The following is a 71,663-nucleotide window of genomic DNA, read 5'->3' on the forward strand; positions in this document are numbered from 1 at the left end:
ACAGAGCACAGAATCATGTAGCAAAAATATTTTACCGCACTGTGATACTGAGATCAGAAGCATGTGTTCTTGAGCAACACTCCTTCAAACTCATGAGAGATGATCTTCTTTGGTGTTAATGCGTCAGGAAAACTCATTCTCCTCCATTCTACTTTCTTATTTAACACAGACTGTAAAAACTAAACCTTTTAGAAAGAAAGACTAACCAGCGTTCTAGTATCCATTCTCTGTTCACGGTGTATGTGTGAGAAAGCCACATGAGCTTGTGTAACTGGTCAGATGACTTGAAGAACACTCATTGTAAACACTGGTGATTGGTTTGTGCGATAAGAGCTGACTCAGTATGGATTTATGTAAGTCAGCATTGCCCATATATCTGAAAATCTGGACATATTACTAAAAGGAGATAATTATTTACAGTTCATTGCAAAGGCCAGAATTTAGGTTATAGTTACTGTAATTTACATTGTAATTGTGCAGCCCTGTGTCTCACATTTTATTTTGTGTATATTACTGAACTTCAGAAAAATTAGCAGCTGTTAGACACAGCCCTGCGGGATAAATAAATGTTAATGTTCAATTTTTGGATGCTGTACAACACACATGGTTGGTTTGTGATTAAAGAGATAAGAAATTATTAAAAAAAATAATGTGATTGGTTCCTTTCTCTTTCAGAACAAGATCACTGGCACCATTTGGCATGACATCGATGACCTGAGGGCCTTCAAAATTCTCGATCTAAAGGAAATCGAGAAAATGTTCTCAGCGTATCAGAGACAACAAGTATGGATGGTTTACATATAACTCTTGCTTTTTTCTGTTTTCCTTGCTTGAAAACCCCGTATTCATTTCCTAAGAAATGTGTGTATTTGTCCTAAATAGATAAGAAGTATTTCGTCCTGAATGATGCTTTAAGTACGTGGTAGAATTTTAGTTGAATTTGGAACAATGTGGTGAATCACATTATTCCAAAGGGTTTGTGTGTGTGTGTGTGTGTGTGTGTGTGTGAGAGAGAGGCAGCATAGCACCAGCAGCTGTTCTTCTTTGAATGGCTTAATCTGGAGATGCTAGAGAGCTTAAGCATGCTGTGTAGTAGAGTTTGTAGTGCTGTCATACCACTGGCACAAATCCTCATAGACACAGCAATGTAATTCATTGAGACAGCACTGGAAAATCAAGCATTTATTTACCATTTGTACTCTCAGACAACTGGACAACAGATTGTTCCACAGTAACTTCTTTTATTTCAAATATGTTTTAATATAAAACAAAACCAAACAAAAAAGCTAAATGAAAGTTATTCGCATTAAAATCTGGCAGATTTTATCAAATAAACTTGGCAAGAGCATTAAATTAAGCTACTCTTTGTGAGACAGATTTTTAAGACAGATTGCAGGCCTAGTTTCCCCGAACCATGGTAAAGACATCAAGTCAGAGGACAGTTCAGAGCAATGCTTAGTCATTTTTTTTTTTAAGAAAACAGTCCATGTTGTGTGAAAAAAAAATGTTTTTTACTGTGTTAATGAGCTGGGACTGAGAGGACCTGTGCCATTTTCAGCCTTGGCTGTAATCAGATCCAAAGCTCAGCTCGTAGCCCAGCTTGTGCTGAGGCTTTGCAATGGTTCTGCAGACTTTCCTGCTTGAGGGACTAATCTTTGCATGTGTTCCAATGTTTCTGTTCTCTCTCTGCGCTCCTCAGCTGCCTGGTCAGGAGTTACTCACTAACCAATCCTTCAAACAGGTGAGTTACAGGTCGCTCCTTTGAAGCTTCAGAAACTGGCAGTGCCCCACGCTAACTTACACTGGCAGTACCTCCGCTGTGCACACAGCAGTCTTCCTAAAGGAACACTCCTTTGCTTTTACTCTATATATGTTGGGCAGTAACGTAGAATTATTTCTCCTCAATGAACTGTTGTAAAGTCCCTTATACTGAATAGTAACACATCCTCCCCCTTTTAAAAATCAGAAAAAGCGTTGGTCCAATATGTTCATCCAGTGCATGAAGAGTGTGGTATGGTAAAGAATGTCTCATTTTTTTTGAGATGAGTCATCTGAACTTTTAACAAACTTGATGATGAAACTTGACATAAGTATGTGACTGCTGTTGTTTGTAAGTGATATATTTACCTCATATTCTGTCTAGGGAGATTTTTCCCTCATTAATCTGAGACTAAAAGCCTGAAACCCAGGGTTATTGTAGAATGCCCTTGGTTAACCCACCAATTCACACTCCTGCCAGTCATTTCTCAGAGGGGAGTGTAGGCAGAGAGGAAATTAGCTTTTACTGGATGTTGTCCATGTTGTATATCTGTCACCCATGTAACCTCATGGAACTAGAAACAGTTTTGACCCATAAATAGCTTATATATATTTTTTTTAACATTTTCACTTGGATAGCCAAGAACCTTTTTAAGCATGTTTCAGTGATTTGGTTATGAGATTGTATCTGACCACGTGTTCTGGAGTCTTGGTTTGATTTCCTGTTTGTCTAGTGGTTCACAGAAATCATGGATTTAAATAGGTTATGAATCAGTGCATCGTCTCAGTATTTCCTTTATTTATATGTTCCTATTTGTCAGAGTGGGGTTTTTTTTTTCCTGCATAATTTTAAAACATGAGTAGTGGTAAAAATGTACCATTGCTTCATGATGCCATTAAAAGCAGTATATGGTGCTATTTAACACCCATTCATCCACAAACAGTAAATTATTTATGTCTTTGGATGTTCAGTGTTCTATAGTTATCATAAATCATCATAAAAAACTGAAAATGGGGATCATTTTTACCATGGAAAGTGAGTTTTTGTGTAGTTTCACCAGTTTGGTGCCATGCAGAGGAGACTGAGGTTAGAACAGCATAATTTTACACACTTATAAAAAAATAATAGCGATGCAATGCATTGGGTACATAAAACAGTGAAACTCCTTTTAGACTCACACTGAGAAAAAAGGACCTAACAGTTATGTTCGAACTCAGGGCCCACAGAGTTTCATTTTTAGGAGATGAGTAAGTGTACCAATTTTCTAAACTGCAGATTTTCATTATTGTTCCAGTGTTGAGTTGTCCATGGCAGTTAAATTTATACAATTTGAAACTGCCCCTAGGCTGTCCTTTGACGTTACCACTAACTATCAGAATTACTCTTCCTGACTTACATCAGTGTGTAACACCAGACAGGGCTGATGGGGACAATTGGGCTATGGTTTGTCAAGTCAAAATGAGGTCTCTCAGAATGTCAGGGAGGGATATCTGACTAAAGTTTTTTTTTTTTTTTTTTATGATGATCCTGTGGTTTTAGCGAAACAAGTACGCTGAAGCATTGCCATTGTCCCAAATGGCTGTCCAACCATAACTTACATACACACAACATCATCAAAAACTCCCTCTTTATATCTCATTCAAAATTGTACCTCTCACATATACACTAGGATCTTTTAAGCCATATCAGTTGCTTGCACACAGTTAAAAGTATTGCAACTCAGATTTTTAACATTGGTATAAACATAATCCATGAGTAGTAAGGGAAATTTGACCTCTGTTTTACCCACTAGCTGTAGCAATACCATGTACTTTTTACACAAATTACAATCTCATTTTGTTTGACCCAGTTTTTTCCTCCCTTCCCACAGAAAGAGACTGGGTCCATGGACGACTTGTACCTGAGCAGCCGTAAAGTGAAGGAATTGTCTGTCATCGACGGACGGCGGGCCCAAAACTGTGTCATCCTCCTCTCCAAGTATGTGCTTCATTGGAAATGGGCTCTCCTGAGTCAGCACCTTTCAGCCTTATTGGAAAACATGCTAATGTTTAATTTAACTGCCTGGGACAACTGGTGGCAGCTTAAAATGCAGGATAGGTTTTTCTTAGCTATTCATCAATTTTAAAGGATTTTTTTATATACAGTATCTCACATCACTATTAAGTGTGCGTGTCAAGTGTCTGTTAACAGTGTAGCAGCCACAGTAATTTTTTGAGATCTTATTAAATGACATGACTGTATCCCTGAGTGGAGACCTTCAGAACTCACGCAGTAATGAAATGCAAAGTATCCCGAAGTTGGAGTTTTGACACGTTGGATTGTAGGCTTGGCTGATGTATGTTCTTCTGGAAGTCCACAAGCCCCTCCCCCACCCTCCCCCATACCCCTTAGGGCTTATTCAGCTAATCCCATGAAACCCAAGGGTCACATCAACTCATAATGAGGACAGGAAGAGGTCGATTTAGCACCATAGAGCTGCCAGCCTCATATTGATTGGGGCCTAGAGGGGAAAGCATTGATTAACACAAATATAAGCATTCACAACTGTGTTTAGAAAGTGAAAGAGTGAAATGTATTACCCACATGTTTAGTGTTACTTAGATATACAGTAATTAGCTTATAACTCTTTACCACTCAAGACCCCTTTTTCATCATCTAAAAGATGGTTGAAGCCTCAAATTATTTCTAGGTTTTTTTAATGATTTATTCATTTATTTGTTATTTCTTTAGCCTCAAATGTAGAAATGAAATGTGGTTTTGTGTATTTCTGTAGAGGTTACTATCAAAGCACAGGGTTGACCCTCTCAAAATATTATCTGTCATTTTCAGACAACTAATAAAACTTCCATCCATTTGATGTTTTCAAATTAGGCTGCTAACTATGATTGTCACAGCGACATCTGTCACTCTATCACTAACTTAGTGTCCCAATGTTCACATAGGTTAAAAATGAGCAATGAAGAGATAAAAAGAGCCATTCTGGAGATGGACGAGAGAGAGGAGCTGGCCAAAGACATGCTAGAGCAGGTAATCTCTAGCTGGGATTAAGTTAAAGTCTGTGGACTATGGGGTAGTCCCTAAATTCATGACTAAATGTGTTAAAAATGATAACATAAGACTTACTCAGAGTGGGCCTCTGAATGGTGTATCTGCTGAGCCACTGGTTTTCATAATGTGTGTGCGCTTTACATGGGATTTGAGTCTCACCCCACTGGCCCTGTCTTAGTCTGGGTCCAAGTGTGTTATGTCGCCCAGTAATGCCATGCTGCTTACACTGTTAAAATATGTTTTGAAAAGATTCACGCATACAGGAGGAAGTGTGTGCTAATGTCACCATAATTATGGTGGGAAATAAGACCATGGATAATTTGTTGTTAACAACTATGGAGAAATGGGTGAAAAAATATTCAGATAGAGTAGAAAAAAACAGATGTGCCCAGTAGGCCACAAAAAAATATTTAATGCCAAGCACGTTTTTAGCATATTGATATCTAATTTTTGCCTCTTTTATTTCTTCCCAAAATATATTTAAACTGTCATTTTGTCATTTCTCTATTTATGAATTTGAAATTTTTGTATAGTTATTGTCAAGTGTTTATGCTGTTTGATTTTAACTTGCTGATGTGTTGGCAGCTGCTGAAGTTTGTTCCTGAAAAGAGTGATGTTGACCTGCTAGAAGAGCACAAGCATGAACTGGAGCGCATGGCTCGGGCAGACCGCTTCCTGTTCGAAATGAGCAGGTCAGTCTATGACTGCATGATATGTGTATATATATGTGTATATATATATATATATATATATATATATATATATATATATATATATATATATATATATATATATATATATATATATTGTCATGTAAAAATGTTTATGACCAACGACACTGTTAATGGGATGGTTGCCAATGGTTTTGGGATGGTTTTGGCATGGTTTTGGCGTATTCAGTTTTGTAAGATCAGTAGCCTTGGTATGCCCAGTTCCCTCTATTCAAACAGCGAATACATCCTTTCTCTTTTGTCCCCTCAGTGAGTAGTAGCAACTTTTGCCTTCCATGAAATATTTGCATATCTGCCACTGAATTTCCATTGAATCCTCTTTGGTCTTGCCACTATGCTGAATTCTATTACGTTTCTTTTTTACATGTTTGGAGCTTGCAGTGGCCTGTTAAATAATAAAAGCCTGGGTAAAATGAGAAGTGAGATGGGGTTGCTTTGAAATGCCACTCCCCCAGAGATCTCACTGACTCTTTTCAACCCCCCCCCCCCCCCCCCCCCACCTTCTCTCCCCTTCACTCCCTGTTTCTGTATCAGAATTGACCACTACCAACAGAGGCTTCAAGCCCTTTTCTTCAAAAAGAAGTTTGCAGAGCGCCTAGCAGAAACCAAGCCCAAAGTTGAAGGTAAGGTTAGAAACAAGAAAGGTAATGAGTGTGACCAGGGATTTGTCAAAGCACTGTAGTATTGGCCCGTCATTAGTATTCATTCAAATGCAGACCCGACAGCTGATTCATGACAAGACACAGCCATGGAATCTCAGAGTGGTGCATGTAGTTGGACTCTTCCAAAATGAGAGTGTGTGAGTCTATGATTGTATGTCTATGTTGAGAAGAGAAAGAAAAGAGAAGGGAGGGAGTCAGAGACAGAACAAAGAGGAGGAGGAGGATGGGTGTATAATTCTCACACTTGAATTTCTCTCCCCATTTTAGAAAAGAAATAATGGAGTTACTAGGGAAGTTGTTTTGGAAACTGGCAAATGTTGAGAGAAAGAGTCATTCGTATAAGCAGTAGTCTGCTTCAAAGGAATACACTTTAGGCAAAGGCCACAGAGAATGTGTGTGTGTGTGTGTGTGTGTGTGTGTGTGTGAATCTGTGTCTGTGTGCATGCATATGTGTCCTATTTGCATAAATATGTTTTTTCAGTCCTTAGGGTTGTCACTGGCTGACAGAAGGACAGCATAAATAGGCAACAGTCACGAATTTGGGAATTTGACAGTGCTCACACAAAGCCAAAATACAGAAACAACTGATCATGGACTCACATATAGTCACTAACAAGACCAGTCTGTATGTTGTCTCTACTCTTCTCGACCTCTCTGAGTGACGTTTCCTTTTCATTTGCGTCCAATGATAATTCTAAAGAAAACTCACACGCTTTTGGATGGAAATGTATATATCAAATGAGAGGCCACCCAGGACAGCAAGTCGAAGTCCAGTCTCTATTATATAGGCTTTACAGACAGTGGAGACGGTTTTAATTACCTCCAGAAAGGGCCGACATAAGCTGGACAGTCTTTTGCTGGCTCAGTCTAGTGAACCCAGTGGTAACAACATGAAGGCATTTTAATAGTTTTAACATCCAGTCTCATTTTGGCAGAACTCCTGTGGGAGCTCTGGTTTATGTGGGAGAGGGTATAGTGGGGAAATTTGTTGGTAGCTTTCAAAGTTGTCCTTTTTCACTCACACTCCTGCCCCCGGGGCTCTGGTAGAGTTTCTCCCTGATGAGAATCGCAGCACAGTGAGGATGAACTGAGGTTGAGATGAGGTCACAGCACCCACAGACACACAGTAACAGACCTGAAGCATTTGGGGTTTTTCCTCAGATTATTAGATCAGGATGTGCACGTCATGAAGGAGGTTCAGACTGTGTTCACTGTCTGTTCTGTCTGCTTCTAGAATGAATTAAGGTTTCAGTTCATGGTTTGTATTTCACAGAATTAATCATCTGAACCTACATTAAAATGAGTATAATTAAATACACTTCACTGCATGTGGAATTCATCATCACAACCTATATTAAAAATAGTATAATTCATCTCTTGTGTAGGCACGTATATTTGTCTGACCATGCTAACACTGTTATAAGTGAATTGAAATGATGTCACGGAATTACTGCATGTGTAATAAAATTGAATTAATCAGTAATGTAAATGCTTATAATGAGGCTCCAAGAGGAGCATTTTTTTGACAGGCCCTCAAAACCCCCACCAATCAGAATTCTTCACTATATATAGTAGCCACCCACCTCACTATCCCCATCTGTCTGCTTCCGGAAACCCACCTCATTATACCCACCAGTCTCCTCCAAATGTCACGATATGTCACCGTTAGGATGTCACCATTGTATTTAGTTTTACACATTATGTCGAATATAGTTTTATGCACATAGAGGCAGAGTCATGGAAAATTTGATTGAATGATGGAAAACACATGAAAGACATGAATGATGTGGTGTGAATACAGAAACACCAAAATCATAAATCACAAATGGCAGTGATGAAGACGTCCAGGCACTGAAAATACTGTATGAACCAAAACAGAAAAAGCCACATGCTTTCATCAGCGCCACACAGAACTTAAAAATCCATCCATCTCTAACCAAAACTCAGGGAATACGAATGAGTGATAACTGAGTGGTGTCGTAATGCTTATTCACATGTACGGAGGAGAGAGCCATTCATGTGGAACAACCTGCCATCATCTGGGACTAATTGACTGAATTTTGCTTACAGTTTTGTGTCATCATCAGGTCTTTGTCTCAATGGTTTTTCACAAAAGGTGAACAAGAATTTGGAATTAGTGTGAAAACAGTGAGAAAGGAGTTGGTATTTTGTTGTAAAACGGCTCTTTTACTCGTAAATTTTTTGGTTTGGGCCACAAGTGCATTCAAATGATCCTAGCAACTAAATAAACAAAACATAACTGGTGTTTTTGTAGTAGCTCCACACTACAGTGAAAAAATCACCTTTTGTTCTTTCCATTGGTGAATTAACATTTCTCCTTGTCTCATTTCTGTATACCTCAATACATAGCCTTTCATAGAATGCAAATGCCACTGCCCTAACACTGATAGAATATCGTGTTCATGTTTCAGTTTTACTTTTTTAACAAGTGATATCTCATGAAAAATTCCATTCACTCAATGATATATTCTTAACATAGTATTTATTACTCTTTATGTAATTTTGGAGTGGGTACCCTAAGTAGCTATTTATCATTTGACATGTGATACTGATTTGATGGTGTTATTTGCTTTTATGCCATGCAGTTAAAGTGTTAGTGCATTTTAGTGTTTTTTTTTTTTCCTGAACACATTTTAGTGGCATAGAATGTGTTTATATTATTACGTATACTATTTTAAGCAATGAAGATAAACTGTAATTGTTCGTGTGTATTTTAGGAGAACACTTTGATCTTTCAAACTCACCAGGACTACTGTCATTTTCCTGTCTTCTCTCTTCCCCTTCTTTCTTCTATCCTTCTTTCTACCCTTCTCTTTATCCTGTCAGCCATTTTATGTGCATCTCGGGAGGTGATGCGCAGTAAGCGCATGACTCAGATTTTAGAGGTGGTGCTGGCCTTTGGTAACTTCATGAACAAAGGGCAGAGAGGTAATGCTTACGGCTTTAAAGTGGCCAGTCTCAACAAGATTGCTGACACCAAGTCCAGTATAGACAGGTTAGTGCTAAAGAAAATATATTTCATAATGATGAAGCGTTCACGAAGCGATGAAATCTCAGAATTTGACGTCTCTTTTAGAGGAGCAGATAAGCATTATTGATTTGTACATTCGTGTTTGCCATAGGAATATCACCATGTTGCACTACCTTATCATGATCTTTGAGAAGAGCTATCCAGACACTCTCAGCATCCAGCAGGATTTACAACATGTGCCTGAGGCAGCCAAAGTCAAGTGAGTGAGATATGTGTCAATACAACAATACAACTCAAATAACTCCAACGTGTCTAACTTATTTAACTACGCATTTGTAATAAACAGAGGCTTATTTTTTCAAAATGCCTTCCATTTCTCCCACACAGTCTGGCTGAACTGGAAAAGGAGGTGTACAGTATAAAGTCTGGACTGAAAGCTCTGGAGGCTGTAAGTTGTTTTTTTTATACATATGTATACACATACCAATGAGTCAGTGTAATCTTGTCTGTGTTTGAGCACATGTTATGATGGTATTGGTTTCTCCCAGTTTCATTAAATGCTGGAACTAATAAAGCGAAAAATGGACTAAAGGGAAGCCTTTATTGGTCACAACATACCACGAGGAAATCAGAAAAGTTACACTCATCTAAACTGCGGTTTACTTAATGTTTGGATGGCTTTATGATCAGAATAGGATGTTTTTCCATAGCTACAAAAAACCTCAAATTTTCTTAATACAAAAGGCTCACATTCCTGTTCCTTGGACTAATAATTAAACCCCATGCAAAATAACATTCTCAGCAGTGTAAATCAGGCTGAAGTAATTAAAAGTGATAAGTCCAGCAAAGCCAGGCATTCAAAGCTAGATCTCAGACCATCAGTTGTGTTAACAGTGTGTTCAGCATTTGGTAATGTGTGGCAGATAACGGGACTTCACATATGTCTATGAAATAAGATGAACATTTGAGTCTTACATACATGAACGCTGGCAGAAACTGTCAGAAAATCATAACAGGTTCATTGCCTACACTGCTAGTTTGATGATACTCCGAAAAAATATTACTGACACAATGCATGACTTTTACATTTAACTGACATGAAACATTCACTTTCACAGTCATGTTTTGTCATTGGAGACCCCCCTCCTAATGTAAATGGTACTGGAAAATAGTGTTGTGGAGAGCCTTATGGGCCACACATGGCAATGGTCCTCAGAGACATCATGTGGAATTAAGTATCCATGGCATGTGTTAAATTATACAGTTTATTGGTGTAAATTATGCTTCTATAATTCTATTTGTATACATCTACATGAGGCATAGACAGGGAGGTCTAGATGGCTGCTTCAGGGTCATGATTGTAGACTATTGTTATTTGACCAATTTTTCTCCATCTATAAGGTTAATGATTTACATATACAGGTTTAAAGGGCTGTCTGATAGAGTGTTTTTTTCTCCTTTATTTGTTAACCGTAATATTTTGGTGACTCGAAAAGGAAAGAAATTATCTGGATTATTGACTAGACTGAATTCACACTTCATCTGTTACTCATTAATTCACCATAAACCAACTTCTTTTATCATACCACAAAATCAACTCCAGTAAATCCTTTAAACTAGCAAATTTGACATCATAATGTGTGAAATGTGTTCTTCCTTGAGGCTGTCGTTAGATTTATTTTGGTGAAATTGTTTGTTCCCCCACCAGGAGCTGCAGTACCAACAGAGTCGGGTACGGGACCGAGGGGACAAGTTTGTGCCAGTGGTCAGTGACTTCATCACTGTGGCCAGTTTCAGCTTCTCTGAGCTGGAGGACCTTCTGAATGAGGCTAAAGACAAGGTGCGTAGGCCAGCATTTCTTCATCAAACTTATTCAGTCATTGTCTCTAAATCAGTGGCTATTACCTAAAACTGTCCTGAAATTAGAGAGCACAAAGTATGGATCCCCATAAAAGGCACTTGATTATCACCGACCACTAATGATCAGTGAAAAACAGAGAGAGACTGAGGTGCACATACCCACTAAGGTAACACAGCTAGTTGCATTTCCTCCTGAACCTCTAGCCACTGTGGAGAAATGTACAGTTGAAACCAAAGCCAAGAATTTCACATGGAGAATGCACCTCTGTACATAATCTTAACAGAATCTTAATACTTGTCTGCCCTCACCTTATACTTTCAGCATAGTTTTTATCAGTGTTTTTGGATGGGATGTCATCCAATATCTTGTGGTGTGTTCACAAGATATTACCCAAGTACTTTCCATAGCTTCACTGGTCAGTGGAACTCATGTGCTGCTGCTCCTTCCTCGGATTCAAACCTAACCTAACCTAAGATGTAATACACCAAGGAATCCATTCCGTCTGAGACCGAGCAGCTTGTTGCTTAGTTTCTGCCTCTTAAAACTTTTTTTTTTTCTTTTTTTTCCCCTTGAGTGCAGCAGCGGATATGCATGAGTTTTTCACAGACACACACATACACACAGACACAGACACACACACACACACACACACGCGTGCATTCGCACACATGCACACACCTGCCACACTCTTTGATGTGATGACAGGTGGGGGATGAGCTACTGTGTATCAGAGCTTTGCAGAGCCTTGTGAGAGCACAGTAAAGGGAAGGGTTCACCCTGGATTTCCAGCAGGCCAGAGAATTCCCTCGCATAGAGAACCCTGAAGACCTGCCAGGCCCAAACCTCTTGGAACTGTGAAGGGAGAGGGGGGTGGAAACAAAGAGAACAGAGCTGGGCCTGTGTATGCTCTGTGTTTGGGGGAAACCCAGCAGCTGGCGCTAGCTTGGGGGGGTGGGCGTAATGTATTAGGAGATTTATTTCTTTTTAATAGGGGTTTACCGACAACCCCCCCCCCCCCCCCCCCCCACACACACACACACACACATACGCATACACACATGAACCACCCTCTGAAATCTCCCCGATTCTTAACATCTTGAAAGAGAGACATTCTGAATCCCGATGGGAATGAACCGGTGAGAGTGGATGCAGGGTGTGAGTGTGTGTCTATTCGTCTGAAACCCCCCAGTTGGCCTTCATCTTTTCCAACCCCACCCTTGCGGTTGTGGAAAGGGGTGAGGTAAAAAATCAATAGAAGGCAGCATTGCTACTCTCCCATCCCAGACAATTTGAGTCACTGAAGAGTTCAGGCTTCAGCTCACTACCTCGGTACCTCCTCTGTGCCTGTCTTGTTCGCTATCCTAATTATTTGTTTAAGGGGAGCCATAAATAACTTAAAAAGGGTTTCTTTTGGATGAACGTCACAGGAAAACCATGACCCTGAAGCTCCGTTTGGTTTCTGAAAACACAAAAGCTCTGCTGTGTTCTTTTAGCCACTCGTCTATCCCCTGCATGCTCAATGAGCTGTAGTTTCTCTTTCATGTCGAAGCTGCTCTGTTCTTTAAGGTACTCCTAACTTAACACAAACACTGAGGCTTAGAGACAGCAGAGACATTTAGAGAGTCCTATAAAAAGTCTCCAAGGCACACAAGAAGTCTGGCAGAGTATGAGAACTTCACACTGGTACTTTTTTCATGCGGTAGAACTCCTAAGAATCTCCCCACATTACTTCAGAACATCTAAACCTCCACTATATATACTGAGTGTCGCCTTTTCAGAATGTACAATACGACCAAATATGTGCCGACTCTACAGCATTAATCCTCCCATTTTTTTAACCCCTGTTAAAATCCTATAAATAAATGAATACAAAGTTCAGATATTTGGTCTGAAGAATCTGTGTTTTCATTCTGCTAGTACAGGTACAGTGGTAAGGGAGCTGGTTTCAAAGCCAAAGGATTCTGGTTCATACATCAAACATGGCAGTTAATTGTCAGTACGCTGCCTTTGCAAGCTGTTTAACCCCATGGTCGTTTCACAGGTGTGATCTCTCACACTGAGCGTATAGATTTTAGATATCGATTTTTATATTGGAAGCATATCTCATCTCTTCAAACAGGAATAGCCACTGGACAAAGAACATGCTGACGCAGAGAGCTTGAACAACCCAAAATGACTATGAGGGAAAAGTGAAGACAAGCCAGATTAAATGGTGTCTGGACTTCTGCAGTGAAAGACTGCAGCGGTTTTGGGACGGTCAGATACTTAAGTATATACAGTTTCTGGGCAGCCAAAGCAGTCAGAAATCTTAAAATGGATTTACACTTGTAAAGGAACATTTGTCCACACACATCATCCCAAAGAGAACTTTGTTTTAGAGTTTTATCATCCCAGGGTGCCAAACCGCTCAAGCTAAGCTTTGCAATTATTGAATTTATATTTTCAGTTCTGAGTATATCCTCTGTAAAGTTTATTTTTTCACATCAGAATGAGAGAACTCATAAAGCTGGTTATGCTTTCAGTAGTTCATCATTTGATTTGTCAACAATACTAAAGTACTTAGAAAAATGCATGTATCTGTTCAAATGTATTTGAATAGTATCTCATCAGAGTGAAGTTCTTCCAGTTTACTTAAAATTGCACTAAAATGGGCCAGCATTTGATTTGCTTTTAATAGATTTCACGTGAAGAGGCTTTCTCATTTATATGTAACATGAAATTCATTGGATTAAGTCATGAAGGGTGTTATTATATATACATTTCATAGAAGTTATTTTCCGTTACCAAATTCACTGTGCCTAATGACTGAGTTACTTCCTTAAGCTTTAATAGAGCAGCTGTTTCTTTGATTTTCAGGCAGGAGACAGTGTGGTCGTTTTTTCACCACACACCCAAAGATGATTTTAGTTTTTGTTAAACACATGTTTTAACCAAAAAAGTGAAGATTATAACACTAATCTGAAGTGAACTTCCAGAATGTTCCATTTGGCATGGTTGAGGTAATGCTGTGGAGAGAGAAGGATGTTGTGCTGTAGGACTGGGCTTCATTTTGTCTCTGGCACATCTCACTCAGCAGCTGGTACTGATGAGAGTCAACATATGGTAGTTAAATCAGGCATGTCCACGTCTGTCAGGAACACATGAGGACGAATGTTTCTTTTTTTTTGTTTTGTTTTGTTTTTGGACACTTTTTGATGCTACATGTGGTGATAATTGGTGTAGTCCTGAATATGCTGATAGGCTGAGTAATGACTTCTCACTGAGTCTAGATTAGACAGTGGAAAGACAGCTGGGCTGGTGGGACATGCTTGCCATAAGGAGACCATCAGACTCTTCTCACAGCTCCACACATACAGATACATGCAGTCACACTGTCCAGTCTCTCTCTCTCTCCCTCTGCCTCAGCTGCTCATTCTCTTCTCTCACTTTGCTGATATCATAGGTTTATTATTATGTGTCCAATGACAAAATATACTCGATAACGACCAACATTAAATTAACACTTTGGGAAGTGTTTTTTCTTTTTTGAACTATTAGTTTATCCTTTTCTTTTGTTGATCTCAGATCTTTTGTTGATCTGAGTTGTAAAGTTATTAATGTGCCACCTGTGTCGGTCTTGACTTAGGCATTTCTTTCTTTCTTTCTCCACAGTTCTGCAAGTCCCTGAAACACTTTGGTGAGGAGCAGGGCCGCATGCAGCCAGATGAATTCTTCGGCATCTTTGACACTTTCTTGCAGTCTTTCAGCGAGGCCAGACAGGATCTGGAGAACATGCAGCGACGCAAAGACGAGGAGGAGAGGAGAGCACGCATGGAGGCAATGGTCAGATTTGTGCTCTCTCTGTCATATTCTCACATACACAGACACCTGCGCGCACACACACACACACACACACACACATAAATACATACAGACATACACAGAGTCCATCATGGGACACGCACTCACACACATACACAGACATACTGCCACACACACTCACGCTCTCGCTCTTACACGCACACAGAAAGAGAGGCACAGTCTGGCAGAAATATGTATTTGGACCTGAGTAAGAGCTGTTTATTATCTGTCTTTTCACCCCACTGTGTCTCTGTTTAAGAAGTCATTCCACCCTCCTCTGCATCACTGCTTTGCCCTCTGGTCAGAGGCTATCCCCCAGGGAATGCTGGGAATGTGTCTGCAGAGCACAGAATGAATCTGGGAACTGGGCAGCCTCCCAGACATGTCCCAAACTCATGACTCCCAAACTCCTCCTGGAATGATGAATTACATAGGACAGACATTCACACAGTGTGAGGCAAACATAAACAGTCATAGACTCAAGTCCTGGACATAGTCACTTGAACAGTTTAATATGAATTCTCCAGTCATGCAAACGTCCAAAGACACGCACGCACACACCCACACACTCAAACGCGGAATACTACAGCTGTATCGACAACATTACTCGCACGGTTACATGGGAAAGATATTACGTTAACAGCACCACTTACCACAAACATGGAAACGAACTCACACACACACACCCACACACATACACACAGGCACTCAGAAGTATTCAAACTAAATCAGATATGCCTGCTTCAGACTGGGGCTCTTGAGGAAAGCCATGTCGTGTTTTTTCAAGGATGTGGTTGATAAGCTGTCCAGTAATCAGCAGTGAGACCTCAAATGATGATTTATTCTCACTGTTTCCTTCATGTTTCCCTCTCAGAGAACCAGACCATCAGTCAGCTAAGGCTGATTTTAGACATGTTTCCTCTTTTAAGTAATGCTATTGTCTCAAAGCAGCAGAAGGGTTTGGCCCTTAAAAACAAGCATTCGTTTTACAATATGGTTACATTAGATATGTGCATAGACCATATATTGTTTGGGGTCTTTTTCTGAATTTGCAGAGCAAACTAAAGGTATGGGTGGACAGGTATTTGATGGATTTGAGAAAGTTAAAGATGCATTTCAAAACCTTTGCGTAATAACTGTGAAGACGGTATAACATCGAATGACCTTGTTCTTTGTCGTCTCCTCTGTTCATTTTTCTGTCCGTGCAGCTGAAGGAGCAACGTGAACGAGAGCGGCGAGCGAAAAAGAATGCAGGAGGGAGTGTGGCAGAGGAGGTCGGTGAGTTTGATGACCTAGTGTCTGCACTCCGTTCCGGAGAGGTCTTCGACAAGGACATGTCCAAACTCAAACGCAACCGCAAACGCTCTGTTAACCAGCTGACCGAGGGAGGCGGTCGAGAGAGGCCCGTCACCAGAGTCAACTATTGACCCCTGTGCGCTGGGGCGGGATGTTTGAGTTTAGAGGTCAAAATAACTAAATGTGCCAAACACAGACTCACACACCTGAGAGAAACCCCTTCTGAACCATCGTGAAATATCCTGTTTTTGTTGTTTTTACACACACAAACACAGAGAGAAGACCTAAACCTTTGGGACAGATACTCTTCGGTCTGTTTCTCCAGCACTGTGCTCTAAAGATTATAAAGTGTAAGCCCTCTTCTCTCTTTCTTCCTCTCTCTCTCTCCCTCGCCCTGTAGCCCACTCTCCCTCCCACTCTCTCTCTCTCTCTCTCTCTCTCTCTCTCCTGATGCCTGTGCAGTCTTCCTCCTCCAGTATATACATGATATTTGTTATCTGTTAGTAGCTCAATACATTGTCTCATCCTCCATATAATAGTAATAATCCAAATAATCCTCCAAATAATAGACATTATACGACATAGACCTACCACAAAGATTAACCGCTGGTCACATTCCCAGATGCAGTGGCATGGCTTTTGTCACGGTTTTGAAAAATGACTAGAAACACAAAGAGTAACTTGAAAAATCCTCTGCTTCATCTCTGGAAACACCCACCACGACATGCATAGGGAAAACAACTCTCAAGTCTATCAAGGACATTTTCACCTGTGTGGTTCTCTGTCTCTTTCCCTCTGGTGCTTTAACGGAGAGGGGCTCATGCTCAGAGCATTGTGGTTTAGCTGTGATGATGATACAAATAAATAAATAATAATAATAATAATAATAATAAAAAGAGACAGACAGAGAGAGACATCTCCAGTCAACTAACTCTTGGCAATACACTTCACCTGTGCAACTGAGGATTCAACCGTAGAAACAGACCAATGCTGGATCTTTACCTTGTGTTGGGGGACAGGTGAGCTGAGGGAAAGTGGTATCTTAGCCTTGATTTAGGATAACCACACAGGAAACCTTATACTGTGGTTTAACTCCTCTCAGCTGGGCTCTCCATTCCCCAAGTGCCTCCTTGAACACACTGAATTCCTAAGGACTACCTCCACACTGGAGATCAGAGAACAGAGAACACGGCACTCCCAAGGAAAAGTCACATCGTGGAATTGGAAAGTTCAGAGGCAGTATACAGCTGGGGTCACAGTTCATCTGATTTTAGGTTTTCCCAAAATGTTTGAAAGATGTATGAAGGATTTTTATGAAATCACCCAATTGAATATTCTTATAGATAAAATGCAAATAGGATGGCATTTATGTACCCCTTTATTTTGATATTATTTAAAAGTCATATTTGAGTTGGATGTTTGTATAAAAACAGTTCTGTCTGTTTTCTCTCTCATGTCTTACACACTGAAATTGTGTACACTTTCCAGCTGTGTTGTTGAACATCCTTCTCCTAATATTCATACTTCTCCATGGTAAGACTGATCACCCCAGTCCACCTCCAACCAATCCATACCCCCCCCCCCCCCCATAAAAAAGAAAACAGCTGTCGCAGATATAGGCATTATTTTTGATTCAGTCCTGGCCCTCCCAGCTGTACCAGCTTAGACCAGTTATCTGCCATACTGAATCTCCCACATCTGCTTCCTCTCATTTTCTTTTTCCTACCAAAGATTGTCCTCCTGCGGTGGATTTAGATGTAAATGTGACCATTATCAGCCCTTGTGGTTTAAGACTGAATTCTTAGCATTTAAGGAGAGCCTGGATAAAAGGTTTATGGGAGTTTTTAGAATCTGTTGTCTGTTACACCCACAGTCAGTATTTCAGCCATTATCCTCATGGAGTGCTCATATCCTGTCCACTTCTGATTGTCCCTTCGGGCGTGTTGCACCCTCATTACCATGTAACATACTGCATTTACACAGAGCAGAGTGTAGGCTAGAAAAGACGACTTGGCTTTAATATAGACAAACAAATGAGATAGATGAAAATGAACTGATGTTATGAACGTTTAAAGTTCCATCAGTTTATCTCAAAGTGGGCATCTCTTGGTCCTTAAAGAGAGAGCAGAGAGATTAAAACCAGTAAACCAAAGTAATTCAAAATAAAAAGCTCAAGGTCAACATAATGCAACCCACTCTTTGCCCCCATATATTCTATATACATTGTTTGTTTTTTTTTCATTCCATTTATGTTTAGATTTGTGTAGCTGTAGCCAGGACAAAGGTTGCATTTGTATGGCCATTGACCTTGTATTGGAGTATTTCTGGCAGAGAGAGAAGCTGAGAGATTGAATATGATTACACTGTCAGTGAAGTGAGAGTGAGGAGAGATGATTATACACACAGGAGATGCTACAAAGGACAAAGTAAGGAGATGTTTCTGTGGTGTTGGAATGACAATAAACAAGAAGGAACCGAAAAGTTGGAACTCCGTTTAAATTTGGAACAGTTGAGTCATTTTTTGTTAAAGCAGTAGGTGTGGCCATATGGGAAGACAGTGGGAGTGCTAAGAGAGGATTGTCCTCTTAACTCCGAGTTAATTGAATATAGACGCTTGGTGCTAATCCCTCATTTGTGTGGTTTAAACATGTTGTGGCCCTGGCCCTGAAGGCAAACCGAAGCAGAAATGAGTCCCTTCTGTTATATTGCAGTTACTAACAGAGCACCTCTAACCCATGTTGAGAAGAAAGGTTCATTCAAGCATAGAGGTAGGCTCCTGAAAACACTGTCATGTCATCTCCTCTTAATTTTAATTCTGAATTGTAACCTTGAACCAGTGATGCTGCAATGGCATCTGCTGTTAAAAACAAAAAGCAACCGAAAGTGGAAGTGAAAGCCACCAGTGAAGGAAATATATTGAGATATTACTAATTTGACTCAGGAGGGAAGATGTGGTCACCTACTCTAAACAGGAGCTATGATGAGAGTAAGCAGAAAATTCAAGGCTGGCGCTCAGACTATGTCACAACTCATTCATGACCATTGATTTTGCAGATAGATAGTTTTTTCACTGTTATGTAGTACTAAGAATATTGTAGTTCCTTAGTACCCAGCATTCTCCAAAGCACAGTGTTACAGTACAGAAGCAAACAGTTGATTTGCAGTAAGTATTTTACACTTATTACTAGAGTAATTATAGCACTGTGATGTGAACTCCTTAAAATAATTATATTATTTATTTTGTTGACCCTTAAGTGCCTGTATTTTTCTCTGATCCACCATTACCCCTTTGGTACTTCTGTATGTTCTGCCTGCACCCTCATGTCAGCTGTTGTGGTGCCGTAAAGCCCAGTGTGTAAGGCTGTGTGTGTTAGATTTTGTCCAAGGATCTGTGGAGCGAGACCTGAGCTATTAGCCTCTGAAAAAAGATCGTAAAGCTTTCATTTTGATGTCATCGGGGTTTTGTCACACTTCCTTTATACGACCAGTTACGCTGTTTCTGAAATGGAGGGTTATTTCTTTTAAACTGAAGACAGGCTTTAATATTAAACCTGCATTTGCCAAGACATTGGTTGATCAACTGATCAGTTAACCCTATGGCATATCTATCTATCTATCTATCTATCTATCTATCTATCTATCTATCTATCTATCTATCTATCTATCTATCTATCTATCTATCTATCTATCTATCTATCTCACTGGCTAACCAAGTCTTTTTCTATCTTTCTTGATTGAGAGAGTCTTTGAGGAGAAAGCACAACCTACCATTTGTCCCTTATAGTGCACATGTCTTGTTGCTTGTATAGGGGGAAAAAAATCGAAGGAAAGTATAATTCTGACACTTCTCAATGCAGATGTAAATTTAGGTATTTGGGGGCTCTTTTCTTACTTTCCTTTCTTTTTCCTCACACTCCTAATCCTTTCATCATGAAGACAGTGATGAAACAGATGTCAGTAGTAGTAACACTGTTCCACAGAACAGTCTAAGCTTTATGTTCTAATACTAAACGGTATTTCAGAATGGACAGTATTGGTGTTTATTTGTAATGCTTCATATTTGGATATGTGTATTTGACCATTGACTGGTCAAAGTGGAATGGAAAAAAAAATGTAGCTAGTTGCTTGATGCACTTTTTTTGTACAGCAATCTTCCTACACCATTACGATCATGGACCCTGTGCTAACGCAGCTTATGATGTTGATAAAAAAAAAAAGAAAAAAATGAAATTTTGGTCCTGTTTCATTTGACACCGGTAAATCTAGGTGCTGCTAAGTGTCTGGATTTATTACTATGTATCTCTCTGTAATAAAGGAAACATGGTGAAGAGAATGTATCAGGACAGGGCTAATAATTCACGTTTTCTAAAGGCAAGTTTGACTCAGGACTGGAAATTATCAACACACAAAAGAAGACAGATGTACAGAGAGTATACAGTAGTCTTTGTATGATAAAATGCATCAGAAAGCACCAAGCTCCACTGCCTTCATGTGTATTACTTGCTTTGTATTCAGTGATGTAACCAAGAGAATGTTAACCTTTCACCTCTGTTATGTCCCATAATGCACTTGTCGTTTGCATCGACGACCCCAGAGTGGTGCGCGTCGTACTTGCGGTCCTTTGACCATTTTTTAAATGTTTATATTAATACCTGTGCTATGAAAACAGAAGTGACACAATATTTGTACTGCTTATAGAAAAAAGATGCACCCAGTTTTTCCGCAGGTTGTATATTGTACTGAGTGAGTATTTTTAAAGGTTGATTTGACTAGAGCTCCACCGAAAGATGTATAGTTCTGAAATATTTTGTACACCGTTCTAGTTGTTTGAGGAAAAAAAAAAAAAAGTGAAAAGGAAAAAAATAATATTGAGGAATGTTCCATTTTTTTCCTGTAAATTGATGCATATTTCTATTTATTTGCCTTATTAAGTTTGCTATTTTTTGTATGTATACACAGCATTACAACAAATTGTTATATGAAAAGTATAAATATGAAAAACCCATACTGTGGTCCTCGTATGTCAGATGGTTTTCAGACACGTATGAGAATGAGAAACCTTTTCTTTTCATTTAGATCTTTGTTTCTTTTTTTCCCCGCCAAGTGTCATTTTGTAGGGATAAAATAAACCCGTTACCCTGACAGTTTGTGTTTGTAATTTTTCACTACTGCAAATCACCAAGTCTTCGACTGTGGAGAAAATAGGCACAAAAACTTTTATTGATCATGTGTTACAAAAATAGCATTAATCAGTTACAAATTGTGTTGTGACTGGAATTTCTTTGGCAAACACAGCTGCTGCAGCACTTGTTCAAAGCTTACCACTGCCCCCTAATGTTGAGAATGATGAATACACTGGGGTAGCCCTGTTGCTGCCAAATATCACATTATAAACAGGAAAAGACCATGTTGACCATGCAAGTCAGACACATAGCTGAATATGAATGTGATGATTAGGAACATTATTCACAGCCTTAATTTAAATGCACAGAAAAAACACTGCGTGAAATAAATGATGCAAGGTCGGCAGTATATTTTAATTATCAAACAAGTTAAAACATTCTACCAAAAATAACATGTTTTGTTTGCTTTTCAAAACAGTGACAACTATTAAATACAAGTTTTGAATGGCCTGTATATTCTCCCCATGCATATGGAAAATCACAATGGTGATGCTACGGATTCATTTTCTATAGGCTCCAGACTTTTTGGATACTTTGTGGACTGAATGCCCTTTTTCAACTTCATGTTTTTCCCCTCCAGCTCAACCTCAGGTTGGCTGACTTTGAGATATGCTTACAGTCACTAAGCTGCTGAAAAATCCACTGGGAGCCAAGTCTCAGGTTCCAATCATATGACACAAGGTGTTGATGGTAGACTTCATGGTTTCTTTGTCCTCACTAGAGCCTCTGACCTTTAGTTGTCAAACAACCTGAACATCAAAAGGTCCACTGTAACGTATTCAAATTTCACAGACACTAGTTTCTTTTCATAATAATTGACATTTGTGATGACCAACGTCACTCCCAGAGGGTGTATTTAGTACACTTCTCATTTAACAAAGGTATATTTCCTGTCTTTACCAGAGGTGTCAATACAATTGGAGGGACTGAATAAACAAAAACTAGAAGAGAAAATATTTGGAGGTTCACTTGCACAGCTGTGATCAGGTATGGATCTCTCATCACATGGGAAGAGAGTGGTGCATGTGAGCAGAGTTTGACACGGGATCACAGGAGGGCAGGAAGCCACAGAGAGTGCTTACACTACACACACAGTACACTGGAGGGAATAGCACAGGGGCAAGGAAACATGATCCTCCAAGTAGATGACCTACATCTCGCCTAGACAGAATGTCCTGTTAGCTCATGTTGTATCTGCTCCATACAGGGGCAAAGCTAAATAGTGTTTTCTTACATAAGCTTATGTTTTTTTCATTAAAATGGTATAAACTTTAGCCCTAGAAGGTATGGAGATTCAAATCACTGACTACTCAATATATCTATTCGACATTGTCCTAGAGTTCATGGCCAACATAAAGTCAAACTGAGAGCTATAATCAAAATAATGAGCTGTGGAGAGCACTACACCATGACACTGTCTGCCTCCAGTCTCCAAATACTGATGGGTCGGTAGATAAAAAGAAGCAGTGTGTTTGGAGATATACACTGGACGTGGACTGAACCAGATTTTATTTGAAGACGGCTTGATTAAATAATTCACACTTTTAGAATTTCATATTTTATACAATTTATCTAATAAAACTGATTCAACTACTCAGTTAAAGCTCTGTCCTTTCAAGGAGTGGGTTCCACAGCTGAAAAAACTGAATGTCTGTGATCCTGGTCATTCAATCACATGCATTATCTGAACATGCTGTTGTCAGGTTGTCACTGCGAGTCCAGAGTGAAAAGCACTTCAGTCTGTATTAAGACCATGTAATGTAAGATTCACTTTTAAGTTCATTTTGCTTTACTAAAAATGCAAGTCAAAAAATACTGTTACTAACGATTTGAAACTGCAGGGGATTTAGAGCTTCAAGTGCTAAATGTGTGATTTTAATGTCTTGTTAATGAGGTGATTATTAAAAGTATATAAACACATACAAAATGATTAGTAAAGTGGTCATACTACTTTAAAACTCTCTTGGCTCCTTAACGAGTCACTAGTGTTTCCTTCATTCTGGTCAAGTATTAAAAATGCTACTGCTCAAGGTGAAAAGAAAATGATTGTCAAATCTTAGAAAACAATGTCTCATTCTATCTAAATCCAACGCACATCAGTCCTGTAGCACACAGTGCACTCTTCAGCGTCACACACATTAGTCATCGACATAATACCTCTGTCCTTTCTGTGACAGAAACTACAAAATTCGCTTTAAGGAAAACCACTGAAGAGTGTGCATAAAGATATGCAGCATATGTCCAGTTCACTAAGACTTCAGTTCTGTAAACTCAGTGCATCAGGGCTGGCATTCACAATCACCAGGGGAACACTCCACACAGACAGTGCCCAGCCATGACTGCACAGCCTAAAAAGCAACCCCGTCGTGCTTGGGGCAATAACACAACCACAATGGCAGAAAAACTACAGACAAGGACCACTAAACTGGCTGTCTGTGAAAACTGTTTCATGATGTCTCCTCAGAATTACTCAGATCTGATTAAGAAAGCTGTACATTTTATCACCAAGTTGCCCAGAGACAGCCTTGGGAGTGGTGGACATTCTCTTTTTGCAGGGAGAAAAACATAAAACTATACCTCAAAGCTGCCTTTTCACATTTTGCCCCTTTAAAGTCTGTGTGAACACTGTGATTGCAATCATTTCTTTCCATGTCTTCTTTCAAATACCTCTACTGATTAATTCATGTTTCATTTCTTGGTCTTCTAACTGCAGAAACAGCAAATATGTAACCTATTCTTAGTGAGGTGATGAGCTAGTTTGAACAGACAAGTGTCCGTTTTACTTTGCTCTCTAGGAATCCAAATAAAAACAATTAAACTGCCATGTTCTATCATTCTCAATGATGAGAACAACCCTTCAGCCTTCTGAAGAAATGAATAAAGAAAGATGTTAAGTTCTTAATAAATCAAAAACAAGAAAGTTCGGGTTGAAGAGCAAGCTAACAAATGCTAAACCTTCCCTGGGAAGAGAAACTGTTGAAAGAAGACATGGACTAGGCCTCTAACTGCTTAGGCATTTCAGTCCAGAGATTCCACTTGGAATTTTTTTTTCCCGCCGAACACACACAATCCAGTGTAAACAATTATACACCCGTTTACCTTGAAGAGCACACTCTAAGCATTACAACACCACCAAGACTTTATCTGTAAAACTTACAGAGGAAACGTTTTCTGAATGCGTCACATGGATGGGTAAAAAAAGTTGTGGGAAAAAAAGGCTCCTACACTAGTGTAGTTTTTCTGTCATTAATGCTTATTTGAAAAGCAGCTTCATCATGGTGGACTTTAAAAGCTAAAATTAAAAGTGCTTCTGTGTATTTGTCATTTTTTTTTCACAGACTGACCCCTACATTATGATTTGACATGAAGGATGAGCTTGGCTGTTTTGTGCATCAGGGGACATGTTTAAAGTCCCCTCTCTGTCCTCCCGTCTTACTCATCAACCTGACGTCACTAATGACAATATCACGGCTGACGGCTTTGCACATATCGTACACCGTCAGTGCAGCAACTGCCGCTGCCGTCAAGGCCTCCATCTCTACCCCTGTGCGGCCCGTGGTTTGGCAAGTTGCCGTGACGACAGCAGCGTGTTCCTCCTCTGAGAGTTGCACTGTGACAGCCACGTGGTCCAGAGGCAGGGGGTGGCACAGAGGGATGAGGGACGACGTCTGTTTGGCACCCATGATGCCTGCTAGCTGTGCTACTGACAAAACGTCCCCCTTGGCAAGCTGGTTGGCACGCACGAGGCCGAAAGCTTTGGGGCCGAGGAGGACCGAGGCTCGAGCCGTTGCCGTGCGACGGGTCACTGCTTTACTACTCACATTGACCATGGAGGCTTTGCCTTGTGCGTCTGTGTGCGTAAGACTTTCTGATGTCTCATTTTTACTGGCAGCTTGATCATCTAAAAGGGGTGTGTTGGACTTTTGAGGACTGTTGTCATCGGTGTGTCTGTGGTGTGCTCGCACGGCATGCAGCACTGGGAGACGCCGTGTGAGAGATTCAAGTAGAGTGGTAAAAAAGACGGTCCTCACTGGCGGAGACTGGCCAAGACCAGAGCCGCGAAGAGAGGTTGGCCTGAGACGGTCCAGCAGACTATGATTGCAGGTTTGACTGTGCGTATTTATGCGTGTTTTAGCGCTCACTGATTCAGTGTTTTGATTCGTTGTCAGGCTACAGAGGTCAGTGAACTGATAAGTGCTTCTGTGACAGAGTGGAGGACTAAGTGAGGAGTCCTTACGGATGGGAGGGGAAAAGTAAACTGCCTCCTCTTCTGTTTTTGTAGCACTAGTGCTTTCTGAAATGTTCTGAATGGCCTGAGCTAGGAGGGGTGGAACTTTGAGGTGGGCGAAAGAGGAGGGATCCCTCTGACTGCCTCCAGGCATGGGGAAGAGCCTGAAGCTCACAGCACCTGAGAGAGTACACAAAGACAAAAAAACTTCAACAATCACCTAAAACCCTACAATATGACGACAGACACTGGGGGTAGTTTAATCTGATAGCAACCAGTTCACACCAATAGTCAAAAGAGAAAATATGAAGAGAAAAACGGGACAGAGGTACAGTACGTACAGCTGAGTCACCCACCAATGAGGATCATCGGTCTGTTTTTCATCTGTGATATGCTGAACATGCCTGAGAGGTAGAAAGAGAGGAAGAGGGGAGAAAGGGAAAGAAAAAAAGAGAAAGAGAGAGAAAGAGAAAGAGATCAATTTATTTTACTTTGCCGCTGTCAATGACAAGCAAAAAAAGAAAAAAGTAAAAAGCATGGTTCACGGTGTGCTGTAGAGACAATTCTATTAATTTTTGCCTGGGCAAAGAGCTACCATGCTGTGAAGTTAACATTAAAAAGCATTACGTAAATGGACCAAAACAGGTATCTCTGGTCATTAGGAACACAAGGAAGAGGATTAGAGGAAGATAGATGGTTTATGCAGGAGAAGAGAAGGGTGTAGTCAGTCACTGTTGGGACCAAAGAGTGAGGAAGAGTGAGGTCTAAAAACACTCTATACCTGGTCACTATTCATTAAGTATCCAGTATATTCTAAGCCATAACTCAGTGTCTTATATTCTAACCAACAGTTCTGAGAGTTCTCAGCTTAGTGTGTGTAACATTCCAACCCCTGTGTCCCTGTGTTTCATGTGTGTAACATGCCAACCCCTGACTCTGTCCCTGCGTTTAGTGTGTGCAACATTCCAACCCCTGACTCTGTCCCTGCGTTTAGTGTGTGCAACATTCCAACCCCTGACTGTGTCCCTGTGTTTAGTGTGTGCAACATTCCAACCCCTGACTCTGTCCCTGTGTTTAGTGTGTGCAACATGCCAACCCCTGACTCTGTCCCTGCGTTTAGTGTGTGCAACATTCCAACCCCTGACTCTGTCCCTGCGTTTAGTGTGTGCAACATTCCAACCCCTGACTCCGTCCCTGTGTTTAGTGTGTGCAACATTCCAACCCCTGACTCTGTCCCTGCGTTTAGTGTGTGCAACATTCCAACCCCAGACTCTGTCCCTGTGTTTAGTGTGTGCAACATTCCAACCCCTGACTCTGTCCCTGCGTTTAGTGTGTGTAACATGCCAACCCCTGACTCTGTCCCTGTGTTTAGTGTGTGTAACATTCCAACCCCTGACTCTGTCCCTGTGTTTAGTGTGTGCAACATTCCAACCCCTGACTCTGTCCCTGCGTTTAGTGTGTGCAACATTCCAACCCCTGACTCTGTCCCTGTGTTTAGTGTGTGCAACATGCCAACCCCTGACTCTGTCCCTGCGTTTAGTGTGTGCAACATTCCAACCCCTGACTCTGTCCCTGCGTTTAGTGTGTGCAACATTCCAACCCCTGACTCTGTCCCTGCGTTTAGTGTGTGTAACATGCCAACCCCAGACTTTGTCCCTGTGTTTAGTGTGTGCAATATTCCAACCCCTGACTCTGTCCCTGCGTTTAGTGTGTGCAACATTCCAACCCCTGACTCTGTCCCTGCGTTTAGTGTGTGCAACATGCCAACCCCTGACTCTGTCCCTGCGTTTAGTGTGTGCAACATTCCAACCCCTGACTCTGTCCCTGCGTTTAGTGTGTGCAACATTCCAACCCCTGACTCTGTCCCTGCGTTTAGTGTGTGCAACATGCCAACCCCTGACTCTGTCCCTGCGTTTAGTGTGTGCAACATTCCAACCCCTGACTCTGTCCCTGCGTTTAGTGTGTGCAACATTCCAACCCCAGACTCTGTCCCTGTGTTTAGTGTGTGCAACATTCCAACCCCTGACTCTGTCCCTGCGTTTAGTGTGTGCAACATTCCAACCCCTGACTCTGTCCCTGCGTTTAGTGTGTGCAACATTCCAACCCCTGACTCTGTCCCTGCGTTTAGTGTGTGCAACATTCCAACCCCTGACTCTGTCCCTGTGTTTAGTGTGTGCAACATTCCAACCCCTGACTCTGTCCCTGTGTTTAGTGTGTGCAACATTCCAACCCCTGACTCTGTCCCTGTGTTTAGTGTGTGCAACATTCCAACCCCTGACTCTGTCCCTGCGTTTAGTGTGTGCAACATTCCAACCCCAGACTCTGTCCCTGTGTTTAGTGTGTGCAACATTCCAACCCCTGACTCTGTCCCTGCGTTTAGTGTGTGTAACATGCCAACCCCAGACTTTGTCCCTGTGTTTAGTGTGTGCAACATTCCAACCCCTGACTCTGTCCCTGCGTTTAGTGTGTGCAACATTCCAACCCCTGACTCTGTCCCTGCGTTTAGTGTGTGCAACATTCCAACCCCTGACTCTGTCCCTGCGTTTAGTGTGTGCAACATGCCAACCCCTGACTCTGTCCCTGTGTTTAGTGTGTGCAACATTCCAACCCCTGACTCTGTCCCTGTGTTTAGTGTGTGCAACATTCCAACCCCTGACTCTGTCCCTGCGTTTAGTGTGTGCAACATTCCAACCCCTGACTCTGTCCCTGCGTTTAGTGTGCAACATTCCAACCCCTGACTCTGTCCCTGTGTTTAGTGTGTGCAACATTCCAACCCCTGACTCTGTCCCTGTGTTTAGTGTGTGCAACATTCCAACCCCTGACTCTGTCCCTGTGTTTAGTGTGTGTAACATTCCAACCCCTGACTCTGTCCCTGTGTTTAGTGTGTGCAACATTCCAACCCCTGACTCTGTCCCTGTGTTTAGTGTGTGCAACATTCCAACCCCTGACTCTGTCCCTGCGTTTAGTGTGTGTAACATGCCAACCCCAGACTTTGTCCCTGTGTTTAGTGTGTGTAACATTCCAACCCCTGACTCTGTCCCTGCGTTTAGTGTGTGTAACATTCTATCCCTCGACTATGCCTCTGTATTCAGTTTGTGTTATATTTGAGCCCATATGTCCGCCTCTGTATTCAGTGTGCATTATATTCTAACCAATGACTTTGTATTTAGCACATATTATATTCTAATCCACCTCTCAGTGGTCAGTGTGTGTTATATCTCTGTCTATGTGTTGAGTGTGTTATATATACTGGTCCCAGATTTTATCTGTGTTCACCGTGTTTTATATAGTAACTCACAGCTTTGTGTTTAGAGTGTGATGTCTCTGTGTTCAGAGTGTGGTGTCTACCTGCGTGCTGTTTTTTCTTCCTGCCCACCGCAGCACCAATAATCTCCAGCAGCTCCTCATCAGATGCCCCAGAACGCAAACAGTCTCTCAGTGATACCTCAGAGTTCCCAAACAGACACACCTACAGCAAGCACACACCACACAAACACAGAAGAGTTATCAGTGACACAGATACAACATACAGCGTACAACGCTTGCTGTCAGAGAGGTGTGTCAGGAGTCAATGACGTACTTTGAGACTGCCATCTGCAGTAATGCGAAGGCGGTTACATGAGCTGCAAAAGTTGTCTGACATGGAGGTAATAAAGCCGATATGACCTTGAAAACCTGGCACCTTAAACGTCTGTGAGGAAACACAAGCCCATTTGGGGGGGTTACAGCCATCAGTGATTCAGAGCACATCAACATTACAGCTTTATGTAAATTCAGAAGTTAGGGTACATATTTTAGCAGCTAACTCAATTCAGCTAGAGAGCAGACCTCACCTAAGAGACTCCACAGCGGAGGTGAAACTACTTCCAGCTGTCAAAACAGCCAGGCTCATGGGACAAACAGGGTATTACAAATTATCTAAACCTCTCTGAAAAATGTATGACTCATTCTTCTGGGATTGTTTGAGGGGTTCACACCTTCAAGCATTTATCAGGCTAATAATTTATTGATAGAAAACGTCTGGATGCTGACTGACCTTGGCCGTGTCTGCATACCCTCCAGGTACAGACTCCAGATCAGGCCACTGCTGCCTGATACGATCCAGCATCTCCTGGTAGCTCACCATCTTCTTGAAATTCCATTTATTGCCTTTAAGGGGAGAATTTGAATGAAACACATTTTTACTAAATGACATGCCATGTATTAGATCGCGGTTTCGAGGGTAAATTGAAGAGAAAGATAAAGGCTAAAGGACTTCAAATTTGGGGGAAAGATGTTGTAATTTTGCATTTCTGCATGTGATTCAGGATCTGCCATCCTGTTTTGTTCAATGGATATGTTCTTCTTCTAGCCTAGCATATTCACCTATACACAGTTTTGTGGTATAATAAAGCAAATAACTGACTTACCGTCAAAGGGCATGTATTCAATAAAACGCACTTCCAGAGGCTTCTTCTCTGTTAGAGCCACAAAGTCCAACAGTTCATCCTCATTTAGCCCTCTCATGACCACACAGTTCACCTGTCAGGACAGTGGAAGACACTCAAGATATACAAGATGTACAACAAGATATATTATTATAGGTTTTCAATTTCAGATAAAGCCTTTCAGATGTGTGCATATGGGCACTTCTGCACACACACACTCACACTGGCACACACCTATGCGAGCACAAAAACACAGGTACATGCACACACCCTGTTATGTTAGGGGGGGAAACATGTGGGTAAATGAACGTAAATGGAATCACTGGAAATAAATGGAGGTGCAAAACCAGCCATATTCAGGGGAAAACATCTAAATATATATATATATATATATATATATATATAAACACACACACACACACACACATATACATATATATATATATATATATATATATATATATATATATATATACATACTCTTCAAAGTACCAGAGTTAAAACCACATCCCTTCATTGTTTAATATTCTGATATCTCATACTCTGAACCTTGTTGTTTAACATTCTGACGGTACAGAAGATTACAAAGGAAATGAAAAGAAGAAACTGAGCCCTGGCTGGATATGACAATAAAATCATATGAATGATTATAGCACAGCCATGCATATGATAAAGAACCATATCAAATAGAGCTGCACCCAAAACTGTCTCAATAAGAGGTCGACTGCAGTTTTTTCACCATGAAAAAGTGCATGTGCGCTTACCTTGACAGGGTTGTAGCCCATCTCAATGGCCTTTTCAATGCCCTCCATTACCTTATGGAACCCTACAACAGGAGGGAGAAGAAACATAAGCCATGTAACATATTTAGGCATAACTACGGTATTTAGGTCTGCTGACACCCACGCATGCAAACAGAAAAATTCTCCAGATGTGAGAAAGCATCTTAGAGTGTTTACCAGTCAGCTGAGAAACACTGCCACTATGAGAATGCTCCACAGATGGAACTGATATTAACATTTATTTTCATTCAATTCTTGTCTTCTATCCAAACACTAGGCACCTTCTAATGCACAACGGTGTTAGTGCTGGGATCCAGGATCAGATATAGACTCCCACAGAAGTGATTATGGGCAAAGGAGATCAGAGATCAGACTGCGTTCTACTATTTCACAGGGCACATCTGAGACTGGTTCAACTCCACTGAACAGCTTCTGGGGTTAGCCCTACCAGTGAGGGCCCGTGTGAGATTCTCATTAAAGCACTTGGGAAAACAGTATAGGTCAAACTGAGCCAAAGTTGCGCTAATTGGCATCAAGAGGGAACTGCTGTTGTTTTAAACTCTGGTTTGTAGGTCAGTCTTACTTTAGGCCAAGAGAGAAAGTTCAGCTCTGAGGAGGGACTATAATCAGGGTTGGGGAAGCTATTCTGAACATAGAGTCACCAATTGGTTCAAGAAGTTATGCTAGAGTACTACTCTCAACCCTTTAGACATTTACAACCTAAGTTTTATTGAAAAAAATATTTCACTACATCAAAGCCTCCTGGAGAAAGAAGATCAAGTTATATCTTCATCTACAATGTCATGAAGTACAGAGATAAGAAACATAAATGTGAGAACAGATCACTTGGAGTCAAATACCGTGTTAACTATTAAATGAAAAAAGTATAATAATTAAATATATATGTGTGTATGTGTGTGTGTGTGTGTGTGTCTGTGTACATATACATATATATATATATATATATATATATATATATATATATATAAAACTTTGATAGGACTGCATTATTTATACAGTCCTTACAAGTTCCACAGTATTCACCATCGAATGACGTGTGAAAGGTGTGGAAAAGATCTGTTTTAATATTTCAGATTGAGGATGCAGCTCTTTAAAAGAGTGAAGCAGTCATGTGAATCATTTAGGACAGTCAAGGCTAGGGGGCAGAAGTCCAGTGCAACAAATGAAGAAAGTGCAGCTGAGATCAACAGGAACAAAACCACTGCCAGAGACATGAGCCCAAAGAAGACTTACAGAAACTGTTACAAAATTCCCACCGTACTGGATCTCCACAATAATTAGTGGGAAGAGAAACAAAAAAGAAACAGAAACAGAAGGACTGTCAACTAAATTCTAACTTTCTCTTTAAATTTAAAATAAAGTGGGTAGTCTGAGCTTCACAACATGGAAAAGGTAATTAAATATTGAAGGCTCTCTGATGATTTGTGTTTTATTACACTAACACCAAGCCACTGAAAAAAATTAACAACATTATGCATTACCATTTCTCATTTCAAATTATTACGGAAGCCGTTTGTTAACATAAAATTATCATGTAGTGATCAGGGACCAAATCCCCTACCCAAAGCATGGCAGCTCTTTGCCCATGTGAACATGACCAAGACACTTACACTCCATGGCTGCTTCAGAGGCATGCGACAGCCGCCCTAAATACTATAAACCGTAAGTCAGTCTGAGTAAAATTCTAACATGATTATGGTCTTTTCTGTGCACTTCCCAGTGATGGTCAGTAAATCTGACCTGTCGGTGGGACTTTCCTGCTTCCTGTTGCTTCCACTCATATGCCAACTCCACCATCTGTCTCCACTACCTATAGCCTTCCATGCATCTCTACCTAACCCGTCACATCTACGGCTCAATACATGTTCCTTCAGTCTGGGTTTAGTCAATATCACACACCAGCTTTTTCCAAAGAGATTCCTTACACATGGACCCACCTTTCCGTCTAACTATAAATTCAAATTTGGCAGGGACTAAGGAATCCAGACTGATGTTGAGCAGGTCCACACCAGCCTCCTTCAGACCAGGGAGCAATCTGGCCAGGTTCATGCCATTCGTCGTCACGGCAATGGTTTTAAGACCCTCCAACTTCCTCATTTCACCTACACACAGAAAAATAAAATGATCATGATGAAATCCAGTTTGCAAATCCAAACTGATGCTGAAATCTCTACAGTACTGCTATATTAGCACGTTTAGCAAATTAGCAGTAGTGGTCTGTTTATCAACTAGGTATATCCAAGCCCTTTCAAACATTAATTTCCAGTGGCATTCATTTCTTCTTTTGAATGGAAAACTTTGAACTTTTAAGGCTTTAGAGCTCTCTAAGCCTAAATGCTGTACTTGTCATGCTGGGGCCAAAAACATGGGAAACATATAATCCTTTAGGTTCGGTCCTGTGATCTATGAGTGCCCAAAACCCCAGGCTGAAGATTTCTGACATGATAGCTTCACTGCTGATCAGCACATGAGGACTTATGGGTTGCAGCCTGAGTGTCACAGCTGTCCAACTGGAACATTGACTTTATCTACACTTCACTCATTTTCCTCTTTCACAGGCTGCCTGACTAGTCTTCTCTCTTGTCCCCTTCACATCTACTGGTAAAACTGGACTCAAATTATACTAACCAATATCCTTTCTGACATCCTAGTCTACTGGAACAATATCGTTTATACTCAGTCTTCAATCTGACACAGCTCTGGAGGAGAGGGATTCATCTTTCTCTGTTTTTGAGCATGTGTGAAAAGAGACATTTCCATCTGAAAAATTGCTAAAAGTTCCAACAGAAGACAAAGATAATATAATATAAGTTACTGGGTCAGTCTAAAAGTCCAGCTGACAGATTAAAGACTGTTTCTTTTATGCTAACTAAGAAAACTGTAGTTAGAAGAGAGAAGAGTTTTCCTTGGGTTTGTGTGTGACATAGTTAGGAGAAGGAAAAGAGAGAGGGGTCAGGAGCGTGGTAGGAATTAATTGGCTCCTCCTGAGAACACATAAAACTTTTCATACTGCTCTAACACTGTCACTAAGAACTGAGAGGGAACACATGATGAGAGATATTTGGTAGCGACATTTCACGCTATCACATTCTAAAGCCCGTAACTGATGACTTGCATCAGCACAGATGTGACCCTCATCCCCACCCTCTCTATTGGCCCCACCTCCTCGTACCCTCACCCCACCCTCTCTGTTGGCACCACCTCCTCGTACCGATAATATGCAAGACATCTGGTCGAATTAGGGGTTCTCCTCCAGTAAGACGAATCTTATCGACCCCTTCTTGCACAAACAGTCTGGCCAGAGTCAACACCTCCTCAGTGGATAAGAGCTGGGCTCTGGGTGTCAGCTTCACTCCCTCCTCAGGCATGCAGTACTGACCTGACACAAAATGTAAATAGATTATTCTCAGTTGCTTTATTTGCTGGGTTTCTCCCCCAAACACACAGTAATATGAACATGAGCAGTAATGCACAGGATGATGCTGTCAAGATAGAGAAAGAGAATTAACCAGCCATTGACTTGTTCCTGACTACACCAAAAGCCTCAATTCTACAGTAAGCAGAGTGAAGTTAAAACATTAACTATTTTTACACAATGAAACCTCACTGCATGAACCTGTTATTCACTGTCTAATTCAATCAATCGTGCCATCTGTTCTCCTCCTACTGGGCCAAAGATGACAATAATGGGGTCACATCAAAGAGCAAACTGACTGTGGAGGCATGTGACTGACTGTGGAGACCAGCGTTGCACCAAATGAACCAAAATGGAGGCAAGAAATCACAGAGTGCTTGTAATAAGCACTGATGGTACAGACTTCATTTTCTAAGCTTTACTCATACAAAAATTACTTCACTGTTTTTTAACACTTATCCATGGTATATACAACCTATTGACAGGAGGGCACAACTGTCTTGCCAAATACAGAGAAAACAGTACTAGGAAAGAAACTCACAGCGTAGGTTGCACTTCTCTGTGAGGGAGATACGCAGGTAGTTATGCCTTCGGCCAAAACTGTCTGTCAGGAACGCAGAGAACGGCAACACATCCTTCAAAATCCGCCTTCGACTCCTTGGGATGGCTAGCTCCTGCATGCATGGAAAGAGGTAAACAGTGAAGATGCAAGATGAATGTAGAATATCTGCAAACACCTCAGAGTACCATTTCTTTATTCTGACAGGAATACAAATAAACTTCAGTGGGACTGGTGGTGTGTTCAGAGACAAAAATATTTTATTCTCTCAATTGCACTACAACAGTTTCCATCAATAAATACAGTCTGACTACCTACAGCCTACTCTGAAGTCACTGAGTACAGATATTACATGTGTATGTGTAACAAGACATGATCACAACTGACAGGTCAGGCAAGGGGTACCAAAACACGATCTTCCAGTCGGATCTTACAATATTAGTCATAACACATTAGTGATCTGAAATGTTATTCCTTTTGTGAAACCAATCACAGAGACAACACTGCTATGGAACCGAGACTGTAATTTACCACAATCCAAAACCAGCTACCAGCAACTGCATTTATAAGAACACTTCTCAAAACTAAAGCACCGAATTGTAACTGATATTGTTGACAAAAGAATGACAGGCCCGCTAAACCATCGATGAAGAGCAATTTAGAAGATGAATCCAGCTTCTCTTCAAATCTTTGGAGGATGGTGTCTCCCTTCTGAGCCCAGGTTCACACTAATTAGGCTAAGGGAGCTCTTCACAGATACTGGTGCAATAGGCTTACAGCCTACACATCTCATGACACAGCAGCTTTGTAACAACGCAACATCTAATACTATCAAAGTGTCATTCATTTCCAGCATTGTCATACCCAGTGTGCCAGTTCTCATACATTCACAATCAAGTGACCTTTCCTCCAGTACCTCTAACACAGTACATTGTAATTAATGGGTCATGAAAGTCAGACAGCACACTGAAGCAATGGATATTCCCAACTTAGCAAATACAGAGGAGTTACTCCCAGTAATCCCCTAAGAACTCTGGACAACGCATACTCAAAAGCAAGTTGGTCTACCCTTACAAGCAAAAGAGACTCTTCCACCTGATTCGGATCCCTTTTACTTCTTTGCACATGCACATGAACCTTTGCACGCTGTTGAAAGTTGTGCAATTTGTTATACAAAGCACAACACTTCTCAGACATGTGTAAAGCGTATATCTACAATTCGTATGAATTTCAGTTCAACATCTAACCTGCAAGTGTCCAGTTAGTAAGGTTAAAACACACATGCTATTTCAGAGTTCTCAGAATGTGACAACTGACGCTATCAGCAATGCTGAGTTTTAGGATGACGTTGTATTTGTCCCATAATAACATGACAAGAAAAGAGCAATGCTGCCGCTAATAGTATTTCCAAGTTGGGACTGCTTATGGGAGCTTCTCGTGCTGGTGGGGAAAATCTTAATTTTTTTGTTTGTTTGTTTTGTTTTGTTTTTGCTACTATACAACTTACTGTACTTGCCGTTCTTACCGTGTACCTAACGTAACCTCTATGCCTTTCCTTAATGTTTAAAAGTTGAGAGAACAGGTAAGAGGGCAAATTAACGATCGCTTCCGGTTACGGAGCAAACCCAGCTGGTGCGGTACCAATTCCTTGCAGTCTTACCTGCTCTTTCGATGTATTTTCTGCGACGTGGGTGTAGGGTGAAGTATTCGAGTCGCCCAAAGACAACAGTTCAACTTTATTTTCCTCCTGCGTAGCACCCGAATAAAACCGCGGCACCCTCCATACCTTGCCTCGGCTTGACAGCTGCACTATGCGCACTGTTGGGGCCTCTAAACCTGCGTGTCTACCAAGGATTAGGCGACAGCACATAGTGCTTCGAAAAGCCATTGCACACAAATTTCAGGCACCTTAATGGGGGTTATGTTGGTGGAAGCGAAGACTCTTAAACTTAAAGACAGCCGTGAACTCTTGCCATTGCTTCCAGCGTGAAATTAGAGGAGGAGTGGATTTTTTTAGCCAATCAGGCAGAACTAATCCAACTGATGTCTGGGTAGTGTAGTTTTAGTACTGTTGTTCCTCAGAACTTACTTACGAATGTACGGTTTTAATGCTAAATCCCCCAAATCTCCCAGTTTACCAATTATACAGTAAACACTAATTACCTTTTATTAAGCCGTAATATCATGTGTGATGGTGGTCTCACGAGATTTGTGTTTGTGTAGTTTGCAGACTTGTGATGATCGTTTGTCTTACTGTCTTACGGGCGCATTCAATATCCAATATGTGTGTTGGTCTCAAAAGTGTGTGTGTGTGTGTGTGTGTGTGTGTGTGAGTGAGTGAGTGAGCGAGTGTGTGTGTGTCTGGGTGCTGAGTCACTCTTCAGCTTTATACAAATAATTGCAGTAACAGCAATACAGGAGGCCAGTAATTACTTCGTTGTCCGAGGGTACAGGTTAGATAACTCTGTGTTGGTTTGTAGTTAATGATTCTTCAGTGCATAGAGATGACATCGTTCTTTGAATGGGATAATTTTTGTGGAATTTGGAATGTGAACTCAAATGGCATCATTTTCCCACTGTTGCACATGATGGTAAAAAGACATGTTCTCCTCAGCTTGTCTGGATCTTTTTATTGCATAGGTGTTGTGATAGGAAAAGGTCCAGTACTTACAAAAGTAACCAATCACAGCTCAGCTTTTGTTCTAACCTCACTCAGCACCTCATTGCCCAGAGCCAATGAGAAAGAAGAGGGAAAAAATAATAAAAACATCTGATAAGGAGCAACAAGGACTGTCCTTTGTAATCATTGATGAATGTGGAGATCCTAGCAAGAAACTCATACTAAATACAGATTTTCCACGGGGTTTTTTGTTTTTGGTTTTTTTTGTTTTGTTTTGTTTTGTTTTGTTTTGTTTTTTTGATGTTTATTCAATAAGGATTTGATATTTGATTAATAAATGATTTTATGACAAATGACATTTTAGTTAATTTAATATGTAGTTTAGTATGTGTGTGTTTAAATTAGCGTGGATGTTCTGATTCAGAAAAGACTTACAAACAGGTCAGAAGTTCAGATTAAGAAAAGGTTTAGAAGGTTAGATTGCAGAGTCCAAATTGCAAATCAGTCACAAAAATAATTTGTGTCAAGAGTAATAATGTCTTAAACTTGACAGCATATTGCAAACAAAGAAAAGAATAAGATGGATAATAGTCAGGTCTAAGCTTATTGACAGGGAAAGAAGGGCAGTTAACTGTTAACAAGAAACTTTCTACAAAACAGTACCCTCAAAAAGGACCACAGAGCTGAATATGTATGACCATGATCCAGTCTCAAACAAAACTATACAGCGCATGCTTTACAGCTCTGATATTTACGGTGGAGCTGCCATGCAGATACTGCATGTAACCAGCCAATGTTCAACAACATGTAACATGCAATGAGCTAAACACCTTGACTTCTGAACAGTGGAGGAAAGTACTCACTATCTTTTTTTTCCTACGTGGATGTGTTTATGATTTAAAAAAAAAAAACATCAAAAGAAGCACTCAGGTTAAACAGTCTGTGCAGGCTTATTAGACACGCATCTGTTATGAGGGGGATACCAAGCTGTTTAGTGTCCCTTTCTGCAAAAAAAAAAAAATGTTGAGTAAAGATAAGCCCATAGCTCAAAAGAAGAACTCCTCCATACACCACAAAAATGGATTCAAGAATGGTTTGATGAATTCTCATCTTGAGACTCTTCAATCACCTCTTCATTGCTCTTTTATGAGAATCTCTGCAATTAACAATGCAAACCAGGTATCTATCTCTACTGTTCCTCAAAAGATTGGAATTCTCTGAAGAATAGGCCAGTCCCACATAAGGAGCTGCATTACACTAGTTTTACAGTATACCAGGACACCCAAACCCTTACTATAGGGCTAATGATGTTGTAGTCATAAATCTAGTCAATCAGTCACCAGAGGTTTCTTGACTCAAAGTATAACAATTCACCAGTGTGCTACTGAACAATGCCTCTAACCTGTAAGTTAAATAAGAATAATATCTAAATGAATTAATGTAAATCACTTCATAGATATTCACATATTATGTGATGTTTCCATTGTTTTGTCTTCCCTATATTGTGTTTTGTATGATAAAACTCCAACTCAGTACATTTTAATACCAGTAACTCTGGAAGTGCTATGCCTTTCGTTGGCCACGAGATGTCAATACAAGCACACACATGTACACAGAGACATGTGAAAGTGCAGTGGAAAGCAATCCTGCTTCCCTGTGGTGAAGTTTCATAACTTCATCATTTGTTTACCAAATTGTAAAAGTTCCTCAAATTCCTCAGTCTTCCGCAGTTTTGAGGAAAATCAGTTTGAAATGTACGGTACTCATTTAAGCAAGTTAAATGTTTAGTAATCACCAGTGAGAGGAGATATCAGATATTCAGTCTGAAATACTAAGAAGAAAAGCAGAATAAGAAGTGCTAAAACTGATCTGTTGGAACCACAAATACATCTTAATTTTATTAACTTATTTTGTATTTACAATAAATTATTGATCTGTGTGTGTGTGGGGGGGGGGTGTTTTGTTTTGTTTTGTTTTGTTTTTTATTTACCTTTTTCCACCTTGTGGAAGACGTTACTTGAGTATTGTTTTATACTCATCAGCATATTTACAGTATTTCTATTTAAAAAAAGAGAACATAGATAATATGACACATGTAGCCATGTAATCTTTATTAAAAATCAAATTAAACATTTTTACAGACACCTGAAAGTGATTTACAACAGCAAATTCACAAAGAAAAGATTTTATGATTACAAACTGTCAGCAGATAGGAAAATAATAATCACTTCATTATTAATGACATAGATGTCATATGCAACATGTGGCCAGTCACTCTCAGCACTGAGCACTGTGTGACTAGTGGCACGTAGAGATGGCTAATGGAACTGGAGGTGTGCTGCTATTTATTGGGTTTATTGGGTCATAGGTGACACACTAGAGTTTTCTTCCATGATGTGCTCTGAGCCAAAATAGAGCAGGTTTGAACTTTAACAGCTACAACTTTACTTATTACAGTCACCTGTTGTCTGGTACTATAAGCCTTGAAAGTAATGATTGACATGAAATTCCATAAACACAAAGCACCAGTTTCAGGACAATAACATCAAGTTCTTATGATGCAATAAGGATGATGTAAACAAGGACAACATTTGACTCAAAACTTGGCCCTGTGCTTGGTTCCTGAAAACATGTCTAAACATGCTTGAGATGTTTTTTTTTTCCTGTTGATTGGTTTTTTTTAATGAGTGAAGTTAAAGTGTTGTTCAGTATCCTTATTGATATTCTGCCATAAAAAAGAACCAGAAAGAACAACTGTATATGTCTGGAAAAGAAAGTTATCTGTGAAAAAGCCCACTCTACCAGTTGTAATTGGTTCTTTTACAAACAAAAACAGCTGAAGCAATGACGAATGAAACACAGCAGAGTCAAAATGGAAGATAATAGTCATACACTGTCTTCAGTATCTGCTATCACTTACGGGTAAAACACTATTCAAAAAGAAACATTTGTTTTGTTGACTAAAGCAAGATCTGCGTAAAGGAACAGCTGAGTGAAGAGAGAGGTTGAAGGGAATTAGGTGAAACACATCATAAAAAAATGAGTCACAAAGACTCAGAGGTGGCAAATTGTCACTCTGTAATCATACTGCACAAACACACAAATGTAACTATCCACAACATCTTCAATTTTTTTTTTTTATTATTATCAACAATGATTTAAATTAGGAAATGAATAAACACTGTCATACATATTGCTGTTTTTGTTGTTTTCTGTCTTTTAAAACAGTTAAAGCATTTGAAAAAGAAGAAGAGTTTGAAAAGCAGGACTTGTACAGAGGTTTAACAGTTGACAGCGCTCTACAGGGTTCAGTGACTGACAGATGCATACAATACATATTCATTTCAAAACTTTTTTTGGTATTGATTTATTTTTCCTACAAATAGTAAAGCAAAAAAAAAAGATCTCTCAAATATGCTCATGAGATTTAACAAACACTGAATTTTTTTTCCCTCTAGATCTGCCACAGATTAGGGAAATTCCCAACATAAATAAGTGTCAAACAATGTTCCTTCAAAGAAGTCAACAGAAGCAGCTATTTTTTTGTTTGTTTGTTTGTTGTTTTTTTTTGTCTTTTTTTCAACCATTTTGTTTCCATCTGGTGCATCCAGCACAACAAAGAAAAGCACACAACAATAGCAAGATTTCTTCTGAGTGCTCCACGCTATCCACTTTGCTTTTCAAAAGGAATGTCTGAAGTAAACAACATATTTAGAAATATTGCAAAAACATTTTTTTTTCTTCAGTGTCTGATATACCTTACACCCTCCCACAGAATACAAAATAACATACACATATATTTCAATTACAGAGTGTCCTTATATCACTGTGTTTCCTCACATCCAAACATCTGGCTTCAGATGAACTCCACTTTTAGAGAAATTCCATTTCCTTTTCTGATCATTTAGGGTAACAAAGTGCATCTGATCCCAAGACTGACTATCAAGGCTCAACCAGACAGGCCAAGATATGTACTGAGATATTTATATAAAAAGTACAACGAAGTTGTCGCAATTTCATTTTGAAAAGCACAGTGTCTGCCAAGAAAAAAAAGCAGTATTGCCTTGTGAAGGGTTGCAGGCTAAACCTGGCATGGCTAGAGTGTTGTACGTCACACATTTACACTATTCTTTTGGTAGTCTGATGAGATTTACACTGTGTGTGCAATTGCTTCTCGTAATGCTTGTGTGCGTACAGTTCACTCATACAGATTAAAAATCCCTGACAATAACCTCAAAGACGATAAAAAGTTTTTATTATTATTATTATCATTATTATTATTATTATTATCATTATTACACATAGAAAACATGGCTGTAAACGAACACACCCGTGTCACTGTGTTTGAATTGGGAACAGAGGAGTTTATAATAATAATAATGCAGATTGGCTCTTTTCCTATGAGACGTGTATGCGAACACACACAAACTACTGACTAATCTTTCTCGAAGACAGGTCAGCTGGGTCCACATCAAAAGATGACAACAGCAGGACAGAACACACACAACTGGAAAAAAAACGAATAAATACAAATGGAGATGGTTAAGAAAAGGTACAGATGTATTTCTCTGTAGTGTCCAAGCCTTATCTCTGAAAGGGGTAAAAAAAACTCCCTATTCTATTATCATTTTAGTCCCTGTTTTTCTTTGTCCTCCATGAGCAAAAAGTGCTGACATTTTGCACTTTCATGCTTCTGTCGTCCAATGGCTTTATTTGAAGCACTTTAACTCTTTCTATGCCTCTAAATGTCTTCATAAGCACTCTGTCCGTCATAGTTGAAATGATGAGGAATGACAGTGAGTGGTATGTGGATATACACTTACACACACACAGACATAAACAAGCACACACACATACACGCACACACATACAAAAAATCCCCTCTCATCTGTCTAACTTTAGTCTTTTCTACATTATTAAAAAAAAAAAAAAGAAAAAAAAAAAAAAAAAAGAACAAGTCCTTGTTCAATTCCAGCGAAGTGTCCTCAGGAGATCTCTTGTGCTGAAACAGTGCTGTGGAACCACAGTCGCTCAGAGAGCTAGAAGCGTGGGTGAGTTGAGGGAGTCTGACGACTGATCTCCGCTGCTGCTACTTCTTCGGTGGGCCTTCGAGCAGGACTCTGAGGATGGCGATGGACTCTCTGTCTCCAGCATGCTGGGATAAGTGAAAATCAGATTGGGTGCACTTGGAGTGGACACAGGAGTGGAGGCAGCAACCACGGGCGTGTTAAGACTGTCTCCATCCGAGCCATATATGCCGCCGCCCAGGCACATGGGTTTGATAACAGAGTGCTGGGTCTTTCCATCTTCCTCCACCTCATCCTCCAAAGGCTCTTGCTTCACCACAACTGGGTTGAGGGTGTTGAGAGTGCTTCCAGCGGTCATGTTGGAGCGCATGGTCAGAGGGAGAGGGGCGCATTGCTGGGAGTGACTCACATGGTGCCGCTCCTCTAGCGGAAGCTTGCAGATGGGGTTGTGGGCCACCAGCATGAATTCCAGTTTGTCCTTTTCCTTCTGCAGCGTCTCAATCTCTTTCTGCAGGTCAGCCTTCTCTTCTTCCAACTTTTCAGTCTCCTGTGTAACAAACGTAAAATGACTTAAGTATTGTGAAAGAGGTTGAGAGCAACAATTTGTGGTATAATGATGCTTATTTGTCTACGTTTTGACTGGTTGGGCCCATGGAAGTGGAATATAACCATATACTATACACATATACCTATAGTATCAATGAAAGTGTACATATAACAATAATCTGCACAGCATGCCTAAAATAGCAGGGAGCAACAAAATATTCTGAAAGAAACCACCTAAAATTTCTACACTTGCTATGTTTGCAGCTGACCACAAGGGTATGCCCTTTCCAGCTTGAGACTATCCCGTACTGTTAATGTTTAAAGCCACACCTGACATGGCTGAACAAAGACGTTTAGTTGGAATCTGATTTTAACCTTTGTCCCTGTTTTCAACCTGTAGACCAGTCTGGGCTATCTGTGACACACCCTAACAGCAAACTCATATCAAAGAACAGCACTGTGGATATTTCTTTCCTGTAATGGTGATACATTAAACGATATGTCATTCAGACACAGGTCCTTTGAGAGACACCTTATGTCTTATTAAATGTGTCATAACCATAGCAGTGCCCGAGGGCATGGAGCCAGACGGTGTGGTAAATGGACCAGACATAAGTCACCCACTAGAGGAGACAACAGACTCCTCTGACACAGGTATGAGGAAGAGGGAAACTAAAAGCAAAACAAACGCTGCAGTGATGAACAAGGAAAGACAAAGACTGGGGAGAGATGGAGGAGGGGGCTATCTCTGTCACTGAGAGACAGTTCCTTATTTGGTGAGGAATGAAGCCCAGTGGTGTGGAGGGGTGGGGGTGTCGGGCTGAGCAATGGTATCAGTGTGTGGGGTTGGTTGGTTGGTTGGTGAGTTATGTGTTTTCACCATATCACTATATCAAACATTTGCCTCATCCTCCCCTGCAGAGTATTCTTTCCCTGCTGCTTTTTTGGACTGACAGCCTGAGTGTCACTGTAAAAGAGCTAATTAGTTCAATTAAACCCTGCACTGTCTGAGGAAAAGGGAAAGGGAGAGGGACATTTCTACATCTGGAGTAGAACACAAGACCTCAACGGCTGCTATGGAAACTGAACAATCTTTATTCTCTTCTGCTTCTCTGTATTAGCTGGCTCATTCACTTACAGTTGATCACAGAGTCACAGTTGGTCCAGTTACTGCCTTTTTTAAATGTATCAGAGTTTCTAGAAAATTGTATTCTATACCATTCAGCCTAGTAATGCCAGAGATAGCAGACAGTCTTACTACAGTCACCATCTAACATGTGCAATGATTCATTTTAATGTTGGTCTTCACAGGTTTAAGGTTAATGGTGACATCACAAGAGGAAAAGAAAATCAGCGGCTGAAGACGAAATTTATCAACAGTACAAGATATCGTGTGTGCGCGGGTGTCTTCTGGTTTAATCAATAAATGCGTTGTGGGGAATTCATTCTCCACAAAGAAATAATTGCTACTATTTCAAACACTTGCCACCGCTACAAAGCAGTAAATACTGATTCCAGACCAGATCTTAAAACCTACTTCTACCAACATACAGCTGAACTCACCCCTTGCAGCATCTCGGTCAGTTCCCTCCTGCGGTTACGGCACTTGGCAGCAGCCAGTTTGTTCCTCTCACGCCTCACTCGTCTTTTCTCCTCTTCCTCCGGGGTAAGCTGCAAATACAGTATGAAATATTCGCTAAGAGGCACTCACACACAACATCACAAACACAACATACACAATATAAATCCTTCAAATGAAAGCGTACATCTTACAGTTCGATTACACATCAAGTCTAACGTAAACAACATGTACAGACACAGACAACACCAATAGTGTATCAAGCCTGATGTCCGAAATACATTTTCTTAAACATTGCAGATGAAGTTAAATATATCTTGGCATTATGTATGCAATGCTGACATACCCATGCACAGAGTATAGACTAAAGTACATCACAGAGCGTGGTATTTCACCTTGGTTAAGAAGAACAAAAGTAACCTTTAAGAGTTAAATCACCCACATACCACTGCTTAACCATTTTGCAACATTGAGTAATTCAATTTTTATCATGAGCTTGTTGTCCTGAGTGAAGGTTTGGAACCGTTTATGACGTAGCTCGGTTTGGTAAAGATAGTTTTAGGTTACAGTGAAGACACCTACTTGTTCATCCCTTTTGCGTCTTCCGCGAGCATCGCCAATGGAGCGGATGACCCCGGGACGGGCAAGAGCGGTATGGCCAAGAAGACCGTGGCCACTGGACACTGAGAGGCCGTATGGGTGAGAACGGGAGTATGGGTTGGACATGGAGGTGATAACTGTAGGCTGAACCATCCACTGGAGGTCCTGACTGGTAGTGATAGCGTTGATGGTAGGAATGAAGGCACTGCTAGAGCCAGGCATGTCGATTCTGTACTTCTGTAAAGTGGATATGGAAGAGGTGGCAGGGAAGGAAAAGCAAAAATGGAAAGAAAATAAGTAAAACAACAGATGAAGATACAAAAATGTCTCATAGACTTTTTTTCTGGCCTGTAATTTAGTGCAATTACATTTCATTTATCTCTATTAGACAAATGAAAATTCAGCCCCTGAGTGATCAGTCTCTATGACAACAATAGCTGAGTCCTATTTTTTTTTTTTTAATATTTCATGTAGGGCTCGCTACCTGAAATTTATGCATGCCCTCGATTGCATAGCAGTGAATCAGCTCGAACGTCATTTATGACTCCGCACTCTCCTCTACTTGACCCCCAGAGCAACAGGCTGACACACTCATGAATCATAGGAAAGCCCAATAGCTTTGGCTGACTGTAACACCCAGCGTTGGGACAACAGATTGTATGATGCAATTGGCAAAAAAAAAAAAAAAAAGGTAAAAAAAAAAAAAAAAAAAAGTCAGACCCGTCGCAGACGATAAGAGGTTTTTGAAATATGTTTGGCTGATGATTGGAAATGATGGTTTGTAAAAATGTTTTGTGCTGTGACAGAGGACCAATAATTTTAGTTAAATTTTTCTGGTTGTTAGTTTATCAGTTATAACACTTCAATAACTCGATGCTGAGCCTAACTTCTACTTTTGTCCACAACTAAGCCTACGTAGCGAAGCATTGCAAATAAGTTTTTAATCTTATGAGAAGCGACAAAGTTGTAGTTGAAACACAATTCAAATTTCCAATTTTGTCACTTTAAAGTGAACTGAGACAGACTTAAATTGTCAATTCATTTAATCTCTCGGTTAAATGGGCCAAATCTGACAAGAAAAACAAACTCAACAAAAATAAGATCAATGTACAGCACGATGTACGTTATTATCGTTCGCTCTCCCCGTCGTTTCTGGAAGGCGCATCGCAGCTACTCTGACAAACCATCATAACCACAGTTATGATGGCTGGTCAGAGTAGGGACCAAGGGAATAATCGAACATGCTACTGTCAGCTCACTTCAGACTTTTGGTATGGGATCTATGCATAAGAGCAGTTGATGAGTTCCTGTAAAGCAGGCAGGGTTTTACTTTGAGAGAATTGAGAGTGAAAATTGAAACGGCTACACATTCCATTCGTTGAGTCAAGACAGAAGTTAAAATTCCACAGCATCAACACATAATAGTGGTATTCGCCACAGGGAGGAGATCTAATGTGAGAGGCAACGTCTATTGCAAATCATGAGACACTCGGGAAATTTCTAACCCTGAAATATTCATAAATGCGAATTATCCATGCTAGCGCTTCAGACAAGAGTATCAAACTGACGTTACAACCTCAACAACCTTTAGTCCTAGAACATACCTTCATTACGCGGTCTTCAAGAGTCAATACAGGAATGATGGACTAGTAATGTTCCCGTTACCCACGAAAGGTTCTTTACTTCGTTACGTTGAAACTAATCTCAATTCCCTTTGTTACGGACACCTCAAATTGCTTTATGGCATAAACTCCTTGTCTCAAAGTTCCCCTTTTCCTCTGTGGTGTCAAAATTATAAACAGTCTACTGCAGTCAAGAACACCAAAACGGACATTCTTCCGGTTTAATAACATAGTTCACGAATTTGGCTAATTTATGGTCAAGCTATGGTTTATCGGCTCTCAGAAAGTGGCAGCCCATTTGAGAAAACAGTGGGCTGCAACTTTATCACTATTGCGAAATGCAAATTTCCAAGAACTGTTGCGTCGTCTCCCTTCGTTTTTCCATCGAAGCAACCAGGAAAGAACCACGTTCAGTTACTGGATCTTCACAGTCAATGAGCCAAAACTTCCCGTTACATATGACTTGTCAGTTTAAATCCCTGATGTGCGGTTACAATGTACGGTTATAAGCAGTTGTAATAGAATGTAACAGTTCTAATGCTGTTGCTTACTAGTCGTGTTGTGAAAATGGGTGATTTAAAAACTGTACACAAACAGTTAACTTCAAATTAATGATACACGTCTAGTCACGCGTTAATTACACTAAATGCTGAGAGTCATAAAAAGAGAAGACTTTTTTTGAGAATTTTGCTCTTATTTGTTGTTCTCATGTAGAACGCACTGCATAGTAGGCGAATCCGTCGCATACAGCGGGCAACTAAGACAATCCACTAACTACTCTGCCACTTTCTGCCCATGTATGCTACCTATAAACGAAACTAGGCGCCGCGTTTATGTCTTTTGTCTGAGAATCACACGCAAATTTGAAGTCATTCTGTCCATTCAAGACGAGTGAGTATAGTTAAAATAACAGTTTCTCGAACCACAAGCTGTTGCATTTCATTCGAACAACGTTCTGAGCTGTTGAATTTGATTCAACGATGCCAAATGCTGCCAGGAAACAAGTAGGCTATGTTGGCGACGTGTCTCTTACTGAAAAATTAAAAATCCTAAAATTGCGCGTTTGTTGGCCCAAAACTGACAGGTGTCATTAAGTGACGATCTGTATGACATAATCTGAAAGGAACAGGAACAGAAAATGAGACGATTGTGATTTCTAATGGTATCTATTCCAAGGAAACGCATAAGGGAAATATAGCTACAGGATTACACTTGTGACCGCATTACGAGTAAATGTGTACACACACCAGAAACCTTAAACGTTAAGAAATACGCACGCTTTAATTTGTACTTAATCCAAAATATTCGGGTGCAACGCTACCCTTGTGTGATCCGAATTTGAGCTGTGCGGTGCTAATCATGTCATTGCCCGTTTTGCAACCATTGTACGCTGTACATTAGTGTAAGAGTTTGCAACTGCCATTAATATTTTCTTTGCACTTGTGACCTATATCATAAAAAATTCCGCTTTACGATGGTACATATTCCCCCAGATTCTTAAACTTGCTCATCCTACAGTTAACTACGCGATTTCCAGTGACTCTTTCATGACGGTCAAATGTCAGCGCGTGGAACAGCACCTTGTCGGTATATAGTAGCCGACAGCATGTGAAGTTTACAGTCGCTCTGTAACAGTTACAGTTTACGAAGACTGAGAAACATAGTGACAAATGAAAATTATATCTTAAGTTTATTTAAACATCTGTGGTTATTTATTGCTTACAATACCGGAAGCACTATGTGATTTGACCATTAAGTGCTTATTGTAGGTGGACTAGGTACAGATTTACGTACACCACCCACGCTTCTACAGTGCGCTCCGTACTAAATAGCTCTCCGTTCTCTGTTCCACGGAAAATATCGTGTAATTTGTGCCAGTGTGCGTACACTTAATGTTCCCCCTGTCTTCAAGGGGGCCATAAATGTCCAAAAATAAACACTTTTGCACGTCTGATATCGATGGCCAATTATTCAATGATATTGACATCAGAATTCATTACAAAAGCATTTTTAGTGTGCCCATAGTTACTTAAACGGAACAATTTTCAGTGGAGATCTTGGTTCTTTCTCAGATTAAGGGATTTTTTTTTTCTCTCAACGGTATACCAAGAAATGACACACCGAAAGAAGATTTTGAATGCAAATGATGCCCTTGATCCTGTTTAAAATTGCCTGGAGAACTGTTATGGACGTCCAAAATTCTTGGTATTCTTAAACGTCCAAATGCCTCAAACGCATAATGATAGACAATAAATGACAAGCTAATGTAGACGTTGTTAGAACGGCCCATTAAGACCTTCACTGTATTTTAGCAATCCAAGTGCATGCAACTACGCAAGAAATTTTTGAAATATGTGAAATATGCTAGGGTCAGTGAAGTATCGCAGATATTATTAAAAGATACTTGACCCAATAGCTCATCTGAAAAAACATGAATTTAAGTGCATTTAAGGGACAGTGAACTTCAGAGATGTGTTACACGTGCGTTTAACTGGTGTTACCTGGTAACTTGAGGTAGAGATTGGACTGCCGATTGTACTGCTTCCACTGGTAAAGGACTCGGGTTGTGCCGGGGAAGCGCTGCTACCGCGGGACGATGTGTCGTAGTTCCCGGCGTAGTCCTGGTACATGATCCAGGAAAGAATGCAGATTTCAGAGGGTGACAGAGAGCTCCGACACTCTAAAGGTGTCTTCTTGGACAAAAAAAAAAAAAAAAAAAATACACCTCAAGTACAGCGACAGTGGAATTCCTCTGAGTGAGCTATGCAGCCAAATAGTCTAATCGTTAACTCAAAGAAATATCGAGAATATCTAGTATAGTCAAAGAATCAAATCCAGTTTCCTTAAAAGGAACTAAGATAAAAATGTTAAGATCAGAGTGTGCTATGCTCGCAGAAGTGCTCCTTTTGTCCGCTGAAACAGCCTATAATAAAAATTCCTTTGCGATGATAATTGGGCTAAATGTTTCTTCAGATGTAGACTACAGAAACGAGGCTGACAAGACTGTTTTCAGGTGTCCTCTAAAAACCAACTTAAAAGGAAGAGCCACCAAGGCACCTACTTTCCGAAGCCAACTCTGTACAGGCAGGTTAATCTTGTGCTTCTCCTATAAATGAATCACGGGAGTCAACTTGTTGCTTTCTACTTTTGCTTTGTGGCAATAAACTTCATTAGCACTATCCTCTGTTCACGCGGAACAGTTCTATCTTATTTTCTATGAACGATATTGTCCTCCACCTCACTAGATGACTCACTGCAATGGCACTATCCTATTCAGCAACTCTGCTTTTCAACGCCAACTTGTCTCTGAGCTACGCGTCATCATATGAAGGCGTATACTACTGCGCTCAATACAGGGATGAAGACCACGCACAATATCCAAGTAATTATACTGTTTTTAAAGGTTATGTTTTATCGCGAACTATATGAACCAGTCCTACAAATACCACAGATATGTAGTTTTAAAAAGCGGATTATTTTACATTAGTTTACAATGCCGGAGCGACTTCAATGGACCCTTTTGTCTCCTTTGGTTTCGGCCATTGACGCATGTTTCCAAAAATGGGCAGTTGCGTCAGCGTACACGCGTGTGGGTTTCCTTGGTAAAGACGCGGTAAAGGGCACGTCAGCGACAGGAGGGATTCCCTCCCTTCCCTCCCCACCTCATTTTTTCGTTCGCCGTAACCAGGGTCGCTCAGTGACTCGTCAAAAGAAGATGTAAAAGGGACAGCTAAGGTCTCAACAATCATACAGCAGTACCGTTCAGTGTATGGGGCCTCCGCTTTCCTGTGAATTCCTGGTTGGAGTGATCTGCTCTCGTTGTTGATGGCAATTACATTCTGGATCTTTTTCTATGTTTTGCATTTTTTTTAACAAGATTACACCGGTGTGAACAGTTTCGTTTATTTGGTCTCTCTCTCTCTCTTTCTAGGGCTGGGGGTTAAATTCACTATAGGCCTACTAAGGGTTTCTTTGTTGTTGCCGTTTTTGCAGAGTTGGGGGCGAACTTTAGAATTTTTTTTGTCCGTATGATCAGAGGAACAGATAAATGACACCTGCAGCAGAGGATATATATCATAGCGCACTGATAGTGTGCTATTCACTGCTTGGGGACTAGGTGACTGTTGCCTCTGTTACCGAATGTACATATCAGAATGTGAATGGGAACGATAGAGTGCTCTTGTGCCATGTAATTGGTGGTATAAAATACAGGTTAATTCACGCATGACAAAGTGGCAAAACGCCCAGAATATGACATGCTAAATGTATTTAACGCCGTATTAACAACAATCCAATTTTATACGGTTTCTATTCTGAGTCACAAAATGTTCTCTGCGCGGCGTTGCCAGAAAAACGTAGCCTTTCAAGTGATCCTTCAAGGGTTTAGGATGTGTTTCCAAAAAAATAAAGCATGCTGCTTGTTTCACGCGCCTACTGATGAAGGCCATGTGTCTGGGCAACTAATGTTATTCTTTCCTTTACACATATATTGATGTGTTTATACTTTACACACATATTGATGTGTTTATAATCAATTCACAAATTCTCGGTGGAAAAATGTCTACTTATTTGCACTACAGACTGCGGCTATGTTAAGCTTTTTCTCAGGTTAGAAAAAAGTAAGGATAAAAACGTACGCGCGGGGGAACTCACTGAGAGTTATCACACACTCTCTTTATTGTCAATAACCACGACTTTCAGAAAAGACCAGACCTAGGGGTGCACAACCCAGGCACTCGTATTGGATTTTGTCATTGCCACCCCCGTACATGATTCTGATTGACTGAGGAATTTTCACACCTGTTCCACAGGGACAAACCTGCATCTGATAATGTAGCTAAGAGAAAAGGCAGGGGCTTGAGGGCTGAGCTAGAGTACCACTGCATTAATAAGTGGGCTAAACAGCACATTGTAGACACGAGACCAGACGCCCTTAATGAGACTCAGAGAGCAGAGGAAGTGTGCTTACTCCTGAAAGCAGACCCCTATTGACAGTTTCCGGATAATGAGTTTTTAAGGATGCACCGGTCAGTATCAGGTTCCGTTTAGCCACTGCCGAAGTCCTTCACTCACGACAAACAATAGCAGTAATGCATGGTATGACAAGAATGTCACAATATGCCCATCAGCGTTAACAGGCGGATTTGATAGCAAGCTGCGGGCTACCCAGACGGTATAATGGGCACAGCAAAACACAATGACATTTTTGTAATATGATTAGAACCAAAACAAAACAAAAAAAAATTGTCACGTCGCTGTTTTGAGTGACTGTTCTTTTTGTTTTCACGTCCAACTTCACAGACTATAGTGGCATTATGTTCCAGCATAAGTCACGTTTTGAGGGGAGTATAGCTTAAAACCTACTGTCCTCTGCCCCATGCCTAAGCGGGAAAGGACAAGGCCTGCTCGTGACGCGGATTCATTGCAGTCTCGAGCGTCACGACGGCGTCTGGCACAGTTATGATCTCTCCCTATCAAGGAGAGATCCGCCTGGGGAATTAGAACTGACACACACGTTAGCAAACAATCGATTGCAGCCATAAATAACTCAGGTGAGATGAAGACAAGATAGCACAGTTAATCGCGATATAATATTCGCGTAATTACGCACAGGGTCTACCATTCTTGACAAATAGGCTTAGATGCAAATAAGAACAGATTCTGATTTGTACCTGACGTCAGTTTGGGATTTGGCCTCCTGGATATCTGACATGTGATCAAATAACTCAGAGACGGCCACGCACTGATTTCTCATATCACAATGATTTTGCTGTTGTTCACTGGTAGGTCAAAGTGTAATTGCCAATCTGAAGAACAATTAGTGACATCACAAACGACTAATAAGCTTTCTTTGCGATCATGTGTTTAAAGCTCCCTAGTGACTTCTGCCAAACCGACGTTTGAGGATAGCTATGGAACTGAGATTTATGAGTTCATAGCCCTTCGAGAAATGCTGCTTGAGAAGCTGACAGCAGCAACAACAACAAAAACCACAACAATGATGATGATAACAACAACAACAACAACAATAATAATACATGTATTGTAAACCAATAGTATACTGTTTAAAACGTATTAATTGATAGTAGAACTAGAGTAATTTTCAGAAATAGATACACAGTAGGCACACAACATAGTCGCATGACTGACCCGTTAACCTTTATTATTGTCGGCAGTCGTCTTCGTTATCCTCAACCCTCCCCCTACTACAATCAGAGAACTGTTATTACAGGATTAACTATAACCCAGATTATACCATTCCATATACTCTGGGACCTTAATCTGATAACCCCTCATACTTTAGTGTCTACACACTGAGCTACCATTACCTGAACCATGCAAAATAACTAACCAGTAACTTCAGAACGTGTTACATTTAGAATTAGAATGGTCTAATTAAGGTCTCAACATATTACCATGAGGCTACAGCTCTTTTCATACCTGTCAAACATCCTAGTATGTTGGACATGCTTCTCAATTATATGATAAAGTGGTCTGACTTTTGCAATGATTTAAAAGATTTCCACAGAATATTCTTAGTTTGCGAGACAAGCTGAAGATGTCACATGTATAAAGACTTGTATAAATATTTATCTGAAGAATGCTGTGATGTACACAGATTAAGACTAGTTTAAAGTTTGGCTGCTGGAGTCCTGCTTCTGTTACAGAAGTGTGCTTTACGACTGTGATCCCTCTAGGGTCAGAGTTCTCCATAGCTACCACTGAACAGATGCCTGCTGAATGGAGGACTGGGAAGGACAGCTGATCTAGATTAGCACCATCTCTTTAAATTTTATTTGTAGGTTTCCTTGGCAACTAATGTAGAGCAGTACCAAACAGCACAAAGACACAATACGAACATTCTAGGCCTCGAGGGAACGTGAGACTTGGAGAAAATGAATTAATGTTGGAATGTTTCGCTGTTTAGGCCCATCACATTACAGGGAGGTATGAAGCATGGCATTAGTTTTCCTGTTACTCATAATCTCTGTGGATTATAATATTTTAGCAGAAGAAGTAGATTTCATACAACACAGCTAGTATTCTATCAGTCAAGGCTACTTCAACTGGTAATAACACATGCAGCTAAATAACACTGATGGTAGAAATAGCATTGATTTTGTAAAGTGAATAAATTGTGTTGAGATGCAGGGAAAAACTTTTATCACCACTGTGTTGTAATAAAACCTAAATTTCAGTCACATTCCAAAAATCTTTTTTTCTTTTGAAAGAGTCAATTCAAGAGACACTAAGATGCCCAACTTATGATTTAGCATTGTGCCTTGGGTTGAGGGGGTCCTGCAGTGAGCAGAGAACAGTTGGGACTAGGAAAACAAAAAATGTGTAGCAGGACAACAGACTGTTTGTTTGTTAATGAGGGAAAACCTTAAGTGCTTGTTGTTATGAGAACTGAGGTACAACTTGTGCTGACTATGCTGACTTGTGCTACAGACACGGCGTGCAATCTATGACCTAGTAACTTTGTCCTGTTTTGGCAGGTGTGTCCCTTGATTCAGACATCTAAGTGAGTTGTCTTTGAACTGCTGTTACCTTAATCTTCACCTCTGCAATGAAAATGATATCAGTTATTCAGACTCAAACCTAACGGGCCAGATTAGATAGTAAGATGACGTCCTTTTTCTGGTATACATCAATGCTTTGTGACTTTGTGGTTTTGGCAGTGTGTTTACTACAAGAGGCGATCTCGGTTCTTGCTACAATGGAAGGAAGTGCGTCACAAACGCATGGCTGACTGAAAACAAAGAGCTGTGGAACAGAGCGGTGGCTACTTTAAAACAAGGAGAGAAGACGTTGGAGTGTGTGGTGGAAGAACTGAACGATCAGAAGAGAGAGAAGAGAGGTGGTTGGGCAGAAAGAGTCAACCCAAAAGCTCTTGTGAGGGGTCTTCCCGTAACGTCTAGCTTTTTCAATTAAAGGCAACTATGACCCATCACTAGAAGCCTTCATTTCTAGAAACGAACAAAGGAAAGTGTTGGTTGTATGGAAAAGAACGGGCGAATTAAAGCGCTTTGGTATTTTTGTCATGTATTTTCCCCCGCTTCTCCCATTTATTTAGCCAGGTGTTCTCTGTCATGTCTTTCATCATAGACACAGCACACAATAGAGTAAAGTTTGTTTCTCTCCGTGAGCAAAGAAGCTGCAAGAGATTTACGAGAACACAAGCCCCGGAGAGGAGCGGAAACCTCGTCAAGTGGAATGCTAATGGATTTAGTTAAAGGACAAGTACTTCTGTTGTTTGGGTGCTAGATCTGATAAGTTTCCTGTAATACTGTTTTTATCCCATCTGTGTGTCAAAAAAAAAAAAAAAAAAAAACAGTGCACAAGGCAGGAATGCAGAGATGGAAAAGTCCAGCAAAGTGTGAACCCCAGGTGCAACTTTACACAACTTCACAGGAAATGGACAGAACAGAGAGTAAGAGAGAGTGAGAGAAAGAAAGAGAGAAAGAGAGAGAGAGAGAGAGAGAGAGAGAGAGAGAGGGAGAGGGAATGACAGACAGACATAGATGGTGGAGGGGCGTATGATCCCTGGCATTAAATATGTCTTTTTTCCTGTTTTATTTCATGTTCCAAGCAGGCGAAAAACAGTCCGTTCTCCAAAGCCAGTGCATCAGCTAAAGATTCATGGTACAGAGGATGTCTCAATTTTGAGAAAAGCATTGGTGGTTACCCTTTACCCACAATCCCCCATGGGATTAACAAAAAACACGAAGCAGACATGACTGTGTGAAGTTGTGTCAAAATGCACTTCATTTAATGTGTGTTGCCATATCTCACACCATCTGACACATTCTTTCCACACTGTATGCGCGTGAATTCACTCTTATCAGAATTCAGTTGTTTGTTAGAGATTTTCCCCTGATGTAATTTTTTGAAAAGGGAAATGAATAACAAGCTCTTTTCTTCAAAGATATATATTTTTTCATTTGAGGAATAGTCAATTGTTGAAGAGAGATAAAGATTTAGTACACAGAAAGATGCATTAAAGCTGGGTTTTCTTGTACTTGCCTTAGCATAAAACCCAATACAGAAAGAGAGAATGAATGGTAAACAAGGACTTTGAATCATATAGATTAACACCTGACTTGGCAATTTTTTTTAACTTTACCAGGATATTTACAGTCCGTCTCTTTGTCCATGCATCTATACATTTTGGGGGCAGAAGAGTGTGGTGAGGGAGGGTGCTGGAGGTCCTCAGGTCTACTCCTCTGGATTGTCCATTTTTTCTGGCTGAATGGAAGCGTAATGTGAGTGTGGATGAGTGGAAAATTTAATTAGGCTGCCAAGGGGGGTTTATGTCACTTGGCACAAACTGCACACAACCAACACCACCCTACCCCCCACCACTCAAACCCTTCTACCCACCCACTCAACCATCCTTGTGTTGCTCCTGTTTTCCTTACGACAAGCTCGCTGTTCGGTCTCCTGCTCCCCCCACCGCTCACCCCCCCACCCTTCATAAACTCCTCAGGGCAGTGACCTACAAGGCCAGAGGTGACAAACAGAGGTCAGCAGTTTACAACAGCACTGCTCTAACATGTGAATGGCAAGTCAAGTCATTTAGCATGTAACCATGTGTCAAGAGTCATTAATACAGCTTTCACCAGTCTATTTGAGTTTACTTGATATTTATGAAATAAACTATAGACATTACAGAATACATAATACAGAATTATCAACTTAACATTAAACGTCATGTTTTCAAGTAACATTTCCGACCAAAAGTACACGCAAAGCATATCACCACAATACGTTGGTTATCGCTATACTGTTACAAATTGTATAAAAATGATCTTATTAAATGAATTATCCCATAAAGAGTGCACACACTTGGAGAATCCTTACTATATGACCAGGTCATGTCTGTTTCCACTGAGTGGAGAGACCAAGCAGTGAGTCTGTTACATATACCTGTCGCCGTGGCTTCGGTTCAGAGTCATCAGTCGACCTGACAAGTTTATGAGTGTGACAGGCCATCACGACACGTCCATCACCTTGACAGCACCTACAGAGCGCACAGCAAATCCAGTCTGACAGCTTGCCAGGTACAGCCGCCACAGGGAACAAGCTGAGACAAAGATGAAACAAGGGTATAAGGGTGCGACTAGAAGAGACATAGAAGGGTGGAGGAAGAGAAAGAAGAGTGGGATGAGATAAACTGGAATGAAAAGACTAATACAGAGAGACAGTTTTGGAGTGACTTTTGCATTTTGCTGGACCTTTTTGTGCAAATGAAATTTTTTTTTTTGACTTTATATGAACCCTGCTAAGATCATAATGGGAAAAATTAATGATGAATTCTGACTCTTACTCTGGAAAACAGAATTAAAGATTAAATATTAGAAAAGCTTAGCATGATTGCAGTTATAAGAATGAATTGGGGTTTGCAAATGCCCAGTGATTTGAGTGTTTTGACAGAGTCACTGGATTCATTCACTTCAAGCTCTGTCCATGTTATTAGTAAGACTGGGGATCCCATACGGTATCTCATGTTTTCATCTTTGTCATCATATAGCCCCTGTGTTCATGTTTCTGACATAACTAGAGAAGTTTGTCTTACAAAGTCAGCAGCACAAGTGTATTCTTGAGCATTTTCACAGTCATCACATTCTTGTTTTGTGTCGTATTCTAAGCAAGGGCTCATGGGAAACTGAGTACAACATATCCTCAAATCACTTTCAGCTGCCGTCTTTTGAATAAAGGTATCAGTGAAAAGGGGACGTATATGAAGTGGACTTTGACAAAACTCTGATGAGGGTCAGAAGTTCACAGCGGCCAATGCATGTGCACTGTGAGTGCTGTTCCTCTGTAGTCTTCAGAAAGAATCTATACAACACACTGCACAAGAGTAACTGGAGTTATAGACCTGTAATGGAAATAATGAAATACATACCATAGTATGACAGATGAGATGAGTGACATCAATTTTTAATAAAGGCACATGTCTGCCATACCAAAGGTAGTCAGTGGAATTCAAGAGAGTCACTCACCCCTCATGCAAATGTGAAAAGCGCTTGATAAAGATATTTAATAAAGATTTTTGAAATGTTCCTTTCAAATCATACGGCAAACCCTCATAATACCCCTATGAAAAAGGCGTGGGCTAAAACTGTCTGACAGAAACAAAGCACCAGAGGGTTGCACTTATAGAAATCTAGAACCGGTTTAGATCGAATATTTCTGATAGCTACTCAGTGGAAAGTGTGTGTGTGTGTGTGTGTGTGTGGAGGGGGTTGAATCTGCATTCATCTTGTCAAAGCTCCATCAAAAAACAACTCCCTCCCTTAAGAAGGCTGAAAGCCACCAAAACAACGACTGGGAAGAAAAAAGAAAAAAAAAAAAAATACATGAGCATCACAGCCAGGCTGCTTTTGATCCGCTTAGCATCGCACTCTCCTGGTCTTTGATGCTAGGCTGGGAGGAGAGTAATTAGCAATTAACAATCAGGCTTTAACGAGTGCCAGTTATTATCGAGAGAAAAAATATCTTGCTCGTTGACAAGGATCGAGAATGGTAGAATATCCCTGCAGTGTGAAGTGATGCAAAAAAAAAAAATCGAAGCAGAGAGGGAGAGAGAGAGAGGGAGAGAGAGAGAGAGAGAGAGAGCAGTAATTCTCTCATTTCCACGACATCTCTGAGGCCATATTTTTTTTCCTCGCCTGCAGATCAAACGGGCTGCAACAAAAGGCTCCAAATCCCCCCTCTCTTGCTCTCTCCCAAATTAGCTAAGCTTCTCAGCTCCATCATCCCAAACATGGCTTGCATCAACAACCCGAGCCACGTACCCAAGTACTGCCACCACTGAAATCCCCGATCCTCAATCCCCCGCCCCCTCTTTACTCCTTCACTTGAATGTGATGCCAAAAAAAAGGAAAAGAAAAAAAAAAAAAGAGAACCTCCCTCTCACTCATGTCAGTCTGAATTTACAAATTCCAGGACTCAAAGAACCCCACAGTCACAAGAACCAAAAAGTTTTGTGTTTTATTTTTGTGATGTGTGTGTATATATATATATATATATATACACACACACACACACACACATATATATATATATATGTGTGTGTGTGTGTGTGTGTGTGTGTGTGTGTGTGTATATATATATATATATATATATTTGATAAGTTTTCCTTTCTGTGTTATCATTTGTTTTGGAGGAACGTGAAAGAACACAGTCTGTGAATAGTAACAATAACAATAATAATAATAACAATAATACAATGCTGGGCTTGACAGCTTGGAGAACTCAGTAGCAGTAAACAGGGAAAGCAGCGAGCCATTCCTCAGTCTCGCCCTGACATATTCAGGCCTTTGCAATGTTCACCATCTCGCTCCGATTACCTTCTGCGCTCAGTAATGCCCTGTCTACTTAACGTCTCCAGGGTCCAGTCACGATTTGAAACGGCGCAGAGAAACCTCAATCATCTTCTTTTTGCCTTGTTTTATTTTCCCACTGGAAAAGTCTATGTTCTTTCCTTAACAATTCCGTCTTGACCTCGAGCCCGAACTCCTGCCTCACAGATGAAAGTGTCAGAGCCCTCAGCAGGGGTCAAAAAAGTTTCAGCACATTCCCCCCCAAGTTTCCTCGAGAACATTCCTCTGAGGACATGTGAAGCAGAGAGGTACCGTCACTGGGGGAGGACATAGCCTTAGGTGATCACACTGTAGGGGTAAAGTAAGGTGATAAGACAATGGAAACCTGTGCTCTATACGTTTTTAAGGTTGTCTGTGTCTTTCAAAAAACTTACAGTCAAGGGGAAGAAAAGGTCTCCAAGGAAGGGGGGGGGGTGTTGAAAAATATAATGTGGGCACATTTTTAATTTGGGGAAAGTGAACACAAAGTGAACTAAGAGCATGTCAACAGTGGGCATGTATACACACTGTACTGGCACTTTAACAACAAATGGCTTCATTATAACCCGTTTCTCTGTGCCTCCGATGGTTTCTCAAGGTAAGACTTGGGTGTTTAGCTTTGTTCTATTTTAATTTTTATCTAAAATGCTAACAATCACAACTGCCCTTGATAGTAATAGTAGCAATTGTTTTGACAGTAAAAGTTTAAATAAACAATTCTGGAACTGTAAAATGATTGAAAAAAAAAGGACAAATACATTTGTCTGTGTGGAATGTAATTATATCAAAACTATTCCCCTGAGGGTGGGAAGGAAGTAGCATCTTACACCATTGGTGGTGAAGCCAGATCAGCTTGCCCACACACTGACATACTTGATGGATTTCAAAATGTAAACAGCAACAGCAAAAACATTAGTGTATTGAAAGAACATCAGAAAAGTTAAGTTGGAAATTTCTCTGCAAGAAGAAAACTGACAAAATGGGCCAATATAATTCACAATGGTGAATTATACTTTTAAAACTAAAAGATCATGATTTTTGGCTTAAAAAGGAAAAAGATGACTTGCTCATATCCAGCTCCTCGTGTTGGTAGGGCAAGTAGAGTTACACCAGTAAACCGATAAGAAAAACATTGCACGTGTATGAGCAACACAAAGTGCTTTGTCATCCTGCTTAAGCTTGTCAAAGACAATTAAAAATCAATACTTATTACTGCTCAGTGTAACCTAGTTAGCACATAGTAATTAAGGTTTGAGTATATAGAATCCCGCGTTCTGAATACAGAAACCATGTCTTCTGAACTGAAATATTGTTTTGAGATTATGGCTAATGTACGGAGGGCAATCAATGACAAATGCATACTTACAACACAGCGCTAAACGTATCTAAATTCACTATAAACCTCTCTTCAGATAAGCATATAAGTGCGTCCCATTGCTTGTGGAAAGACGAATGTTGGGTGAAATTAGTGTGTAAATGCTCAGACAAAGAGGTCAACAATAACAACGTAGTGCAATGATGAGGGGTACACATGAGCACAAATAAACAAAACTAACACACTTTGACACAGCCTAAACATTCTCATTACTAAATGTTCTCAAAGAGCTGATACCAAGGCCATGACTTCTAGCATGACTTCTGAGATTTGAGACGGGTATTAAAAACACATGGTAGAATGAGTCTTTGCTGAAATAACCTATGCTACGAGGGTAAAGAGGTGTACACCAATTATACTTCATTATGGTCTAATGCCATGACAGTTCCTGATTCCACGCCTTATTTAAATTACCCAGCATCTTAATCATTCCGGCCTGCTGCCATCCAGATTAAACACACAGGATTAGTGGATTTGGGGGTATTAACAATGCAGCTGGCAGATGAGAGACCTCTGCTCCTTACATAGTGAGAGGGAAAAGAGGGACCATCTATAAACGCATTAAAGCATCTGGACCTATCTGAGTGTGTGTGTGTGTGGGGGGGGGGTGTCAGAAGACACCCTACTTAAGGAAAACTTCCATAAAAGAAAGGTAGATGATAGTAGGGACACTAGTAGGGACACTTCTTTTTCTCCCGAGAAAATCAAAGACGAAATCTTCTGCTAAAATTGGAATTGTCAAGCTTTGCATACTGTCGTGGAACACCTGTGTACTGCTTTATTAGAGCAGTGTTCTCTTTTTCATTTTTGTGTTGGTAAATGAATATTCATTCATTTTTACACTGACTATGGTGATTGGTTGAGCTGTTGATGAGGAAAGGTTACAGCTGAACCTGAGTGAGGACGAGCATTAAACCACTTTGAATGGCAGTGGGCACAATGAAACAGAGCTGAGATACTCCAGAAAGCCCTTTTCAAGAGACAATCAATAACTCTCCAGTCCCTCTTTTCACTCCTAATAAGGGCTGTTCTTTGCTTTCAGACTGACAAGACAGAGAATATAATCGCAGGCTGAGAAATGGCACAAACTGGGGGGTGAAGGAAAAAAATGAGAAAAAAAAAATCTTTTTAATTCTTTTATTAAGAGACTTGATTCTATTAAATGCCCCAGATACATTCATCCCACAGTTCCCAATTAGACATGACAGTTCCTGCATTACCAACAATAAATATAGCAATGGGCTGGCCTCTAGGCCAACAAAGACCCCAGACAATGACCCTTATGCTTAATGATGAAAACAAGCACACGCGCGCGCACACACACACACACACGCACACACACACACTCACTCTAAACTCGCACCCTCCCTCCCTGTTCCTGCTTTTTTTTTTCTTCCACACACAATCGTTTTTCATCCAAGCGAGCACTTTGGCTGCCACACACACACACACACACACACACACACACACACACATACACACACACATACACACACACACACACATACACACACACACACATCCACACCTTCACATCCTGTTTTGATGATTTCAATTCTAGGCATGTACAGAAGAAAACAGCAACTGTCTCCGCAACAGCATTAGATTAGCATCATCTAGAATCAGTGTGTGAAGGTAGTAAACCTTTTCAAAACACACACATGGACAGTCAGTGCAGCGCTTCAGCCCTTGCTCATGTTGAAGCGTATTAATGAGCAGAACTTGACGAGGTTTTTCACTTGGCAGACAATTAGAACTAAATGTAATTACTTGCCTTGAGTGTTGAAGGTTTACTAAGGTGTTAGACATTGTGACAACATTTTAGACATTGTATATCAGTCAACAGTTAAACAATTTTACAAGGCGTTTAAATGTTTGCTTGCTGTGTTACTTTTGTTTATTAATAGATAAGATTTAAAAAGGATATAAACTTTGACTACAGTGCCCTATATGTGTATCTGCAAGTTTTACCTGACTACAGGTTAAGGGTGTCCTCCATCATACATTTATATTAACAACAAGTATCCAAATCCTCGCATCAGAAAATACAGTGAGGAATATCTCATTTGTATGTTATAAATCGCTTGGTACTTCTTTCTCTTTTTTGTATGAATACATTCTGGTTCATTGTGCCTAAACATCATCTTACTAAAGCTAACAGGAAGAAAATGTGTTGGAGGTTTTTGGATTTCTGCAAATCACAATTACAGAGTTAACACAAAAACACAAACATGTGTTGTTCAATGGCATACAACTACACAGACTGACAAAGATAAAAATTAGAAAAAAAGTGAGATAAACAAAGAGGGGGGGGGGGGGGGGGGGGAAGATGGCATTTACAATAGCAGTTGATTAAGGGCAGCATGTAATGTGCAAAAACACAACATTTAAGACGATGTTTTAAAACAACAAATATCTAAATCATTGGGGGTCTTGTAAAGAACAGGTACTGGAACCATGATAATAGTGCACTAATGATACCTTAATTATATGGTCAACTGATTGCCTCTTAAGAGACTGAGTCCAACAAAAACAATCTCCAGTTTGGGATTCTCCAGCTGTGTAGAGTTCTGATAGTCCTGGTGGCACCCTTTGATTCAATACGAGTTCTTTCACGTTGTGTTTTGCAGCATTTTTTAATTCAGCTCAAAGTCAGAGATTTTCCATATTTCAAAATCAATCAAACAAAGAACAACAAAAACAACAACAACAACAACAACAACAATGAAAATATGGATGACCTACAAGATGTCCTTACTAATTCAGAATTCTCTTCACTTGTTCACAAATTTCAGGCCACTCGTTTTTCTCTCTCTCATGCCTTCATCCAGTTATAATTCTAAAGTTTGCCGTTGACAAAGGCTCCCTCTTGGAACTGAGGAATAAAAGTTTTAAAGTATGTCCTGGAGGGGAGAGAGAGAGAGAGAGAGAGAGAGAGAAAGAGAAAGACAAAAAAGAGAGAGAGAGAGGATGATGCAGTGAATAAAAGCAAGGCAAGGTACAGGTTGTTCTATTATGGGGATCAAAAGAATAAACAGAGTTTATTTGTTGTCATCATCATTTCTCATGAAGACAAAGACGCAGGTCCTGACAGAAGGCTTGTTGGTGCATATACAGACCAAAGCTGAAAGCCATTTATATTTGTCATAGACATGGTAAGGTGGAGTCTTACTCTTTGAAGGTCAATGTACAAATATTTTTGGGATAAAAACAAACAAACAAACAAAATCCTTGTTTTTACACAACAGTGCTGCTATACATCTCAGCTGCAGTGAGATAGTGAGTTTGCAATGAAATACTGACATACAGAGTCATTCAATCTGTACAGTTATCTAGCACTGTGAGACCTGTACAGTAACCTAGCACTGTGAGACCTGTACAGTAATCTAGCACTGTGAGACCTGTACAGTAATCTAGCACTGTGAGACCTCTACAGTAATCTAGCACTGTGAGACCTCTACAGTAATCTAGCACTGTGAGACCTCTACAGTAATCTAGCACTGTGAGACCTCTACAGTAATCTAGCACTGTGAGACCTCTACAGTAATCTAGCACTGTGAGACCTCTACAGTAATCTAGCACTGTGAGACCTCTACAGTAATCTAGCACTGTGAGACCTCTACAGTAATTTAGCACTGTGAGATCTGTACAGTGACCTAGCACTGTGAGATCTGTACAGTCACCCAGCACTGTGAGACCCGTACAGTGACCAAGCACTGTGAGATCTGTACAGTAACCTAGCACTGTGAGACCTGCACAGTCACCTAGCACTGTGAGATCTGTACAGTAACCCAGCACTGTGAGGCCTGTACAGTGACCTAGCACTGTGAGATCTGTACAGTAACCTAGCACTGTGAGATCTGTACAATTATCTAGCACTCTGAGACATGCACAGTTATCTAGAGTTGCTAGGTTGTCCAGTTATCTAGCACTGTGATGTTGGTACAGTTATCTAGTACTGTGAAGTCTGCATAGTTTTTTAGTACTGTGAGGTCAGTGCAGTTACAAAGTACTGTGCGGTCTATAGAATCATCTAGTACTACAAGCTCTGTCAAGTAATCTAACACTGTTTTCTACCATCACCTAGTACATACCTAACCTTGTTTTCTACAGACACCCTCCGCTTTGAGCTAGCTACTATTATATAACTCTGTGAGGACTGTACAGTCACCTAGCACAATCACCTGGAACAACACAATACACTTTGACATCCACATCACACATGAGGCTGTAATTCTCTCATTGAAATCTGTAATTCTCTCACAGAAATCTGATCAAGATTGCACAGGAAAGAGGAATTTGTATGTGGACTTACTTGGCTCTCTTTGCCATTTCGTTGCCGTCCCAGCGTGGGCTGTAGGGATAGGACTTTTGCACCTGTGAGTAGAGCTGTCCACTGTTGGTAAAATGATAAATGGACTGGAAGGTCAGTGTGGGCTGGTCACGGGGGAAATAGAGGGGCAGGTCCACTGTGTGAGCAGACAGGGTGTTAGAGAGAGCATTTCAATTCCAGTTTATTCAAAATATGGCAAAAGGAAAAATCACCGTGCACATAAGACTAGTGGAAGTGGAAAAATGGTGCATGAACAGGAGGACGTAATTCTCTGATAATACATAATGGTAGTGTTTGTACATGTCTCTACTCTGAGTGGGTATGTGCACCTCACCGTGAACCAGGAAACAGAAGTCCTTCCACATGAGAAGAAGGGTGAGCTTTGTAAAGCCTTCGGCATCATACTCAACTACTCCCCTGTATGTGACAGGGAGGCAGAAACACACACACACACAGACACACACACACACACACACACACACACAGAAAGAGAGAATCAAGCTCTGTTGACAGTTTTCTCTCACAGCATTGCAGCTTTGTACAATTTGAAGAAGTGTAAGTGGTATACTGCAACTCCTACCACCTGCATACATTAATATAAAACATTCACTCCCAAGCAAACACATATACACAAACAGATACACTTATACACACACACAAAACACACATGCACAAACAGACACACACACGCGCACGCACACGCACGCACGCACGCTCGTGCACACAGTCTGAAACCAGTGATGAGAGTGAGGAGAGGAGACTCACATTCCAAAGTGACTGAGAAAAGCTGCGATGTACTCTCTCCGCTTATGATAGCCTTGGATAATGTATTGTACCTGCAGGAGAGAAGGAGAAGGTGAGAGCCACCATTGTTACTGTCATTAATGAAGAGATCATGTCCTCACAGGCCTTTTTCCGGTGAAGCGGATGGTGGGGGATGATTTATATTTAGCAAATGCTGTCTCAAGGTCTCAAAGACACGCACACTTGTAACCCGTTAGTATGGCTCCCACTCTGGAGTTGAACCATATGTTGAGTGAATCATGAACTGCTATTGTGAAGTGGTTGTATATTATCCTTTCCTCATTTGAATATGTGAGAGTACATGTGACAAGTGATGCAAGCAGGCATGACAAACATACACTGAGCATGTTATGTGTCTGTGTTAGGGATCAGTGTTTTGACCCCACGGAACATTAATAAACTCCTTCATGACAAGTAAGACACTCTTATGACGCATTCCCATAATTCTGTCCTGAGGGGCAAAAATACGGCGGTCAGCTGATGAGAGAGAATAGGGCGAGAACAGGGATTGCCTATGCACTTCTAAAAACATGAGGGCCATGTTTAAAGATCATTAAAATAAATAAATAAATAAAATAAAATAAAAAAAAAAATCTTGAAAGAAAATCTTGAAGAATGCATGAAATGTCTCCTTAACTCTCGCTATGTTTTTCAAGCTGTAGCTTGGTAGAGAACATAACCAATGTTAAAATAACGGCTGAAGTGCGATAGCTACTGTGAGATCCAACTTAGGGGCTATTTCAGACTAACTCTTGACTGGTGAATCTGAGCTCAAGGGCATGCCTGGAACATGGGATTGCATGAGGATTTGTTTTCCTCTCTACTTTAGCATTTATTTCAGTTTTATCACAAAATTAGGGGATTTTTTTTTTTTTTTAAAAAGCCTTTGATTTAATGCCAAAAGATAAGCTAATGTGGCTGTTTTTGGCGTGCAACACTAGAAATGAACCCCGCATGAGAGTAATGCCTATTGCTGTGAGCTTCAGGCAGTCCTCAGTGACACCTTTAACGGGAATGCGCTGCACACACAGCTTTGGTTTGTATTTGGGGCAGGTGAGAAGCCCTGAGGCTTCCTAAGCTGCTTTGAAGGTGACTGTGCTAAAGCAAGTCTTTATTGTCTGAGAAAAAAAAGAGGTAAACTAGTCTAAGGGACTACACGTAAAGAACAAAGAGTCTGTTTGTTTGTGTTTCATATCTTGTTAAATATCAGATTAATGTTTTATGTTACCGAAGTATGAATTGATTTGCGGATCGGCTTGCATGGCAATTTGTTACGCGGAGCTCTCTAAATCCAGTGAATTTCTCCAGATCTGGTTACGCAACTAAAATAACAAAAGTGCCAAGATGAAGAAAAAAAAAAACGAAAAAAATTCTCCATCGAACACAGGAGCCACCCACGACCTACGATCTGATAAACACCTACTTCACTTTTAAATGTAGTCACACTGCAACAAGGGCAAAGACTGCTTGGTGATTTGGCTTTAGGGTTAAGATCATGTGACACATTTTCCCTGAGGAATTTGAACAGTCCTTTTCTTTCATTGGAAACTGACTTAAGAGGACAAACTCCAACATGACTAGTGCCAAACATTCAGCCGAAAAACTTCTTCTTTTTCTACCTGTAGTAAACATGACTGTAAAGCCTGTGTAATTAACACCCCCCCCCCCCCCCCAACCCAACAAAAAACTACAAATAACAAAACCTTTGGGACTGCCCTACGGTACTTTTTCAAAACACATACACAAAGAATGAAGCAGTATTGCACGCGCTAAATAAACACACAGGTATACATTTTCATTATCCATGAGATAATGAATAATAAAACATAGTTTTTTAAACGTTCGACCCTCTAATGTTACAAACTGTGTGACTCAGTCACCCACGCTCACTGTGTGCTCAAAGATCATTTACTTTATAAAAAAAAAACAAAAAACGCTTCATTGTGCCACTGGGACACACACACACTTTCTCTCTGTGGGCCCAGTTGGTTTAGTCACAGCAGCGAGGCAGGCAGGGAACTATGGGTGACTGAACTCAACACCTACGCCACAGTAACAATGAACAAAACCCAAACCCTGCCCTTTGCCCACCGTCACAGACAGGTGACATCACTGCCTGGATATCTGGCTAACTGATATGCTCACTCTAGGTGTTTCCGGGACTACTTCCTGTTTGCTTACGTGTGTGCATTCTTCTGTGTGTGTGTGTGTGTGTGTGTGTGTGTGAATGTGTAGGTGTGTGTGCTCCAATGAATGCTCTAATTTTCATATGATGCAATCTTCCATGTGTCTCATTCAAAGGAATGTGCTGCAGTCCATATTCTTTTTACCTGTATGAGTCATTGTAGAAAACTATGCTTTGCAATGTTTCAGGTGCAACAAGTTGCATCATGAGTTGCCATCCTAGGCAATCTTTGCTCTCTCTGCCGATCTAAAGACAAAAATCTGATGTGTTGTCTAATGACTGGTGTTATTAAGACACCTGAGAGAGGAACATATTGCTAAGGAAATCCTCAGACTGGCCAGACACTTACCTTCAAATAATGATATCTTCTAAATCCATGTCAAATATCACAATCCCTCTCTGTCTCCTGGTTAATAATGTGTTTACTAGCTGCTTTAGCTTTCTATTTTTGTGTATGAATATCACAGGTTAATGTCATCCGTAATATTTGAGTTAATAGAGCCCTTCATTGGACACAGACCCACATATTGGCTAATCGGACCGAATCATCACCTAACCAAAGTCACCTGTGTCGTTTAAAACATTACATAAACGTGCAAGGACCTCATCTGTGCCGTTACGGCACAGGACCGGGTCCCGAGGTCCTGGAGGAAGCTGCTGTTTTTGCTGTTACCTTTGTCTAGCTTCATCCTGGTCTTCTCACAGTGTTATCATTCTCTAACCATTGAACCCTCTCCTCTGCAGCCCCAGATAAGGTGAGCAGGGCCTGGGGAGCTGACTGGGTCTGAGGCCAGGAGCTCCAGCAGAGACACTGATGGTGGTGGTGGTGGAGGAGGAGAGGTGGGTGGGCTTGATTATGTATGCTGTCTCTCTGGGTATGCAGGCTACTCTTCAGGTGTGGAGTAGCACTAAAGCATGGGTGTATTTGGGGGGGGGGTTGGGGGGTAGAGTACCCCCCCAAGCCAACTGACAAAACAGGGTATCTCTGCTTCATCTACCACCTGTCAGCCTCATGTGCATATAAAATGCATATTCACACAAGTACACACCCTGCGGTGTAGGACAAACGACAGGTGCACAGGCACACTAACTCAAAAAAACATGCACGATGAATTACAGATAGAAATGTCGTGAATGAGCACACAAAGACACACTTAGACAAACATGGAACAAATAGCTTTTAGAGCATTTTACCTTATTTGTCAGTAACTGGCAGACTTGTGGCACATAGTCAATGAGGCAACCTCCACTAGGGAATGCAGGAATATGTAAAGCTGAGGGTCCTCCAAGGGCACTGAGAGAGAGAGAGAGTGAGAGAGAGAGAGAGAGAGAGAGAGAGAGGGAGAGGGAGAGAGAATAAATTATTGGTTTGAAGGATCAGCCTAAAAGTTAACATTTACATTTCTGAGATGCCTCTAGAGCTTCCTCTGGGTTAGGTGCCTCGCTCAGGGCCAGATCCGCAGTGAACCATCAAGCTTAGGCTTCAAACCTACAACCCTCCGGTTACTGGGCCTTCGCCATTACCATACTTATAAAAAAAAAATGTACAGAGCCATATATAAGAAAAATAAACATTTTTGTTTTGCAGTTGCTTCTCTGGTCAGTCGAGCAGCAGAGGCTTCAAACATTATGCTCAACACTGTTCGAAGGAAGTCATCTCTGGATGACATGTTCCACAGACAGAGCTACACTCAAAAGAATGGAGGAATCTAAGTGGCCTGCTGAGAGTAAAGAGGAGCATCACAACAAATTCTCCTCTGCCCCCCCCCCCCCCCCACCCCCACCCCACAGCCTTTATGCAGAAATCAATCTTCCCTAAAGTTAACTCATGTGATTCATTCCCCCTCTGTTTGTCTTTGTTCCTCTTGTTTGCCCTGATGTTTGTGATTAGTGAAGCTACGGAACAGGAGAACGTCATTCGCTGAGATGACTAAAAAGGACAGGGTCGTCGCTCTCTTACCCGGGGCCAGACGGAAGAAAGTTCATTTACTTGGCAGATGTTCTAACATTGGCTGTCATATGGTACTCGCCGTAGCTAGCATGGATAATGACACTATGCATGGCACTAAAAGAGACCCATGTATGATCAAGACCCAAAGATGAGACATGTTAACAGTATGGCCAGAGGCTTTAGGCAAATGGCACAAGAGTAAGTGAGGAATAATGAAAATGTTACCCAGGTAAGGACAGTTGAGCTGACCAACACCTTTCAGAGTCTTAAGCTGCCAATTGCTTTAGACCTAACTACTCATTAAAGATTATTAATGCTTTAACCTTGCTGCAAAAATACAGCAGTTATATTAGAAAATGACAAGCCTCACACAGTTTATAACAATGTTCAGTGATTAACATTTGAAAGGGCTGGAGAACAGAAAACATTTTGGCTAAGGTTTATAAATAAGAGATTTTATAAATCAGTGGTTATTTGGTCATTTTAGGACAAGCACCCATTGATTTATCTAGGATGCATGTTATTTCTTTTGTCGTTATTTGACCGACAGAGCCTTCAAGGAACAATCATGACCAGCAGCTTGTGTGTATTAACACAGAGAAACACAGTCTAGTTAAATATACACATGCAGACTCAAGATTACCCATGATTAGTATGTTGTTTTGTGCAGAACAGTATGTCTTGTACGTCTTGTATTTTCTGGTCTTTGATCAGATTTTTTTTTCTGCTGAAAAATCAATTTTTTTCCATGAGACAATCTAGTGAGAATGTGGGACAATTGCATTTAAAATGTTATTCCTGTCCATCAACTGCATGTATTCATAATTTAATGACGACACAGACGTCGCATTCATAGAATAAGAACGGAAACGGCAAATTATCGGTCTTGTCAGTCAAACTTATTCACGTCTCTGTGATCGTTACCGTCAACGTCTCGGTCTTATGTGTGTGCCTGTCCATTACTCACTGGGTCCTGATCATGATGATGTCAGAGAAAGACAGAGTGAGATGTAAATGAAACAATGAAAAATAACGAGCAACAACAATGGGAAAAAAAAGTTGTTGAACGAGTTCTTTATAAAGAAGCACTGACAATACATCAGCACCTCAGAGTAAATGTGTTACTAATAATGCATTATTGATTGTTGACATCTTCACAAAGCATCTTTTGTGTCTCTGACTGCCTGAAGATAATGAGCATGGAAAAAAAAAAAAAAAAAAAAAAAAAATAGAAATTCTGGATGAGAGTTGGACATTTTGAGAGTTTGTGGTATCTAACTGATTAGAAAGAGGCAAGAGCAATGGCACCACACTAAAATGAAACAACAAAACAAACAAAAAAAAAACCCCCAAAAAAACTATGTGGACAAGTTGGATGCTTATGTCATGCATATCTATGTGTTAAATGCAAACCACCTTGCAGGGTATGAATGTGGCAAATGGGAGGAAGGCATGTGTAAGATATCAGGTAATGAAGTTTACTGTGGCTTTTGCTGTAAAATGAATGGTGAGGAACCTTCTGTCTGATTTGCTTTAATACCATTTTGAACACAAACAGCAGACCGACTCTACATGCAGCTCAACAATGCCAACGCTATTCATACCAACCAGAAACTGTGTGACTTGAAATGCAACAGGCTAACAATGTTGTAGCAAACAATGAGGGGATGAACGAGTTTTAGCTGATCGAGGACCTCAGAGGTTCAGGGCTAAACAAGGATAACCTCAGTTATGTGTACGTGAGACTACAGCAGGACAAAACCATAATATCTGAATAAACCAAGTGACTTGCGAAAAGGAAACAGTCAAAATACTGTAGCGGGGGGATGACAACGTGGTTGAGAAC

The 71,663-nt window shown here is 40.6% G+C and overlaps 4 protein-coding genes across 7 annotated transcripts in view; 1 reads left to right on the forward strand and 3 right to left on the reverse strand.

The window, feature by feature from the left end:
* The window catches only part of daam2 (dishevelled associated activator of morphogenesis 2), an 85,895-nt gene extending 69,347 nt beyond the window's left edge, over nucleotides 1-16,548 (forward strand). The window contains exons 15-26 of one of the 3 annotated variants that reach the window (XM_030786011.1): nucleotides 676-783; nucleotides 1,712-1,741; nucleotides 3,630-3,736; nucleotides 4,702-4,786; nucleotides 5,393-5,499; nucleotides 6,073-6,161; nucleotides 9,048-9,216; nucleotides 9,344-9,451; nucleotides 9,580-9,640; nucleotides 10,901-11,032; nucleotides 14,705-14,875; nucleotides 16,102-16,548. In XM_030786011.1, the coding sequence (XP_030641871.1) occupies nucleotides 676-783; nucleotides 1,712-1,741; nucleotides 3,630-3,736; nucleotides 4,702-4,786; nucleotides 5,393-5,499; nucleotides 6,073-6,161; nucleotides 9,048-9,216; nucleotides 9,344-9,451; nucleotides 9,580-9,640; nucleotides 10,901-11,032; nucleotides 14,705-14,875; nucleotides 16,102-16,320 (1,386 nt within the window). In that variant the 3' untranslated portion in view covers nucleotides 16,321-16,548. The remainder of the gene's footprint in view (nucleotides 1-675; nucleotides 784-1,711; nucleotides 1,742-3,629; nucleotides 3,737-4,701; nucleotides 4,787-5,392; nucleotides 5,500-6,072; nucleotides 6,162-9,047; nucleotides 9,217-9,343; nucleotides 9,452-9,579; nucleotides 9,641-10,900; nucleotides 11,033-14,704; nucleotides 14,876-16,101) is intronic. The other 2 variants (XM_030786010.1, XM_030786012.1) reach the window with 2 other exon arrangements.
* Nucleotides 16,549-21,707: 5,159 nt separating this feature from the next.
* mocs1 (molybdenum cofactor synthesis 1) lies at nucleotides 21,708-36,770 on the reverse strand. Of its 2 annotated transcripts, none has more exons than XM_030785806.1 (11): nucleotides 36,465-36,770; nucleotides 34,787-34,919; nucleotides 34,042-34,209; nucleotides 32,768-32,932; nucleotides 30,792-30,853; nucleotides 30,010-30,121; nucleotides 29,637-29,749; nucleotides 29,181-29,291; nucleotides 28,949-29,069; nucleotides 25,957-26,004; nucleotides 21,708-25,780 (listed from the first exon to the last, which is right to left on the reverse strand). In XM_030785806.1, the coding sequence occupies exons 1-11, from the start codon at nucleotides 36,690-36,692 to the stop codon at nucleotides 24,765-24,767; spliced, it is 2,277 nt and encodes a 758-aa protein (XP_030641666.1). In that variant the 5' UTR covers nucleotides 36,693-36,770; the 3' UTR covers nucleotides 21,708-24,764. The 2 variants fall into 2 exon arrangements, with proteins under 2 accessions (XP_030641666.1, XP_030641667.1); XM_030785807.1 differs by having other exon boundaries at nucleotides 25,690-25,780; nucleotides 25,942-26,004.
* Nucleotides 36,771-42,375: 5,605 nt separating this feature from the next.
* Nucleotides 42,376-49,897, reverse strand: fosl2 (FOS like 2, AP-1 transcription factor subunit). Its single transcript, XM_030786545.1, has 5 exons — nucleotides 49,860-49,897; nucleotides 49,300-49,419; nucleotides 45,159-45,413; nucleotides 44,561-44,668; nucleotides 42,376-42,998 (listed from the first exon to the last, which is right to left on the reverse strand). The coding sequence occupies exons 3-5, from the start codon at nucleotides 45,396-45,398 to the stop codon at nucleotides 42,456-42,458; spliced, it is 891 nt and encodes a 296-aa protein (XP_030642405.1). The 5' UTR covers nucleotides 45,399-45,413; nucleotides 49,300-49,419; nucleotides 49,860-49,897; the 3' UTR covers nucleotides 42,376-42,455.
* A 13,115-nt stretch (nucleotides 49,898-63,012) lies between these two features.
* babam2 (BRISC and BRCA1 A complex member 2) overlaps nucleotides 63,013-71,663 on the reverse strand; it is a 63,072-nt gene continuing 54,421 nt past the window's right edge. The window contains exons 8-12 of the mRNA XM_030786878.1: nucleotides 69,061-69,160; nucleotides 65,643-65,713; nucleotides 65,212-65,294; nucleotides 64,860-65,013; nucleotides 63,013-63,447 (exon numbers count right to left, since the gene is read on the reverse strand). Coding sequence (XP_030642738.1) covers nucleotides 63,384-63,447; nucleotides 64,860-65,013; nucleotides 65,212-65,294; nucleotides 65,643-65,713; nucleotides 69,061-69,160 — 472 coding nt within the window. The 3' untranslated portion in view covers nucleotides 63,013-63,383. The remainder of the gene's footprint in view (nucleotides 63,448-64,859; nucleotides 65,014-65,211; nucleotides 65,295-65,642; nucleotides 65,714-69,060; nucleotides 69,161-71,663) is intronic.

The sequence above is a fragment of the Chanos chanos genome, chromosome 10, assembly GCF_902362185.1.
Source record: "Chanos chanos chromosome 10, fChaCha1.1, whole genome shotgun sequence".
Lineage (NCBI taxonomy): Eukaryota > Metazoa > Chordata > Actinopteri > Gonorynchiformes > Chanidae > Chanos > Chanos chanos.

What these genes read in the sequence shown, in the direction of transcription:
- mocs1 (XM_030785806.1), bottom strand. Translation starts at nt 36,692, where the DNA reads ATGGCTTTTCGAAGCACTATGTGCTGTCGCCTAATCCTTGGTAGACAC. An exon ending in AGAGAAGTGCAACCTACGCT is followed by an intron (nt 34,210 to 34,786) that starts GTGAGTTTCTTT and finishes ATTTTGTGTCAG; the next exon opens with GTCAGTACTGCATGCCTGAG. An exon ending in ATTTATAGTTAGACGGAAAG is followed by an intron (nt 30,854 to 32,767) that starts GTGGGTCCATGT and finishes CTCCTGTTGTAG; the next exon opens with GGTTCCATAAGGTAATGGAG.
- fosl2 (XM_030786545.1), bottom strand. Translation starts at nt 45,398, where the DNA reads ATGCCTGGCTCTAGCAGTGCCTTCATTCCTACCATCAACGCTATCACT. An exon ending in GACGCAAAAGGGATGAACAA is followed by an intron (nt 44,669 to 45,158) that starts GTAGGTGTCTTC and finishes CTGTATTTGCAG; the next exon opens with CTTACCCCGGAGGAAGAGGA. An exon ending in TGACCGAGATGCTGCAAGGG is followed by an intron (nt 42,999 to 44,560) that starts GTGAGTTCAGCT and finishes TTTGTTACACAG; the next exon opens with GAGACTGAAAAGTTGGAAGA.